Genomic DNA, 72,089 nt, shown 5'->3' on the forward strand with positions numbered 1-72,089 from the left:
CTGAACCCAACCGGGTTGGCCTGGGCTTCAGCCTCAACCACCTGGGGCCGGAGTTTGTGCAGCCCAACAACATTGCTGAGCCAGAAGTTCTGAGGCCCCAGCCCTTTAGCCTAAACATGATGGGGCCTGCCCGACCGAGCCTACCCAGCAAGAGTGGAGAGGCGCTACCCAGCGCCACTGAGACGGTGTACGGGGAGGCCCTGGCGGCCGTTGAACGAGAGAGGCAGGAGGCGCTAGCCAGCGCATCAGAGTCGATGTATGGGGCGCCACCACCTGCGATGACTGGGGGGTGCTATCCAGCGCCTCCCACCTGGTGCCTGGGGCGACAACCGTCGCCGCCACCGAGATACCTGGATCCTGGAACAAGCCAGCAGTCCCAGAGGAAGGGGTGACACCCGCCACCCCCAGCCAGCCAGCGCCACCAGCCTGTAGGGAGAGCCCAGCCATACACCATCCAGCGCCCCCTGCCAGCTGAGGGAACCCAGATGCCCAGCACCTCCAGTCGAGCCAGGATAAGTTAAATTTAACAAATGTATTGTATCCAAGTTATTGTAAAATCCCAACCTTGCTTGTGCCTCATGCACCAGAGGCTGGAAAGATTGAAATTTGGGGATATAAGGACTTGCCTGTGCCACATGCACCTGAGTTCCTAGGGCAGGGGAGGGACGTGAGACAGGGCGAGCCTGTGCCACCCGCACTTCAGCCCCATGCCACTGGGCATGCCATGGACAGGGGAAGGGACCCCTTGGGGCTAGGGGAGCCGACACCCAGGCAGGCGCCAGTCGCCTGTCAGTCTGTCATTGGGGAGGGTATCGGGGTGCCCCGGACACACAAAGATAACGCTCAATGGAAATCTGTATCTAGCCAGGAGCAGCCCAGCCATGTCCAGCCCCAAGAAGCAGCCGTGACCCGAGCCGAAGATCCCCAGCCGCGTGCGAGAGGTAGATGGCTGTCTGGTAGTTTTTCACACTGGTGGATGGTTCTGTGGGGACTACTGCTGGCAGCCGTGTGGCCTACAACTAGCTACGTCCTGGTAGGGTGGGACTGCGCCAACCCCACCCACGTCACAGCCTACAATAAGGAAAAGATGTGTAGCACGGAACTGCTACACCAGGAGGTGCCCCTGGGCCATGAAGTACATGTCCTGCAGCAAGTCAAGATTAGAGAAACAACAGGATACAGTTGCCAGCTCACCGTGTCCCAGTGGACATTCAGGTGTGGGGTATGGGGTCACCTCAAGGTGACCTCGGTCCCCACCCTCATGAGGCCAACCAAGATTGATCCAGAAACGTGCCGAGACCTGGCCAGGAACCGAGTCTACACGCTGCCAGGCAAAACCCAGCCACTGACGTTCCAGCTGAACCACCCCCTGTTCTTCACCCTCGACATGGTGGGCGCCTTGGTCAACAGCCCAGAGGGGGTGGGTTGTGAAGGGGAGGACGTCCACTTCGAGGGCCAGCTGTACCGCAATGAATTAGTGCTCCAGGAACGACGGCTGCTGGTCAAGGAAGAGACCTACGTAGTAGAGGATGGACGGGTGGAGTCCCAATCTGACCACCTGACCCTAGAATGTCCCCATTCTGAGCTGTCTTGCATCACTGGGGAAGCAACCTACGTGTGGGACCACCTGGGGAGAGATTGCCCCTTGAGGCTGATCCGCAGCCTCCAGCCTAGCCTAGTGATGGATGCGTTCCTGGTTGACCATCAAGCTCAGTTCTTCATCAACATGACCACCCCCACCTCAATAGTGAACTGCGACTTTGAGGCCCATGCCACCAACCACCCAGCATTGTTCGTGGCAGCTGACCCGGCCGCGGCAGCGCTGCCCAGAGTATCGGCCAGGGATGTTGATGTCCCCCTGCAGGCCCAGATACATGCAGGCTACATTGGATTTACCCTGGAGACACGCATGAAAAGCACAGCGGCAGAAGAAGTAGCGGCCAATTGCTGGAAGCTCCAGCAACTAGACCCGGCCCACCCGGTGCGTGTCCAGGGGAGCACGTTCTCGGTGCTGAGGGGAGATGTCCTGCTCCAGCTCACCTGCCAACGCAACAAATACGTTGTCCGTGTAAGCAAGGAATGTTGGGACAAAGTACCAGTGGAACCCACAGGATTTGTAGACGCCGTGACACGGGTGTATAGCGGCCACGCCACCAAGATTCCCTGCTCCTCCACCTACCCCCTGACTGTGCACGCGGAGGAAGGCTGGATAGAGCTAACCCCCGCACCTAAGAAGAGGCCACCCCCGCTGGATACGCCCAAGCAGCTGCTGACAGAACCCTTGGATGACTTTAGTTCGGGAGGTTTGTATTCGCAGGCTGAGTTGAACGACTGGCAGCAACTGCTAGCGTTCCCAGCGTATAAAAGCGCCATGCTGACCGGCCTGTCCTATGGCTCATGCGTTCAGCAAGGTAGCTGTTCGGCCACAGGAGACCATGGGATCGTGTCCTACAATATCGACCGACTGGCGGAGGAAGGAGAGGCCGCCCTGGATGTCTGGGCTGGGTTCAGACAAGCTATCCACGAGTGGGGAGATGGCGCAGCCATACTGTGTTTGCTGTTGTTGATCCTCAAACTGCTGGGGGATCTGACCATCATTTCCCTGGCAGCCGCACAAGGAGGTGTACGGGCCGCCATGAATGCGATGTCACAAGTGTTCCTGTACCATCCAACCTTGTACAGGAAGGCCTTGGCCAGAGCCCGGCTCACCCATGCCAAGTCCCGGGACTTTTCAGTAGACTGGGATGCCATTCCCATCGGCCGGGAAGCCGCCGAGGAAATGGTGTCCATGCAATCAGCCGATAGCAGGCATGACCGCCCAGGTAGGCCTGGACCGCCCTCTGGAAGACCCCGCGGCCCCTCGGGAGGCCAGGCTGCCGCTCAGACGGTCAACTTGGCAGCCAGTGCCCCAGCCGCTGCCAACAACAACCAGAATGCCCCGCTGCTGACCGGCCCCGCAGCAGCTGTGCCCCACGCCAACCTGACACCTGCCGGCGCCGAGCTACGTGTCCAACCAAAACCAGCCTCTACTTTCTACCCCACGTTGGGAGCCCATCAGCCCTGAAAATCACCACTAGGATTCCATTGAATCATTATCATTTGTATATATCTTAGCCCTAAGGAGCGGGCCGAAGGCCTCAACCACTGTCGGAAGTCTGGCAGGGAGGCTCCCTCCCAGCCTTCCGAGGGGAGAGTTGTGGTATTCGGCAACCGTGAGCCATGCGTATGGCACCCCTGACCGGGGTTCGGGGAAGGGCCAACGGCCCTCCCCCGAGTCCTGGGGAAGGGGTCTGCCGACCCCCTTCTTATGCCTAAAATTAATGATTGAATCTGACAGCCTTATTATGGTTAAGCTGCATTGTTAATTACCCCCACCCTTCCCAGGGATGGGGGATCATTATTGCCCAAACTAACTATTGTATATGTATTATATTGCTTTTATTTATGATTATTTATTCCTATCTGTGTAGTTATTGTTTGTTGTATATAGCTTTAGTAACCCTTAGACCTTCAATAAAGGAACAACTGAATAGATGCTGTTTGTTATTTAGTGATTGTTAGAGAAGCGTAGCTTCTCTATAGTAAGGTGTCCACGTCTGTTCACACTGCCGTAGTCATTTTGAACTCTGGTGTCTGCCATTTATCCTAGGCGGATACCACAATAACATTGGTTTCGCCCTTATAGCAATGATAATTTTTCATAGAATAGCCTAAAACATGTCCTAAAGCAGTAATATATTACTTACCTGAAAAGTGTAAAATGTTTGACATTGGATAGACATTGCTTTTTAGTAAAGGATAAAAAGGCTATTTCAAATAAGGTCCTAACATTTAAAAACAATTAGTAGAATGGTTTTGAGACTTGGAACAAGGACGATTGCATCCAAATGTAGTAAAACTCATAATCATATTTCTATATTAATGAACAAGACAAGAAACAAATTATCATTCTCTCTCTCATAGCTTCTGAGAAAAAAAAAATTGCCCCAGCTAATTAGTACAGACAGAAAAAGTGAGGTATTAAGTACCTTTAAAAACATTAATTTCTAATCTGTCTGAACTTGTTGATGAAATAGCATAATTATTTCAAGCCACATATTAATGAAAGCGTGCAAAATATGTAAAAACAAGGATGATGAAATTTGAAAGTAGCGAAGGAGAACAAATCATGGAATAGACAAACGGGAAAATTAATTGCTATAAAAAAGAAATAGGGATATTATGCGAAAAACTTACTAAGAAAATCTTGAAAACTTAAAAAATACGTCTTTTGGAGCATGACAGACAGACAGACGGACAAAACAATGTATACACTAGATGCGCAGGGTAGCTTCTCATAAGTCCCGGAAAGGTTTATAACTATTTTGGGGGAGGGTACCACCACCCTCCCAAGAGAAATGACAAAAAAATCGAAATTTTTTTAGGCGAGACTTCAACGTCAAATAAGGTGGTATCGTACATAAAAAATTAACTTTAACAAACAAAAACATTTAAAGTGCCACTAGAGGCCTCTAGGGGCGTAGCCGCTAGTTTCATAGAAATCTCCAAAGAAAGTTTCAGATGTATATCTTTAATAGCAGCTGATAAAATCTTATTCTCAAAAGGCTTCCCGGACTAATCTGCAACAAAGATTTTGCCATGATTTTTACAATTGTGAAATTCTGCCTTTCGTAATATATTTTTTTTCAGAAGGTTTTATCTTGTTTTTAAAGTTTATTAAGTTAATACATTATAAACGCGCAAATAGTATTCTATAGATCGAAGTTTGTCTTTATGCAACCCTAATAATATGGTATTAGAAAATTTACCTTATTTGATGTTTCAATTTTGTTTGCAATTTCTTTTTTACTAAAAAATTTGTCATATGTGGGGAGGGGAAGGTCGCTCCAATCTACCCAGTAGTCAAGAACCTTCCTTTGACCATTACTTAATTTAAGAAACCCTGAAAATTGTTAACAATCTGTCTGACCGTTTACAAGATCTTTTAGGAAATAAACACTATATAACAACAACTACTTCTTTATAGAGTAGGATGTATCTTAATTCTTATACCTCTTTACGTGCTATGAACGTATATGTCCTTGTTAGTTTTGACCATCACTCATTTGTGGTTATTTCATTATACACACAAAAAAAAGTACAATTACAACATTTTAAATATCCTACTTAAAGCATTTTAGCACCCGTCGGAATATTGCATGCGCCATGAAAATATTTCCCAGTTTGGCTTCAAAACTGATTCATATCCGCCGGATTACTAAAAAACCATGTATAGCGTCGTATTACAGACAATTTTCTACGAATATCAAAGATTACCATTCGTTGAAAGCTGTATATAATACGATGCGACAAATAACGAATTTTCGCCGAAAAGTACAGCTATTTGAATGCATTACCTAATAATACCTAGTATACAATTCACTTTGTCCGTCTGTCTATCCATTACATCGTTGTGAAAAATTGAGAAAATAGAGGGCACTAGAAACGGCTGGTCCCTCTGCGGCGGGAGTACAAGAGTTGGCGACCGCAGCGGTGAATAAACAAGCAGCGTAATTGATAGGACAGATGTTATCTTTGCAGCATACTATACACGTATACATACGTGGTGGGTCGCTCACTACTACAAATTCAATGAAGATAATGTAATTTTCTTAGTCGCTATTTAAGTTAGATGTCAAATTATCTAATAAGTAATACCCCATCCTTGCAATTAAGCACTAATTTACTTGTGTGTTTTATCCTTATTTTTAGTATAAGGGGGTCCATTTTAAGTAAATTGGAAATTTTGGTCAACATTTCACTGAACTATAAAGCAAATAATTTTCAATTTTTTAATTTAAGCGAGGCTTTTATATACTTTTTTAAGGCATGTGCGTTTGTCATTTTTGCTGGTTTTTAATATATATGGAAGTGTAACATTCTTCAACAAAAAACATACTAAGATCAGTTGTAAATCTTAAAAGCAGTTCGGCTATCGATATTTCATACTTAATTATGCTCCATAGTGATTTAAATGTTGATCAAACGTTTCAGCCGCCTATCTTTTTTAGGAGCCGAGAAAACAATTGCAAAACGCTGCTTAAAAGCACTCGGCCAATAATTAAGATAGACAGCAAAATTTAATTCTGACTTTTTACTATTTTAAGATTACTTTCGAAGGTTTTTCTTTGATATTGTTCTATGCTATGATACTTATGGATATTGTGATCCTTGTGTTTTTCCATGCTAGATGTTATTTACTAAGTTTACTCATTATAATTATAATTTCATTACACTATTAGCAATGTAGTTATATAGGAAATATAAGGATAGGAAAATTAATAATTTTTTTTGTTTATTGACAGAAGGCGTTATCCTCTTAGAAATTTTTTTTTCAATTTTGAAAATTTGAAAACCCACCCGACAACGACGAACAAATATTTTAGGTTAGGTTAGGTTTTAGGCTAGGGAGCCGAGCGCTGCGGCTAGGCAGGCAAGGGGGCCGAAGGCTGCGGCTAGGCAGGCTAGGAATCCGAGCGCTGCGGCCAGATATCTTAGTTCGCTGTCGGGGGGGGGGGGGGGGGGGGGGGAGGGTTACGCAAATTTTCAAAATTGAAAAAAAAATTTCTAAGAGGATAATACCTGACAGAATTTAAAAAAACAATCTTTATATAAAAGTAACTAGATGTCTATCTGTCTGACAATTCATATGTCAGGAAGGGACAATGTGTCCCAAAAATCAGCCATGTGACGTCATAAAAATGATTGAGATGAGAGGAGAAGTGGGAAAGAAAACCCTTAAAAAAAGATGGATAATCCCTCATTCTTAAGACGTCACATGGCTGATTTTTGAGACACTTTGTCCCCTTCCATTTGTCAAATAGCCGGTGTTCTTTTGTAAAATTGTATAAGAAGTATTTTTAAAAATAGCATGTCAGCCGTGATCACTTTTATCTAATGCTCTATAGTCGACAAAAATAATTAAAATTACTTGTCACCTGAATATAATAAGTTTTACCAGGATATCTATTCGACTATTTACTTATACACTTGCGCCACTTTAAAAAAAGCGTATTACACAATACTTTTTCGCTCTTTAACTTTCGCTTTTTAAAAAGTTCTCATCAAATTTTTCCTTAATTGATGGTGGCAAATGTAATCATTTAGAACCACCAAAGATAACATTTTAAATTGATATGAAATAAAAATTATAAAACAATGCATTGCAATTTTTAATAGCGCAGCTATTCTACATCTAAGAGTGGTCCGTCCGTCCATGCAACTCAAAAATAATTTTTTATTTTTGCTTTTTTAAAGCAAAACTTTTCTATAAAAAGGGTAGGTTCGTCCGTTCGTAAATGAAAGCTCTTATCGTTAATTTAGACATGTTAGATTTGCCCTATCGATTTCAAACTTGGCATGGTGATTGTATAGTGTAGCAATTCTATAATCCTTTTCATTTCTTTGACAACAATTGTTAGTGTCAAGCGATATGATTTTCATATTCATCTGATTTTTGGAATACTGATTCCTTGGACAACAAAGTTCAATGTGATAAGCATCTCTACAATCAAGTTCTAAAAATACAAGTATGCCTTTAAACAGTATCCTGTATTAAGCATTTTTACTTGCAATTTTGTTTCAACTTATTCTGCGTAGGTATTCATTTCCGACACTCGAGTGTTAATGGTTCGTTTGTCGAACCATTTCAGAGCTATGGTTTTATGGATGTTGTCATCCTTGTTTGTTTAGAAGCATGGATTGGAGACAAATGTTCATATTGCTCCTGGCATTTGGAGTGAAGCTACTAGATAGTAGACCTAACTTAGAAGGTTAGTTTATAAAGACAATGGATATATTATTACCTGGATTTTAAATCAGATTTTCATGTTCTCTAATAAAATGAAACTCGCAGCGGGCTACCCCCCATTCACCCCTTTTACGCAATACCCCTCCTCTCCTACTGGATAAACGAACTGACAAATAAATGAGTTCAATGTCAGCAACCTAAATTGAACAAATTTTTCTCCTCTCATAATATCCACGTATATTCTATATCCATTAAAAAGCTGTGGTTTAATTTACATATTTTCAGATTTTTGTATCAAAAAGTATAAAAAAAATTATTTATGTAATAATTTTATTACATGTATTTTTGTAAAAAAAATGAAATAATTTTAAGAAGAGAAACAGTTTTGCTTTCAACTTTTCAGTGAGTGAAATAATTTTTTTATTTTTTTATTTTAGATAGTTTAGAGGAGATAGAGACAGAGCTATATAATTATGGTATTAATACCAAAGATCTCAGTTTGAGGTACTAATTAATAGCGTAGCTTCTATGTAATAAATTGGCTATAGAAGCGTTATTATAGCTTGTTACTGCTTATAGATAAAAAAAAAAGTATTCAACATATTAAGAATTAGCTATCACTATATAAAAGTAACAGAATGTCTTTGTGAATCTTTATTAAGCTTCTTATTGGTTCGGGAAAGTTTTATATCTATTTTGGAGAAGGGTAATTCTATCAAATGGTTTAAATGAGCCTACGGATTTCTTTGCAATGATCGTATTAGAGTTGGTAATGATAGAATTCAAAATGGTCCTCAGTTTTGTGCAGAAATCGCCTGGGAATCTTTGAAATTGATAAATTGATTCTAATAAACAAAAATACTTACATTCTATTAATATAGAAAATCTTTAAAAAGGTATCTAAATATTTTTCTATAATTAGGCAAGCAAGAGGCCTTATTAGTTCATACAGTTCGTCAAGAAATTTTAATACAAGTAAGTTTTTTCATACACTAAAATTATATTAGACGTACTTCGTTGGAGGTAGATTAGCTTCTGATATTTTTTATAAGAGTATCGTTATCTTATCCTTGGAGAAACATTTTATCGGCTTTTATATTTCAACATTTAATTTTGATTTACAGATGGGGTAATTATGTTTATTGTCATTGTGGATGTTTCATAAATAATTGTCCATTGTCTTATCCCTGTCTTTGCCATTCATGATTGCAGTAATTTTCATTTTTGGAAGCGAATCTATTTTAATAAATGTCCGTCTGTCTTAAACATTTTTAAGGATATTTTATGTTCTTGGGTCCTATTCGAGATAGATATTTGTGTGGAAAATAAGGCAGTGCACGAAAGCTTTGTTATTTGGAAAGATAAGTCTACTAAAAAAAGATTTTCTATACTCATGAGCATGAGCAAATGTTTTTTTATGACAAATACACTTTTATGACAAAAGTATGTATAAGATGTACTTTTATGACATGTGATATTATAAGAAAATTATTGAGCTATCATTTTGTCCGTTCGCTTATCCATGATTTTGTTAGACTTCTAGATAATGTCATCCTTGCTTTCATTTAGGTGATTATAGTGAATCTGTAGTTGTACAAAATAATACACATTTTCCAGGAGTACATGTTTCTTTTACAGGTAAAAATAATAACATCCTATCTAATACAGAATACCAACCAATTGAATATTTTTAAATAATAATAAGTTTAATCTGTCTATTTATATATTTGTTTAATATTTGAGTATCTTTTAGTAACCTAATAAATTACATTGTGTTAAATGTATTTGTTTGGATCGCCATTTATAATGGAACTGCAATTAAACCTTATCATATCTATATTATAGTTTCTCAGTCTCAAAAGCAAGAACAGAATAACAAGAGTAAAGCAATAGTCAGGTAAAGTTGGACTGGATTAATCCTCCCAAGTTCTCAACAAATAAAACTGAGGGACACCGATATTTAATAAGACTTTTCAAAATAGCAGCCAAGTAAAAAACTTGTTTTTGCTAATAATATTGATAAATATTAAAAAAAAACTTTCCGGCCCTTTCCCTTAATATGTACTTAGCCTAACATAGAACCCTTAATTTAACATGAATCTAAAATATGATTTTATTGGTTAGGAATAGGCATAGGAAAAAAATATATGTCAATTTATGTAAAAAATAATTGTTGAATTGGTTTTCTTTCCTCGTTAGGGACTTTGAGGGAAAGCAACCACATGTCCCCCATAAAGTTAGAGAGGAGCTAAAATAGATACCTTTATTAAAATTCTGTCTAGTATTTGTTTTTATTACTAATTTTAATTTAGATATTTATTGAAACTATGGATAAAGAAACGATTAGAAAGTATGAGAGAAGAAGAATCAACTACTACTACAACAACTACAACTACAACAACTTCACCCACTACAACAACTTCTATATCAACTGCAACAACTTCTACTACAACTACCAGGAAAATTCATTTTTAGATACCAAAATTTATGATAATAACTTTCAAATTTCTCTCCTGGAGACCCTAAATAGATTCAATTTTTTTTCCTGGAGACCCTAAATTGATTGAACTCCTCTCTTCGAGATTGTAAATGTATTCAATTCCTTTCCCTGGAGCCCTCGATAAATTACATTCCTCTCCTGTAGACATTAACTAAATACAATACATAAAAACAAGTCTTTTTAGAATGACTGACCAATTAAAATGTTAACTAAATGCTTATGAAAATTTTCAGCTGTCTATCTTAAAAAGCAGCTGAGAAATATCCAGTATGGGTTTAATGAATTACTTTTGTTAGTGCCTCAACAACGACGACAATTTCAACCACCACAACTTTGAGTAATTCTTGTCCTCCTCAATTTTTAGGTAGGAAATGGAAAATTGGAAAAAAGCTCAATAGATTTTTTTAAAAATAATAGAAGGTTTGTCTTGTGTGTTACGAAGGTTCTCGCAAACCAACGGTTTGCAACTATTGTGGAGGACAGTCCTAAAGCTTAGAAAATGTTTATTTTTTACTTCTGAAAACTAAAATTTTAAGTCCCCTTCCAAAAGTGCCCCTGGAGACCTGGATATATCATAATGTGTAACTCAAATAGTCAAAATAACTCATATCAATTTAAAATGCTGAATAAAAATACGTTTATAATTGTTAAATAATTAATCTGGGACACCTTCCTTTTATTAACAAAAATAAAATGGGAAATTAATCACCCCCCCCCCCCCCGCCCCCTCTCCCTTCACTCAAGTATTCTTATGGGCCATTAGGGACATTAGTAAATGATAAACCGATAACCGAATGTTTAGGTGACCCAGAAGAGTATTTATTATGTCATCTCTGGAGTGAGCTGGATAATTTGAAACAGCTACTTGGTCCTTCACAGGTACCAGTTTTTTTTCAGTGCAGTTTCCCAAGTATCTAGTAGAGCACAGAAAATCCCTTCTCTCTTATTGAAATGAATTGAAAGTATCGGAGGAGAGGGGGTGTACTTTTTTTTGTGGTTATGCTAGGTTACATGGTTCTTTTCCCCGAGGTGACTATTATGCAATGAAACTTAACACCTTTTTTTTCAACTTAATGTTAAAGAATAGGTAAGAGGAGGTATATTTTTATCTTAGGTAAGGTTAAGTTTGGTTATATTGGGTACAGGGTAACTCATCAGGGTTACTGCAAAGCAGGTTTAGGCCTCTCAGAACCAAAGTTTGGTACCAAGGAAGGGTAGGCATACAGAAAAAAAACATCATATTAATTTTAATTTATATCAATTCAAAGTAAGTAGGTTCCAAAATTTTAGAATTTCTTATAAGTTATCTTGCCCAAAATAAACGTTGTTTTTCTAAATTGCATTATACTCCAAACTTTTTTCCTTTTTTAGAATATTGACGTGACTGGATTTTCAAGTATAGTATGTATCCATAAAAGAAACCCTACCAGCTCCTACCAGCTGTGTAACCTGTGGTGTGAGATTCAACTTTATGCAGGTATGCTTTGAAACCCAACCAGCTCGTACCAGCTGTGTAACCTCTGGTGTGAGATTCAACTTTATGCAGGTATGCTTTGAAACCCAGCCATCTCGTACCAGCTGTGTAACCTCTGGTGTGAGATTCAACTCTATGCAGGTATGCTTTGAAACCTAACCAGCTCGTACCAGCTGTGTAACCTCTGGTGTGAGATTCAACTTTATGCAGGTATGCTTTGAAACCTGACCATCTCGTACCAGCTGTGTAACCTCTGGTGTGAGATTCAACTTTATGCAGGTATGCTTTGAAACCCTACCAGCTGTGTAACCTCTGGTGTGAGATTCAACTTTATGCAGGTATGCTTTGAAACCCTACCAGCTCGTACCAGCTGTGTAACCTGTGGTATGAGATTACACTTTATGCAGGTATGCTTTGAAACCCTGCCAGCTCGTACCAGCCGTGTAACCTGTGGTGTGAGATTCAACTCTATACAGGTATGCTTTGAAACCCAACCAGCTCGTACCAGCTGTGTATCCTGTGGTGTGAGATTCAACTTTATGCAGGTATGATTAAAAAAACGTAGTGGTAGTTAAGTTTTCCTGAAAACGCTTAGCCGAGCAAAAAAGCAGCATTGCAGATATATGCCCAAAGTTTTTAAGCTAATCAACAACAGAATGCACTTTCAAGCATAAAAGTTTAAGTGTAATTTAAAGTCCAATGTCATCTCCCTCCAGTATTTACAATATTTTTGAAAGCATTAAACATTTCATTAAACATTACATCTACGAGTATTTTGATGTGTTCTTTGTTAGATTATTTTAGACATAAGTAAAGTGTTTAATAAAAAAATATCTTTTTTTATTAATTGTTTTTAGGGAGTAAATGTGAAGAGTATTGTCCAAATGAATATCTGAACTTAACACACGAGGCTACCTTGTGTAATCTTCATAATCAATTAGGTAAACTAAAAGTCCGTTGTCCATATATCTACTTAAATAAATATTAGAAGTGTTTTATTACTATTAATTGAACTTAACCAATTGGGCTACATTGCATAATCTCTTGTAAATTGATTATAGAGTGGGGGTGGGCTACAGGATAAAAGTTCTTCTGTACTTATTAAAAGAAAATTTAAATCTACAGATAGATTTTGTTTATCATAATTGGAGCATCTATGTAGAAACTCTTGAAGTGGAACAGGCTGGATCAACGAATACTGTGGGGCACCTGCTACCTATAGGTTGCCAGTATGAGTTCATGAAGGATGAACAGGAGTTCTATCTATCTATCTATCTATCTATAAAACTACCATCTATCTATCTAGAAACTCTTGAAGTGGAACAGGCTGGATCAACGAATACTGTGGGGCACCTGCTACCAATAGGTTGCCAGTATGAGGGCATGGAGGATGAACAGGAGCTCTGTGACCTCTGGTGCCAAATACAGGTTGTGGTTTTGTGTTCATGTCAGAGATACCACTACCATTTTTATGCCCTTTTGAGTACCTAAATACATTTCATTTTTATCCTTTGAACCAATTCATAAAAAATTGTAATGTTTTCTCGTCATTTGTAGGTTTACCCTTTGGGACCTCCAAAACAATAATCTCAAAAAATTGTCATACTCCTCTAAGTGACCTTTTAATTGTTAAGCTCTTTTGCTATTTCTCAACCAATTAATGTGTAATTTGTGGATTGTATTTTTTAAAAAACAAGCTAAAGGCACAAGATAATAGTTTTTAGCTAATCTCTGAACAGTAATTTGATGTCTACTTGTAGGATGTTTTTGTCTGTCTATTCGATATTTTGCGTATCTTAGTCATTTTTTACCAGATTTACATTATTTGCAGAAAGTATCAGTCTAGACGTTTGTCTATATACGAAAGCAAAAGTTTGCTTGGAAGCTAATCCTTCTTGTATTTTATTTAGATATTTAATGGAAAATCCTGTGTGAAGGCTACAACAATGAGACCTTGCCCTGAGGAGTATGTAGATGCTGTACACTCAGATATACTCTGTCAATTATGGAGGACACTACAGGTATAGTTGTATAGAGGAGTATGTAGATGCTGTACACTCAGACCTACTCTGTCAATTATGGAGGACACTACAGGTATAGTTGTATAGAGGAGTATGTAGATGCTGTACACTCAGACTACTCTGTCAATTATGGAGGACACTACAGGTATAGTTGTATAGAGGAGTATGTAGATGCTGTACACTTAGACCTACTCTGTCAATTATGGAGGACACTACAGGTATAGTTGTATAAAGGAGTATGTAGATGCTGTACATTCAGACATACTCTGTCAATTATGGAGGACACCACAGGTATAGTTGTATAGAGGAGTATATACATACTGTACATTCAGACATACTCTGCCAATTATAGAGGACACTACAGGTATAGTTGTATAGAGAAGTATGTAGATACTATACATTCAGACATACTCTGTCAATTATGGAGGACACTACAGGTATAGTTGTATAGAGAAGTATGTAGATACTATACATTCAGACATACTCTGTCAATTATGGAGGACACTACAGGTGTAGTTAGTAAGATAATTCATAATTTTTGTTCAGACCTTAGAATAATATTTTTTATGAACCCTATTGGTACTCAATGATTGATAATGTTCCTATTCTGACTGTAGGATCTGTTAAGTTTCATTTTATGGATGTTTTCTCTAGGATCTGTTAGAAGATGGTGCTTTAAAACCCCCAGAGGAAAATCTTGAATCAACAAATTGTTTGTATGCAGACTATTCAGACGACAGGAATGATGATTCATAAAAGTGTATTTAGGCGTTGTAAATACTAAATAACGTAACAAAGATGTTTGTTAATTGGTCTTTCCCTAAGGTACCTATAAGGCACTGTAAATCCCCGTTTCTAAAAAAATCAAAGAATTATCATAAAAACAGAGAAAGATTATGTGATCTTTGGTGTGAAATACAAGAATATCAAGGCTTCAATTGTACAAATTGCCCACAACAATATTTAGGTAAATTATTTCGTTTTCAGTCAGTCTGAAATTATCTCGGTCATTCCATTTGCCTGACAATAACAGCCCCCCCCCCCCCCTCCCTATATTATAATTTTGTATTCCCCCCTCTCTAGTCAGTGTAATATGAAGCTAATCTGTAATTTAATTTGGCTGTTCGTCTTTCAGTGCATGATGCATCCATATTGCTTTGGGTAAGTTTCATTTTTTAAGCTGCTCTTATCCTTATTCGTTGGTTAAAACTTGGAGTGTCAAAAGTTTTTAATCAATGATTTGTATCTGCAGAAGTAGTAATTTTGTATAGTATCATTGGGTATGTACAACAATTTATTTTTTATTGTCTCATCCCTAAGATCCCTGCAATTATCTTTGTTACAGGCCTAGAAAAGGAGGAGTTGGTATGCTCCCTGTGGGAGGAGCTAAACACCCTGGAAAACACCTCAACTCCCCCCATTGTTGACCCTTCTGGTTCAGGAACGTTGAAGATTTTTTTCTCAGCAACGAAGATCTTAATTCGAAATGTCCATCCATCGGTCTGTCTGTTAAATATGATAAAGGAAGAAACTTTTATTTATTGGCTGCTATTTAAGATGGACGTATTATTGTTTTGTAAAAATTCCTTGTACCAAAGGGCATTCCGTCATGAGACAAAAACATATATATTTATACATGTAAATACATATATAAAAGTTTCCTGATTTTCTATTGTCTATAAGTCCCTTTTCGAAAATAGATCTAAAAATCACGTAAAAGCTATTTTAGGATTGCTTCAATCACTCATAGCATAATACTTTAGATAACCAAAAGTTTTTACATAAGAAAAAATATTACACTGTACAAGTTTACTGTTCATCTAAATTGTAAATTTATTATTGCTTGCTATTTAAAGACATAGCGGCTTCGCCCCTAGCCCAAGAGGTGATAAAAAAAATAATATTTATTGTTTTTAGTGAGAGAATGTTGCTATTCTTTCATTCAAAATAAACGCTGGAATAAAAAATGAAAATAAAAAGGGCAGCCTGCAGCAGCCTGTATCAGAGCAAAATAAAAAATAAGGGGGGGATTTTTTTGTTTTTGGGGGGGTTAGGGGTGTCCCACCCCCCAAGAAAATAGCTTAAAACCACCACAGGACCAATAGGTATATACCCTCAAGAGTAGAATCCGATCGGTTCAGTGGTTACCGAGATCTTAAGCTTCAGACGGACGGACGGACAGACAAACAGACAGACAGACAGACAGACAGACAGACAGACAGACAGACAGACAGACAGACAGACAGACATCGTACTACTTTGTATTATTGATAATTGTCCATGATTATATAAAGAAAACTTGAATGAACTGCTAACAGAATTAACACCAGTTTTGTGTCCGTATGCAAATGATACAAACTCTGAACAACTCTGCCATATTTATTGCAGGTTAGAAACAAATTTTCTTTTTATACAATAGTAACAGGATGTCTGTCTGTGTGTGCGTTTGTGTCTGTCTGTAATTAAGGATTTCGCTAATCGCTAAACTTATTTATTATTATTAAATTATGATTGGTTTGTTCCAAACTAATATTGTCCAAACTTTTCAACAAATAATTTGTATCCACAGAATGGTTGATTTTGTTTATCATCATTGGAATGTATTTAAATTATACTAATTTATACTGGAAATGTTTAAATCTTTGGTAAGGAGGGACGGAACATTGGACTACAAATCATACTAGAACCCAAACACGCTCCTTCAATCCTGAATTTTATGTTTTAGGATACAAGAATATGAAATGAAGAAATGTGTTGATGACTTGTGCCCATATGTTGATGTTAAAGAGGAACCATTGCTGTGTCAACTCTGGCATGAAGCTAATAATCTGAAGAATACAACATCACCACCACCAACCATTGATCCAGGAATAAATGTGTTTTATAGAGCAGCTTTGCTTAAACACTGTTCTGCAATTTGATGTAAAGTGTACTCAAAGCTGGTTTAATTGGAAAAATCAATGAGGCATTATCAAATTGGTACCTTTTTAACTTTTTGGGTATTTTGGATATTTTGGAGCCCCTCAGAATGGGGTTAAATTTAATTTTTTTAGTTTGTTAGAATTGATGTTAGTGTAAAATACAATTTCACATACAGTGATAATTAAGTGAAGCTTAGTAATGTTCCTTTAGATGGTGTGTCCTCAATTTTGGCTCAAACTTTAACGAAAGAAACACTTTAAAAAACTCATTAATAAAACACTGATTTTAAAAAAAAAATAAGAAATACATAGTATAACCTCACTAAAGTATTTTAAATATTTCAGGTGCTTTGAACTTTTATGCTAGTTTGATTTTAACAAAGCATTTGATTTGATTTAATGTGTAATTAAAGGTTAAAGAAATTTTGTCAAGAAAAACGTTTTAATGTTAATTGAGAGTAATGTTATTTTAGGGGCGTAATAACACTCTCCGATGTAAATTATACCCCTTTGACAAGGATAACCAATTTCAAATGCAACCAATTATTTTTATAAAGAAATAATATAAACACATTTATCCTTTACTAGATCGATATCTTGTATTTTGTCCTTATGAGAAGAATTTATATGGGCAAACTCTGTGTCAACTTTGGTGTGAAATTGGCCAATTACAAGGTAATACATATTAAATATTTTTTTTTTCAAATTCAACAACAATTCCACTTTTTATCATTACGTCCAGCTTTTACAAAGTAATAAAATTGATATTTTTATGCCTTTTTGAAAAAAATATTTTGCTTTTACCTTCTCTTTAAATTAAAATATGAAAAAATGATTTTGTCACTTCCACTGCCCCAAAGACCGCTAGAACAATGATCTTCAAAAAATATTTACTATCCCGGAGACAACTAACTCTTTTTTTGCTGGACAAGTTATTCCTCTTATTTTTTCAATTATCCTCATGCACCTGACATAGAAGCTGAAATTTTTTCATTCTTTAGTTATCACGAAAATTCGAACAGAAAGATTTATTTCTTTATTTAGGAAAATACAGCTGTACCAAATGTCCCGCAGAATATGAAAGCAGTCCTGATAGAGATCTTCTCTGCAATCTTTGGATTGAATTGGAGAGAAGAAAAAAGGAAAATAGAGTATTTAAAGTATTTGTTTTTGGGATACAGGATGAGTCAAAGAAAGTTCATTAAGTTTTTTAGAACAAAAATGCCCCTTTCAGCTTCAATTTGGGAAAAAGGTTTAGAAAAATTTAGTTTAGGGGGTAATTAAAAAAATATTGTATTTTAAAACAATTAAAATACTCTAAAAAATTAAAACAGGATGAGAACCAACCAATTGATGGAGTACAAATACAAAAGGTTGATTGTCCTTACCATGATAAGGATGCCAGGGCTTGTCAGCTTTGGTGTGATATTCAGGTAAAGATATTTATTTTAATCTCAATTTAAAAGTAGAATAAAAGTAAAGTGATTTAGAATAATTATCCTTGTGTGAGAGGGGTTAACTTGTTATCTCACCTAATAGCCTGAAACCTGCCTTGGACCAGTACGGCCCGGCTGTTAAGGAGTTCTTAATGGATATATAACTAGATAGATACAAGCAGAAAGTACGGACAAAACCTTTGCTACAGAATAAGAAATTTAATACATTTTTCCAAACACTATTAGTTTTGTTATAATTATATAAAATTCTTTTTTTAAGGTATTTGAATCTAAAGAATGCATAGTATGCCCTGCAGAATATAAAGACCTGGTTGAAACAGATATACTGTGCCAACTCCACACACAACTAGAACTGCTAAACAGCCAACAGAGAGGTCCTGAGTTACCATCAAATTACACCAAAATTCCATGCATTTACACCAATTACACAAATGATTCTGATTTACTATGTTCATTATGGTGTTCTATTCAAGAGTTTGATGACAAAGAATGTATAAATTGTCCTGAGGAATATTTAGCTTCTGAAAATAAGGAATCCTTATGTAATCTTCATGAAGAATTAGTTCTGTTACAGCAAGAGAATGGAGAACCAAATAACAGCACTGATAAAACTCTAGTTGCATGTCAATTAGAAGAATCTTTGTGTGAACTTTGGTGTGAAATACAGCTTTATGACTCAAAACAATGTATAGTATGCCCTGAAGAATATAAATTACATGTTGAAAATGAAACTCTATGTGATTTACATTCTCAATTACAGTTATTGCAACAAGATTTTGGAGTTGGTAATATTGATACTACTGACAACACTTTAGTTCCATGTCAATATGAGGAAAGTGAGAGTAAAAATATACTTTGTGAACTTTGGTGTGCTGTTCAAGCGTATGATGATAAATCATGCATAACATGTCCAAATGAATATGCTGCTCTTGTCAACAATCAAACTATTTGTGATCTTCACCAAGAATTAGTATTACTTCAGCAAAACCAGACTAATCCAATTAATACATCTAATGCTAATCTTGTTGACTGTGAATATAAAAATGAACAAAATGAAGATATTCTGTGTAACTTATGGTGTGGAATTCAATTATTTAACAACTCCAAATGTATAGAGTGTCCCCAGGATTATAAGAATCATGAAGAAAATGTAACTTTATGTGATTTGAACACAGAACTACAATTACTTCAACAAAGTTATGGTAGCAAACCTGAAGCGTCTTTAGATAAACAGCCAGTAATGTGTATCTATGAAAAGAACATTCACAAGGATATTCTGTGCAACCTTTGGTGTGATATTCAACTTTTTAGTGACCAGAGATGTATTGACTGTCCAGAAAGATATGTTAATGAACCTGAAAGTGAATTATTATGCATGCTGAATGAGCAGCTGGAGATTGCCAAATATCCAAATAATATCCAGTTGACAACAGCTCCCAGTGGGGGTCTTGAACCTGTAAGTTGTCCCTACAAAGATTATACGTCCAGCTCGGTGGAATTGTGTCAGGTCTGGTGCAAATTGCAAGAATTGTCAGGTAAAACATTATTAAATTTAATTAAAGTTGTTAATACTTATAATACGTTCTTTAAATAACAAATATGATTGTGAGCAGAAAAGATACATGAAAAATCTACTGTTTTTTTTTTAATCTGCTGTTAATTCTCTCATATTATATACCAAATAGACCTTTTCCCTTTCTTTACGCCATTTTCTTTATTTCTTATATCTTAAAGATAGGTTCCACATTGAACAAAATAAAATTTATAGTTTAGAAAAGCTTTCTATAATAAACTATTGAAATTGAAAAATTAAAACAACTAAAAAATTTAACATCGGTTCCACATTGACCATAGGAAAAATTATTGTTTAACAAAGATTTAAAATAAACAATTTCTTTAAAACTTTACTTTTTTAGGAAAAGAATGCATCCTATGTCCTGACGTTTATGCCACTGATGCTGAAAATAAAACTCTCTGTAACCTTTATGAAGAGCTTCAAACTTTAACCTATGCAAATTCTGGTACAACTCAAACAATGTTGGATTCTGAGTCTCTTCAAAATGTTAGTTGCTTATATACCGACAACCCTACAAGTGAGCAACCACTTTGTGACCTATGGTGTCAAATACAAGTCTTTAAAGATGCTCAGTGCATTCAATGTCCTCTGGAGTATTCAGGCAATCAGCAAGAAAATCTTTTATGTGACCTAAATGAAGAACTAGTACTATTGAAAGAAAATGGAACTGTACCAAATTATGTGGATTTTGCACCAGTCAAATGCCAATATGAAAATGACCCAACTAGCAGTTATGAATTATGCAGTCTATGGTGTGCTATTCAAGAATTTGATGGCAAACAATGCATTAAATGTCCAGAACAATATAAAAATGATCCTGAGAGTATACTCTTGTGTGACCTACATGATCAACTTGAAATAGCTGTACACAACAACAATGGAAATCCTATTGATGAAACTAATCTTTCTCCTGTAGTTTGTAAGTATCAAGATAATCCAACAAGCTCTGGTGCTTTGTGTGAGCTCTGGTGTTCTATACAAGAACTTGATGGATTTAAATGTATCCAATGTCCTGAAAAATATCTTGATGATCCAGAAAAAGAAACACTATGTGATCTAAATGAAGAGCTTGTTATCTTACAGCATAACAAATCACTGTCCAATGCAATGGCATTTGATCTGGAGCCTGTTGTTTGTGCCTACCAGGATAATCCAACTAGTGCAGTAGATTTGTGCGACCTTTGGTGTCAGATTCAGGTAATGTGTACAAAATCTTTGCTATTCATCCCTTAAATTGACAGTAGCTAGTCTTTTTTATATAAAATTCAATGTGTCATCCATTTTACAGAAATTTATCAATATTTTTCTAACTTATACTCTTGTCCTTTACTTGCGTTGTCTGTCTGTCCTTTGTTCTGAGAAAAGATTAAATTACTTTGCAGCTATGTGACAATAAGTAGGACCTAGAGACTTGCACTTATATTTACCCTGACAATAATCATTTGATAGATTATCAACATTGTCTTGGTTTCTTTTACTGTCTTTGAATTTAATTGGATTCCAAATAATATAAACTTTTACAATGTCAGATGAAAATACTAATAAGCATCTATCATATAAATATGTTTCTTTTGCCATGAAATAACTTACATTTATTATAGGTATATGACAACTATGAGTGTGTTGTTTGTCCTGATGACTTAAAAGCAGATCCTGAAAATGAAACACTTTGTGCTCTTCATGAAGAACTAGAACTTCTAGGATTACCCAACAATGTGGTTACAGATGACTTTACATCTGTATCATGCATCTACAAAGATAATCCCACTAGTGCTGATAAATTGTGTGATTATTGGTGCAAGATTCAACAACATGAAAACAAAAGTTGTATAGAATGTCCTGATGAATATCAAAACAAAGTTGAACATGTAGAAATATGTAATCTTCATGAAGAATTGGAGCTATTAAAAGATAATGATACTCTGACAAACATTATGGATAGTTACCAACCAGTTGTTTGCAAGTATGAAGAATATCAAAATGATTCTGATATTCTTTGTAATTTATGGTGTAGCATCCAGAAATTTAGTGGAAATGAATGCATTATTTGTCCTGAATCTTACATTAATGATCCAGAAAATGTAACTCTCTGTAAATTAAATCAAGCCAATGAAATTCTTAACTATACAATGAGTGGTAATGAACTGTCTGAAAATCCTTTACCTGTTGATTGCCCATTTCAAGATAATCCAACAAGTTCAATGAAACTTTGTGATCTTTGGTGTGAAGTTATACAGTATAATGATTCTAAATGTATTGAGTGTCCTAATGAATATGTTATTGATCCTGAATCTGGACTCTTATGTAATTTATATTCAGAAATTGAGAAAGCAATGCATCCTACTAATATTCAGCTTACTACAGCTTTCAGTGGTATATTTGAGCCAATCATTTGTGAATATAAAGATCATCCTACAAGTTCTGATCCATTGTGTAATTTATGGTGCCAATTAGAAAAGTTTGATGGTAAGGATTGTATAATTTGTCCAGAAGAATATAAAAATCTGGCACAAACTGACCTTATTTGTCAATTAAATGAAGAACTAAAAGAACTAGAATATACTACAAATAAATCTGAATCAACAACAACAGTAAATAGTTTGATACCTGTAGAATGTCAGTACAAACTTGATGAAAACAGCAAGCAATTATGTGAAGTTTGGTGTCAGATTCAAGAATTAAAAGGCTATGAGTGTATACAGTGTCCTGAGCAGTATCTTAATGATCCAGAGAGTCAGGAGCTGTGTGATATTCATGCTCAACTTATTCTATTGCAAGAATTTAATGAAACTAAACCATTTGAAACTTTGGATCCTATTCAGTGTAAATATGAAAATAATCCTACAAGTGCGGAGTTGCTATGCAATATTTGGTGTGACATACTTCCTTTTGGTGATTCCAGATGCATCAAATGTCCATCTGAATACATGAATGATCCTGAAAATGTTACACTTTGTGACCTATATGCTGATCTAGAAATGGCAAAGTATCCAAGTAATATTCAAATTACCACAGCTCAACCTGGAGATTATGTTCCAGTAAGCTGTCCATACAAGGATAACCCCACAAGCTCCTCAAGGATGTGCAATTTATGGTGTGAACTTCAACTTTACTCTGGTAAAAAATGTATTGAGTGCCCATATGAAAATGACCCAGAAAGTGAAAAACTATGTGAACTTCATGAGGAATTACAATTACTTGCCTATACACCTTTTGATCCAGCTACATCTGCTACTAGTGTACAAAAAGTGACATGTGCCTATGAAGATAACCCTACAAGTGCAGACTTGTTATGTAATCTTTGGTGTAAGATTCAGGCATATAGCAATAAAGAATGTATTCAATGCCCTGAACAGTACAAGAATGATCCTAAAGTTGATATTTTGTGTGATTTGCATGAAGAATATGTTCTATTAAACCAATCTAACAATGGCATAAGCCCAACTGAAAATCTCTCAAAAGTAATTTGCCAGTATGAGAATGATACAAATAGTGCTACAAGTCTTTGTGACCTTTGGTGTAAGATTCAACCATTCAATGGCAATGATTGTATTGTTTGCCCTGATGATTATAAAAATGATGCCAAAGCTGAAATTCTTTGTGATTTGCATGAGGAACTAACTCTTACTGCTCAAGATAATGATTTGCCAGTCTCAAATTCTACAACTAAAGTTGTTTGTGATTATGAAAATGATGAAACAAGTGCTGAGAAGCTGTGTAATATTTGGTGTGAGATTGAAAAGTATTCTGGTAATGAATGTATCATTTGTCCTGAAGATTATATTGGCGACCCAAAAGAAGAATTGCTATGTGATCTAAATGAAGAACTTGTTCTGAAACAAAATACAGCAACAACACCTGTGTCAACTGATGATGTAACTCCTGTTCCTTGTAAGTATGCTAATGATGATACTAGTTCTGATAAGCTCTGTAGTGTCTGGTGTGACATACAACTTCTTGATGGTAAAGAATGTATCAACTGTCCAGATCAATATTTACAAGATCCAGAGAAACAAGAATTGTGTAGCCTTCATGAAACACTTACTCTTCTTGCCCACAATAAATCATTAGATGATGTTATGCCGCTTGATTTAGATCCAGTTGTTTGTAAATACAAAGAAAATCCAACATCAGCTGATAGTCTCTGTAATCTTTGGTGTCAGATTCAACAGTATAATGGTCAAAGCTGCATATTATGTCCAAATGAATATAAAGAAGATCCTGAGAATGAAACCTTATGTAATCTATATGAAGACTTACAACTATTAGGTGAAGTTATTGCACCGCTTAACCCTTCAGATGCTAACCCTGTTGTTTGTGTCTATAACAATAACCCTACAAGCTCTGATAAGCTTTGTAATCTATGGTGTCAAATAGAAACCTACTCAAACAACTCTTGTATCATATGTCCTGCAGAATATGAGAGTGACCCAGCTGCTAATGAACTTTGTCAACTGCATGAATCATTAGAGCTGCTGAAAGGCAATAAAACATTAAGTAATGTAGTCACTAATCTTTCTGAACCAGTTGTTTGTGAGTATTCCAATCATACAACAAGCAAAGAACCTCTTTGTGACTTATGGTGTCAAATTGAAGAATTTAATGACAAAAGATGTATAATTTGTCCAGATGTCTATGAAGGTGATACTGAAAATACAACTCTGTGTGAACTTAATAAGGATAAGGAGTTTCTTGAATACCTGAATCAAAATGGAGCTGTTCTTGACAACCCTTACCCTGTAACATGCCCTTATTCTGATAATCCAACAAGTGCAAATATATTATGCGATATTTGGTGCAACAATGCCTTATATAATAACACACAATGTGTAGAATGTCCTGATATCTACAAAAATGATCCAAAATCTAGTCAGTTATGTGATCTTTATACAGAGCTGCAGATAGCAAAGCATCCCAATAATTTACAGTTGACCACAGTTAGCACCCCAACACCAGTCAGATGTTTATACCAGGAAATGTTTAATGTTTATTAATATGTTTAGAAATAAACTATATTAGGACTTTTTTAAAATAAAGCTGGGATCATGAAAAGTATCAAAGTAGCGGGTTTAGTCATATTTTCACAGTAGCATTTGATGGGTTATTTTAGGTCAGGTAAATGTTAATGACTGCTATGTAGGGTTAAGAAATAGGACCCCAGGGATAGAGCCCCCCGCAAGGGCTAGAAATAGTAGTATAGCTAATTTGAAAATGCGATGAAAACCGCTACTTCGTTTTCTTTCCATGATCCAACAGCTGTTATGGAAACTAGACTGAATACCATGAATATTTTTTAAAATGAAAATTATAGCTATAAAAATATCTTTTTAATTTAGAATAATTAGAAAGCAAAATATATTACCTCTGTTTTCTTTATTGATCACAATAAAAACATTCACTTTTTGATACAATACTAAATAGCGATAATTTTTTTCCTGTAAGGTTTAACCTTACTTTTGAGTAAAAAATAATTATTGAACTCTATACTTAATCAGGATGACCCTACCAGTGCAGATTCTCTGTGCAGCCTATGGTGTCAAATTAAAAGCTATGAAGGTCAAGAATGTATAGAATGTCCTGATGATTATCAAACAGATCCTGAAAAAGAATTGCTTTGTAATCTGAATGAACAGCTAGTTATAACAACTCATGAGAATCCTGCACCAACTACTGATGAAACATTACTGAAGCCTGTGGATTGTCCTTATGAACTGCACCTGACAAGCTCTGAGCCTCTGTGTAGCTTATGGTGTCAGCTTGAAGCCTATAACAATACTAGGAAGGGATTTTAAAAACTAAACTTTAAGAAAAACCAAATGTCAGTAAAAAAAAAATTTTGTGCAGTTTATATAGCTATTTATCACATTTTATTATAAACAGCTTTCCACGAGGTAACAAAACTGGTATAAATTTTATGATTTTTATTTTTGTGGAAAATTGTCTATCAAATGATGGAATACATCCTTTTTCAGTTTGAAACTGGTTCTAATCCAGCGGATATTAATCGGTTTCAAAGTTATTCTAAAAATTATAATATTTATTTTGTTAATTAAGATTAAAGTGGATATTTGGTATCATCCTGACAATTTTGACAAATTAAAGAGTTTTTCTGTTTGATTTACAAATCAAAATAATTCTATAGTACAAAATACTTATACAATAAAATACTAATACCTGACTTTAATCAATTAATCCTTGACTGGTGCAGGTGTATTGAATGTCCAGCAGACTACCTGGCATCACCAGAATCAAACATCCTATGCAACCTCCATAGTGAACTAGAGAAGCTAAAATATACCAGGAATCAAGGCGGATAAGATAATAATGTATAAGTATAGATGTATAACCCAGACGACTACCGAGATCCAGTGTTTGGCACCTAGCAAATTTCTTCTGCTCTTTTGCAGGGACTTGGCTGTATTAGTATTTTCGATGCTATTGGCTGATATTCCAAGACCCAATTGAAAGTCGGCACATGGTCTACATATTTCCTCTTAGCTCTTTAATATTTTACTTTTATGTTTAGATTAGTTTTAGTTAGACAGCTTAGAGCCAAAAGTTCTTTGTCTCATAGCAAAGGTTTGCATATCATTAGATTATGACCAAGTAAGCTTAGATATTTATGGAACAGCCTAGACAACATATCTGTTACCTTTGAAGCGCTGGAAAGTGTCTTGTGTGACGTCATAAAAATATCCGACTTGATCCTATAAACCAGTGTACCCGACGATGACCTGGCCTTTGTCACATGTCTTTATGATAATGATAATTTTATCAGTTCTGATCTACTATGTCAAGTTTGGTGCGAACTTCAAACCTATAAAGGCATATTCAACTTTAAATTAAAAATCTAATGTTTAGTTTCTTTTGACAAGCCGATACGGAATTCTTAACTATTACTTAAAAACGGACACATAAACAATCACATAGCTGTATGTTGAAAAATTCACATCCTGCTGCTATGTTAGAAACGTAAAAAATAACATAGAAAATGATAAATATGATACTGCTCTTTAGAAGGGAGAAAAAGAACTTCTAAACAAACCATGTGCAATCAAAGGGTAGATTGTGTTTGTACTTTAAATTAGATAAAAAAAAACAATATTTGACCATTAGAGTATACATTTTGTAATCTATAGTTTTATATGAATAAAGGATATGAATGTGGTGTAACTACTACAACTACAACTACAACCACAACCACAACAACTACTACAACCACCCCACCTTGCCCTGGACAGTATGGCACAGATCCTGAGGGAGAGACATTGTGTGTCTTGTGGACTAGTTTGTCCCAGCTAGAAACGGTCATTGGACCGGCCCCGCAGAATGGAGAAGGTAATTTTTTATTTAATACCTATATTTGAGACAACTTTTATTTAATGAAATCTTCCAATTTTTAACATGTACAAAAGGGCCTGCTTTATTGCATCAAGATCCATGACAGATCTATATAGGAAATAAACGTCTATAAATGAGCTCGAATCTTCCAAGAGTATAGTGTATAAAACTCATAGTGCTCCAATAATCCCTATTAAATTCTCATTGACCAGAACGTTAAGACCCATTATTCTACTATTAGCATCATAAATTCAGTTTTTTTAATTCATGTTGCTATTTAAATAACATTGAAGTATTTGATTTCTATTCATAAAACAGAAAACTTAAATTTATAATATAGTAAATCTAAGAAAACTTAGTTTTAAAATGAAATAATTCATGCGAAACTCCCGTAATGTGGTCAGATATGAAACTAAACATTTCAACCCTATAAGGACGATAAATTGAAATGAAGAATATTAGGATTTCAATCTTTAAAATATGATAAAAAATGGAGCAAAACGTTAAATCGTTTATTGTTACATTGCATTGGGTGTAAATATAAAACTAATAATTACTGATTAAATATATATTAAACAGATATTCTAACATAAAATGTTAAAGCCCAGGTGGTCCTTTGTATACGTGGATCCTTTTTTTAGTATACATTTTTGTTTACAATAGTATACATGGCCTTACTCTAAAATTGTATCAATTTTGTTATACTATAGTATAGAAAATTTGTGGGATCTACGATAGTATACCATCGTTATGCAAGAATTCTTACAAGGGTACGAGAAATTTTGTTAGTACGAGAGACATATATCATATACTAAAACCATTTTTCGGCCGTGATTCTGTAGGTTAGAAAATTAGTATGAGTCATTAAAAATTAATACAAATTAAAATTAGTACGAGAAGCAAAAAATGTATACTACAAATTTTTAAAAATTTCCCAGGTAATACATAGTAAAAGTAGAATTTTTTTTGTATTATGAAAATCATACAAAAGTACAAATGTGGTCCTTTAAAGGTTAGAAAACTTATATTTTCTCAAAAAAATATCATAGAGTTAAGGAAGATATTTCCATGATTTAAACTATTCATAATGATAAGAGTACATGAGATATTCTCATCTTTTACTTCTATAATGGAAGCTCAGTGAAGAGATTCTCATGTTTTAACTCTTATCATGGCTAGGCTATGATCCTTTCCATGCTATACTGAAGTTGATTAGGTTTGGTATACTGGTGTCTATAGTTTAGATTTTGTAATTATTTAAAATGAAATATTTTAAAATACTGAACAAAAAAAATGAAATGAGAAACCAATTTGAATACGATTTACTTATTTGATTTTTAAACAACCATATATATATTGGAAACCCCAAAAAAACAAAGTTTTTCTAACAAGGGAGAGACACCTAGCAGCAAAAATTTGAACTATATCAGGTAGAATTATTTTTGTATTATGAAAATTATACAAAAGTACTATTTTATTATTTTTTTGTAATTTTGTACAGTCCCTTATTTTTTTCTTGTACATGTTGTATCATTTTTGTCTACAATAGTACTTTTATGGTTTTTTCATTAATTAACATATTAAGTCCCAAAATTTTTACTTAAAAAAAAATTTTGTACTTATAAATAAAATCAAAATTGTAGAATTAGACAATTTTTTTGTCAAATTCTAAAATTTCTTTTTGATATTCAAGAAATGTTTTTCAAAATATTTTCTACGTCCTCAGTTTTAGAACTCATCTAAATTTATGTTATGGTATATTTTTTATTGTTCGATTGTATACATTCTTAAGATTTTGTTAGAGTCTACAAATTTGGAACTTTAAAAACATTTTTAAAATGAATATTATTATACAAAAAAATTATACAATAAACGCTATGTTCATTTTTAAGCAAAGTCCAAAAATTTGAAATGAATACTATCACACAAAAAAAGTGTACTATAAATACTATGTTCATTTTTAGGCAAAGTTCTAAAATTTGGACTTAACCAAATTTCCTAAACTTTGTACTATTGTATATAAAAAGAAATACAATAAGCATGAAACAAAAAAACTCTTTTAAATCCACAAATTATACTCTAATTATTTTTGTTACTTTAGAGACATATTGAAATATTCAGTAAAGTAAAAAATGTTTGGACTCTGCCAAATTTTTGAAATTAATACTATTGTACAAAATAATAATACAAGATATACAATCAGGAAAATGGTATTAGTACAAAAATTTAAAAAAAGTGTACAACATATACAAAAAAAAATATACTAATAAATAAAAAAAAACACAAAAGTACTATTGTATACAAAATTGATACAACATGTACGAGGAGACTTTGCCAAAAAAAATTTACTGTACAAAATTTTAAAAAAAATTATACAATAGTACTTTTGTATGTTTTGTATAATTTTTATAATACAAAAAAAAATTCTACCTATACTAGGAACAACCTGGGAGTCGAATCATTATGTGTAACATATATATGAAGAGAGAGAAAAAGAGAAGGAGCGAGAGAGATAGAAAGAGAAAGGGGGGAGACCGAGAGAGAACGGGGGAATGAGAGAGAGAGAGAGAGAGAGAGAGAGAGGTTGGGGGGAGGGAGTGAGAGAAAGAAAGAGAGAGAGATGGGGGGGAGGGGGTAGTACATAATGAATCATAGGCATTCTAATTTTATTACAAGCTGAATTTGAAGAGATGATAAAATGGACATTTAATTGAAGAATAAGAGAATAAAATTTGTAAGGCAAAGAGCGATAGTATTTAAAAAGAGTAATTATCTCTGATAATTAATAACATTAACAAGGATGACAAAATCCGTAAAAGAGAAACATTAATCAATTCTACTAAAGAACATTAAGAAATATAGAGTAACTGCACTTAGAAGAGAAAATATTTAGATTTCAGCAAAAATTTAAGTAAATATGTCATTTAATAGCTTAAATAAAAGTTATTTTATTTGGACATACTAACGTCATGGTGAAAGGGCTATCAGAACTATCTGTTAGGGACGTACGGATGGACAGATCAACCCCCACTGTAGAAAAGTTTAGCTTTTACAAGAAATAGATCATTAACATTATACAACCCTTTTACCCCATTTCTTTCCCTCTTACTGGATGAAATAACTAACCAATAGATAAGGTCCATACTGGCAAGCTATGTAGGGAATATTAACAAAATTTTCAGCCATTGAATAGCAAATGAGAAAATTACTTTTTCCTCTAATCCTAGCCAACAGACGAACGGACGGACATTTTGAATTATAAATAAGCAATTATAATAACAAATGTCTATTATAATCTTGATTAAAAATTTAAGCCATCTAATTTTTATAGCAGCTGAGAAAACCAATATTTTAGAGTGAATTATAGAGTAAGAAGGATAATTTCAATTCCAAAATTTCTTTTCCTCGGGGAAGGAGGTAACATATGACTGTAAATTACACTGTTATCAAAGTTTAGTAACCACTTTGACTAAAAAACTTAATCAGTGTTTAGTCAGTTCTAAACAAGAAGTGTTCAAACTTTTAAATCAACCGAAGGCTTACCCCTGTTTATCATCATGGGGGATGTAAAATAAATATAAAACATTATTTCTTAAGATCCCTGAGTTTAAAAATCATCAACAAGAATGATAATATCCATAAGTAGCAAAATCCTAATAGTAAAAGTAAAACTCAAAAGCAAAAAGAAGAAAACGCGGCATAACCAACAGACAGACGAACGATGATCAGTGCAGTGGTCATACAAATCTTCACACAAAATATTAGTAGTCTATAGACAGAATAACGGACTAAGTAAGGAATAAAACTTTTAAAGTTTAAATTAATTGACTTCGCTACTAACATTTAACAGGTAAATAAGGATGACAACATCCATAACTATAGAAGCTCTTGAATTTAAAAAAAGCAAAGAAAATAAAAGCAAAAAGGGTGTACAACAGACAGACATATAAAGTAATGATGCATAGTGAATCTTTATACAAAAAATATCTTCGATAAAAGCTGGGAAAATTATTTAAGAGCATTACCGATAGATCGACAGACAATATTATTCTTAGAGTAGAGGTGCATTGGTCAGCAAACATAAAATAAGTCTTCTGTCTTAACCCTGAAAGATCGGGTCCTCTACAAATTCTTAACTGATCGGATTTTATACCTTAATAATTGCATTAGCCTTCTACCTTTCCAGTACGGATATTTAATATTCTCAAGAGCATTATAGACCAGCGAACATCGTGAGCTGTAGGCTAGTTCAAAATAAGGGAGGATCTTTTACACCACTTTAACAACAATTAATTGTCTGAAACTATCCATAATAGATCTTCCATGTATTTATTTATTGAATTGTACTCTTTGAATGTATTGATTTATTTATCTTGTACTCTTTGGATGTACAGGGTCATTTAAGAAAAATTAAGAGAAAAACTTAATTATGCATAGAAAATAAAACAATTATGTAAAATGCTTTATATATTTGGAAAACCTGTTATGAGACATTTATTTTTTTAAATATTTAAAAATGATTATTTCAACAAATTATGCCCTTAAAACTGGTTTTTCCACAGGCCTATTTTTCAAAGATTTATGGATTTAAAGTTGAGCAAAACAGATGCACATTTCTAAAATTCAAATTGCGCGGCTTGTGTTAATAGTAGAAAAATGATACGCATACTGTTATAATCGTCATAAGCTCTTGTTTTTGACAATACAAGTACCGTTTGTGTGATATTTGTATTTAAGGAGCTACGTTGAAAAATGTGAGAAAAAGGTTGAAAAGTTTTAAGTAATTGTAAAATTTTACCATGTAGCTCCCTTACTATACGTTTGAATTTTTAAATCTTTACCATATCAATTTGCGGTTACCTTGTAGTTGTTACTGGCTCAAATGTAGACCTTTTAGTGAAAACTAGACCTCTCTACAATAAAAATTAATCTCGAAATCTTAAGCTTTTTATCAAAAACTTCATATTTTCATGATTTTAACAAGAAATAATTAAAGAACTGCCAACCTAAAATAATGTAACAAGAGTTCAAATATAAAGCAATTATAAAAAGTAGGCAGAACCGCCATTCCTGCCGAATAATTCCGAAAAAACGTCTAAAAACATTGTTTTATTTAAATTGATAATTTGTGTAAGAAATTGAACTAAAACAGAAGCTATTAGTCTTATAAGAAGAGAAATGATGAAAAACTCTAAAAAATATACATTTTAAAGACATAAAATAGGAAAAAGTGTTTTTAATAAATTTCATGGCTCAACAGACATTGTCGCCAATAAAGAGACAATTTACTAAAATAAAAAATTAAATGAAGGTAAAAAAATGTGCAATATACTTATTCTCATATTCAACTTTTAAAAAAAGCATACTAATAAAAAAATTAATATTGCAAAAAATAATTTGATTGTTTTTTTATTAAACCAGGAATAAAGAGTAAGGCTTATCTTTAATTATTTTTCTTCAATGATTTTGCAGTATGAATTAGCTTTCCCAAATTATTGTAATTGTACAAAAATAAATTTTTATACTTTCTTTCTTCATATGTTTATTCCTGGTGATTTTAATATTTTATTTCAATGTTTGTAAACAAACAGACAGAAAATTTGATGTTTTGCTTTATATCTGGTGTAAGGCATTCTTAATTTGGGGAAGTAAAGGTGAAAATAAATATGCATTGGACGAGATAGCGATAGATTTTTTCTTAAAATCAAATATAGGGCTAAAATCTACAAACAATACATAACCTATTTTTACATTCCGCACATTGAAAAGCGATTTAGACCTTCATTTGGGCCACACTACTATACGTAGCACAGGAATGTTTTTCATATATTAAAAAAACTAGAGCTTATGACGATTCTAATGATGTGCATAACATTTTTCTTCTATTAACACAAGCCATGCAATTTGAATTTTAAAAAGGTGCACATTTTTTAACAACCTTTAAATCAATAAATCTTCGAAAAAAAGCCTCTGGAATAACCAGTTTTTAGGGCCTAATATGTTGAAATAATCATTTTCAAATATTTGAAACGTAAATGTCTTATAATAGGTTTTCAAAATATATAAAGCATTTTACATAATTGTTTTCTTTTCTATGCATAATTAAGTTTTTAAAAAATCATTTCTCTTGAATGACCCTGTATTATTTATTTAAGTATAGTTTTTGTATGTAATAATTTATTTTACTTATACTCTTTGTATGTATAAATTCATTTTTCTCATACTCGTATGTATCAATTTGTTTAACTTGTACTCTTTTAATGTATTATTTTTTTAACTTGTACTCTTTGTATGTATTTATTTATTTAAATTGTGCTCTTTTTATGTATTAATTGATTTAAATTTTACTTTTTGTAAAATATCAATTATATTTAGGTTTGTTACCAATAGACTGCCCATATCTATCTAACCCTACTAGCTCAACAGAACTGTGTACCCTGTGGTGCTCCATACAGACCTATAATAATTATACCTGTAACCAGATAACTACAACTACAGAGGTAATTACAACTTGTTTTTCAAATAGCAAAGATGTTTTATAATAAAAATGTCATACCTTTCATTAGTTTGTATGTCTTAGTTCTAACATTTTTAATCTACATAGTAGCATATTTTTTTTTGGTAAGGGATAATTCTGGAGGACAAAGAGATGTCCAAGATAATTATATTTCTAGGTGGATTTTACATCACTTAAATATATGATATAAAATACAAATTTGTATATAATAATATTTTTAATATTTTTTTCCTAAATAGGAATAAGATTATTTATTAAAAAATCATTTTAACTTTTTTAGGCACCTACTACGACAACAGGTAAAATATTACATATTTTGCATAAAATAAACTTTTTAATTGGATCTTTTTTTGTTTACTCTTTTAAACTTTAGCATGAAGTACTTTTTTGCATGTTATTTTTAAAGCAGTAACAAATGTAATTTAATTTCTAAAGCATTTTTGATAAAAAAATTTAAAATGCATTTTAATAATGTTTATTTCTCAACTGAACTAATAATAAAAAAGCACTTTTTTCAAATTGCACTCAAAATAATTCTACATAAATATTTTTGTTTAAAAAGCTTTTGAAAGATTTGAAAGGAAATAAAAAATTGCATCCCCTATGATTGTAGAAGCAGGTCCTGATATAGAAGTTGTGTGTCCTCATTGTGAACCTGGAGGATTAGAATCCAGCAATACTACAATTTTCTACCCAAATAATCCAGGTATAATAGTTATTTCTCGCATCGTATCATAAACGGCTTTCCGCGGATATAGAATGTACAATTATGAGATTAAAACCAGTTTTTTAGCCTCAAGGTGCCGAAAGCACCTGTTAAAAAAAAAACTGGTTTTAATCTTATGATTGTATATTTTTATATTCGTGGAGAGCTGGATATAAAACGATGCTAGACATAGTTTTTTTTGTATGGATGAGAACCGGTTCCTATCCACCGGATTCGAATGAATATGAGAAAAAATCTTTCCTTTTCTTCATATTTCTTTTCTTGAAAGTCTAGCGTACATAGCGTGAGCGGCGGACACGACGGACGGATGGTCTAATGTCTAAGCTGTCGAAAAGCTTCGCTTCAATCCCCAATAACACAGAGTATCTAAATACAGTGCAAATTTTTTTCATAGACAAACTAAACAATTTTTATTTAAACAGGATAAAAGAGGAATCAACTTCTGTCCCTTATTATTAATTTTAGATAACAGTTTGATATCATTAACAACATCAGAGGAAGTAATCTTTATAACATCAACAACAGAAATGCCACCAACTACCATGTTAACTACTACCACAGGAAAAAATTAAAATATTAAGAATATTCAGTTTATTAATTAATAAAAAACATCCATTAAGAATATAATAATTGAGAAAAATCACTAAACCTTTCATATGTATTCTGTATGTCTGATTACTTAATTGTATTTTAAAAGCATAACTGACAGACCGTCAGACCAAGTAAATCATATAATAGTTGTTAATTGGTAAAGAGAATCTTCACGAAAAAATTTAATCCGTTTATCTTGTATAGCACTACGGACCAACGGAATTTTTCAGCCATGAATACAGATTTTTAATGAAATTTGATTTTACAAAGTGAAACCGACCGTGTCAACAACTTTAGCCGTCAGTACCATCGGATTTGATATCTTTGCCTCTTCAGGTTAATATCTATCTATCTATCTATCTATCTATCTATCTATCTATCTATCTATCTATCTATCTATCTATCTATCTATCTATCTATCTATCTATCTATCTATCTATCTATCTATCTATCTATCTATCTATCTATCTATCTATCTATCTATCTATCTATCTATCTATCTATCTATCTATCTAACTACTATCTATCTATCTATCTATCTATCTATCTATCTATCTATCTATCTATCTAGACTGGGTATCAACAGAAGCAAGTAAAACAGATGGAACTACATTTACTACGGAAGGCACTACAGCTAGGTACGAAATACAAATATCGTATTCAATAATTTATTAACATAACCTTTAATATCTAACATTTTAAATCCATAAAAAAAAATGAATATCAAATTATAGACTACCATAAATGACTAGGGACCAAATATATGTACTAAGACTTGTATATTGCTATACATCTATTTGAAGTCATAGAAATCCTGACTTGTAGGCTAGGTTAGGAAATCTTAATGTATTTGGCCTAATTGAATTTATTGAAATTAAATTTGCCTGCTATATTTATATTCATATTCTTTATCCTAAATATAAAGTAGTAAGGTTTTTTTGTCAGAAGCTTTCAATTACTAAACTGATTGGATTCTCCATTTTAGGTAAGCTCCACATAAGTCCCGTAATGGTTTTAGGCTTTTTCATTTCAGGCTTGGGATGGTTTTAAGCTGTTTTCTGCCCCTTTCAGTACAGAGCTCCTAGAAGCTAGGTGCGCAGTCACTAGTACATATATGAAATGCTTTTAAAAAACTTGTTGCTGCGCTACTTATTGTAATATTTTCTTTTAGGAATGTTCTGTTTACGACTGAAGAAGAAATGCCTGGTATCATATATTTGACAACAAAGGTAAAATATCCTGCATGGCAGCTGCCTAAGTTGGGGCAGCTTTTTTGCGACTGCGGATTGTTAAAATAAGATAAATTATTTTTACCTGTGATGCTCTTGATTTTCTATTATTTAGGCAGTTATGATTTTCTAAAATATACAACAGACCGGCAAACTCCTAAATGAGAAAATTTCTAGCTTTATACTCCCTTATATTATTCCTTTGAAATCTTATTGAATAAAATACTACTTTTTGTAGAATAAAAAAAAATATTCTATCGATCTACCTTATGGACAAAAAAAACTTTAATTTATTTTATAAAACTTCTCTGAAAATTTTAATATTAATTTGATTTTTTGGTTTCTCTTATAGAGCTATATTGAGTTCAGATCAGGTTAAGTTAGGTATAAGCCCTGTATGATTATGGCCCCCTGCAGGAGTTAGAAATATGAAAAAACTAACAACTCCCCCTTTGTTTTTAAGGAAAAAATAAGGAAGAAGGGGGAGGGGGGGTTCAGTGTTTGATGGGCGCTTTTAGGGAAAGCATTTATTTCTTTTAGGAGCCAGAAACAGATGATCCAGATGCGCCGACATTCATACCGTTCCAACCTTTTCAATCAGGGGCGAAAACCTTAGAGAAAGAGAATAAGTGAGAGAGAGAGAGATAGAGAGAGAGAGAGAGAGATAGAGAGAGAGAGAGAAAGAGAGAGAGAGAAAGAGAGAGAGAGAGAGAGATAGAGAGAGAGAGAGAAAGAGAGAGAGAGAGAGAGAGAGAGAGAAAGAGAGAGGGGGGTAGGTTAAGGTTGCAATATTGGACTAAAAATGAGAGGGAAGGAGAGAAAATGAAATAGAAAGAGAGAGAAATACAGGGCACAAAGTAGACTAAAAATGGATCATCACTCCAGGGTGGGAAGGGGGGGGGGAGGTAATTTTTTCTATAGGCGATTTTTCTTGGGAGGGTGGTGGTACCTTTCTAAAAAATAGTTAAGGACCTTCCCAGGACCTATAAGAAGCTCTCCTGTAAAGGGGTCAGCTAGATCCTTCTGTACAGACAGACAAGCATCATGTTACTTTATTATAAGGATTATGGTTTTTGCCTGTCCAGGACCTCCAGTAGAACTGTGGACACCTCCAGAAAGCGGCTCCAGCTCTACAGTGACGCCCAGTCCACCGCGACCAACATACATACCGTTTGCTCCGTTTCAGGCAGGATATAGGTGGATAAATAAGTAAATTTATATAATAGAGTAACAGGCTCTGTTTGTGTCTGTCTGTGCCGATGGAACTGCTGAAATGATATGGTTCTCCATTACATTGTAGCTTCTCATAGGTCCTGGGAAGGTTTATACTTATTTTGGGTTGTCGAATTCAACCGCCCTACCCTCTCAAGTGCCCCTAGATGCCTCTAGTGGCGTAGCCGCTAATAATAAATAGATATTTATAGCTTTTCTAAATTAAGGGCTCATCCGTCCGTACATCACTGTCAATTTTCAAATTGGCATGATGATTCCTGTTCCAGTCAATACTATTTCAACGTTTATGTACACAGACATAAAGTGTAAGTAAACCTAAACCATATATAAAACCATTTGCGGGTTTAAATATAGATATAGACTACTCAATACGTGGATTTATTTTGACAGGGTAAAATTTGTCTTCAATTTAAGTTTATAATATAGACCTCATTTATTGGTCAGGTCGTTCATCAAGTAGGAGGGAATTGGATGGGGGAAAAGGGTGTATGAGGGTATATATTTATTAGAGTACATGAATATCTGGTGCAACATCCAAGTAATAATATATCGATTGTTTAAAAATTATATAATGTTGTCTTTTTTTCGTCTGTAGCGAAGGATCTCTCTAACCTCTGAACCGACAACTTATAGGTCCAAGGAAGGTTTTTAAATATTTTGGAGAAGTGTATCTCACCCTTTAAATAAAAATCTTTTATACTTTTTCTTAAAAAACTCTAATTGAAAATTGAGGTGGGGGGGGGGGGAGAGTTCGACTTTCCCCCCTCCCACCTTAAGAGTCTCTAAGTCTAGAGGCTTGTAGGGGCGTAGCAGCTAGTACATATATAATTAATTTGCCTATCCCCTTACCCTGATTTTAGGGAGCCTGGCAAGGAAGAAATGAACGAATTAATAGTAAATTTATCAGAAGATATTAAAACAAGCAAGTATTTGAAATAGCAAAGCTACTCTATAATTCTCAGCAGTCGAAGTTATTTTAAAGATGTACAGTAAATGAAATATGAAATCATACATAATACTAAAATTTTATGCGGTTTTTGTCAAGGAATCATAAATTATGCTCCGATTAGCGAGGCAACACTATAATTCATCTTGTCTTTGTACGTCAGTCAGTCTGTAATGCTATCGTGGAAACATGATTTATCCTGCTGCCACCAAAGATAAACAGCTGATATTTCAATAAAATATTTCTATGACATATGTGTATCGATCCTATACTTTGTTTTGTCCGTCTGTCTTTCGGTCGTGTATCTTTGTATTTCGCTACAAATGGATGTTTTCATCCTTGTTAACAATAATTCTTATTTATTATTTGTTTCAGGTTCTACAATAATTTTTTCTAAATGTTTAAAATCTTATTTAATTACTAATTTGATGCATGAAGTTAATCTAAATGAGCTTTGAAAATGCATGATATGATCATAGTATAAGTATTGAATACAATTTGAAATAAAATGCAAGATGCATGATCTTGTCTCTTTTAGTATAAAATTATAAAATCTAAACTTCTAGTTTGAAATTAAGAAATGCATACTTTTTAAGAATAGTTCATTTTAATAATAAATCTTTTATATAACAATGTGGTAAGTTAAAAATAAGAAAGCATTTCTTATAAATAAAGGGTTTAGGACAGCCTCGATCATATGAAGGCAGTCTTCTCGGTTTTTGGATAGAATAAATGGAAGAATAATGAAAGTTTTAAAATATCAAAATATATTTTTTTCAAAGCGAAGCTTTTCTATAATTAGGGTCGGTCCGTCCGTCCGTACGTCTGAGATGGATAGCTTTTTTCATTAATTTAGGCATGTTAGAATTGTCCTATCGATTTCAAACTTTGCATGGTGATTCCTGTAGTAGTTAGGTACAATTTAGAAAGCGCAGCAACTCTATAATCATTACCAAAATGTCCGTACGTCTATTTTAAACTTGTTGATTTTTTAAATTTTTAACAACTAATTTTTATGTGATCTAATTATCCGATTGTTCTGATTTTTGTTTTACTGATTTCTAGGACAACAAAGTACAATATTATAAGCAAAGCAACTCTATAATCAATTCCTATTTAAATGTAAGTATGTCCATAAACACTGTCCTGTATCAAGAAGTTTTTCAACAAATTTACTCACAATTTTGCTTTGACTCTTATTCATTTATACTCTGATTTTTCAGTTTTGACATAATACAAGTGTCCGTTTGTCCTAACGTTTCAGAGCTTCGCTTTTATGGATATTGTCATCCTTGTTTGTAATATGACCGACGAACTAAGAGTGAGTTGTGTGTATACTGTAAACTGTATGCTCTATCGAGAGATACATCTTGACAAATAAAATCATAAGTCCACCTTAAATATCAGTCGGGAACATTACATTACCTCCATGACGTTGCGGACGGACTTGCAGATACAAAAATTCATAAGGTAGCTTACCACATAACATTTCTTTTGCTTAGTTACAACAACAACTACAACCACAACTTTAAAACCAACGACAACAACGACGACATCCAATTTTGTTTTCATTCCTTTTGTGCCTCACCAAGAAGGCTCAGGTAAGATTTGTAGTACTCTAAAATTGAGGCATATCAGGTTGCCTAATTTTCTAAATATATATAAAAATAATACACTTGAGATAACTAGTAAAGCAATATGAGAAACTATACTGTAAAAGAGAATCATATTGGATCAGCGGTTAACGATATCTCACTCTACAGACAGACACACAGACATGCACTTTTGTATATTTAGAACTATCTACATTTGAGGGAATAGGGAGAGTTGGTCCAACTACATCCTTTTTAAAAAAGGAATTATTATTTTTTTGAGGGAGAGGAGTTGTGGAGCTATCATCCCTCAAATTAGTTAATAACCTTTATTCAACCTATAAGAGGCTTCATTATAAAGGAGAACCATATCGGATCTGCACTACAAGCAGCCAGACATTATGTTATTTTTTTTTTAAAAGGTTAGGCTTTTTGATAGCTTACACAAATGGGTATCTAACAATCCCAAAATGTTAACTTTATCTAGGAATAGAAACCCCTGACATTCCCCCTAATCTTGACACAGATGCTAATCTAGGAATAGAAACCCCTGACATTCCCACTAATCTTGACACTGATGTTAATCTAGGAATAGAAACACCTGACATTCCCCCTAATCTTGACACAGATGTTAATCTTGATGCTGAAGTTGCTACTGAACTCCTTGCCACAGAAATTGATCTTCAAGGTAGTGATTTACCATGTGTGTGTGTGTGTGCGTAACAGTGTGTAATATTGATACCTCTGGAGATGGTTGATGAAAACGTAGAGCAAGATTGATTGCACGACCATAGTTTAAAAATTGTTAGACTAAGCAAGATAATATGAAATATGCAAAAATATGTTCATATACCCATCGAATCTGTACATGATGTTTCTATTGACCAAATTGTATAGGTATGCCTATTAAAACATAGGTTATTAAAACATCATGGATATAGGTATTCCTTATACTTGTAATTATTATTTCAATTTATTTAACAGAAAGTGAACTATACATAAACATAGTTTTGGTTTTCCTGCTTATTTTATGTAATTTAAGATACGGTATAGGAGTTCTCCTCAAGGTTTCAAAAAAGACGTTTTATTTTCGAAAATTGTAAATGAAATGGGTATCAGTGGTTTTTAAAAATTTGACCACTTCATTTTGATTTTTGTAGGTCTTGCAATGCCATTTGAAACAGAGGATCCGATAACTTTGACTGGAAATGTTGGAATTCCCACCATTCTAACGGAACAGGTAGTTACCATGTGCAGTATGGACCTCTACAACAGTTGTCTCAAAAAAGTTTGTCTTTCCAACTTAGTGTATCTATGCATTTTTCCCTCAGCTGTTTTATTTCTAAAAGTATTGTTACTTATCGCATCGTATTATAGACAGATTTCCGCGGATATTGAAATGAAAACTGGAATTATTTTCATTTTAATATACGTGAAAAATTGTCTTTAATACAATGCTATACATGATTTGTCAGTATGGCTGAGAACCAGTTCTAATCCAGCTGATATTAATAGGCTTCGAAGCCATACTGGAAAAAAATTTCCAGTCACAGCTCTTTAATTTGGTTTTTAACGTTTTAGAAGAAACATTTTTTATGTCAAAAGGAAATTGATTTATTCGAAAGTAATATAGCTTTTATTAATTTATTATTTGTGCTTATTATTATTGCTGTGCTACTCTTAGTTTTATTTGCTTTATAAAAATTTTATTGTATTCCAGTTGGAGGAAACGACAGTGGCAACTGCAAAAGCAACAGTTGGAACTATAGCATGGAGTTTTCTACCTACCATTGAGAGTGTAAGTAGATAGATAGATAGATAGATAGTTGGAACTATAGCATGGAGTTATCTACCTACCATTGAGAGTTTAAGTGGATAGATAGATAGATAGAATAAACAAGACACAAATTCTCAATTTTTGGTGGAAAGTTAGGACACTGCCATACTGCAGTAACCAATCCAGAGTTAATAAAAGTCCCCAGAATTTTTATGAAAGGTATTAATAAAACTTTGGGAACCCTTTTAGTTTACATTTCAATGGTCGTTTCTCCTTGATAATTGCATACAGAAGACAAACAGAAGGACAGATAGAAGACAGACAGAAGACAGACAAAATACAAACAGAAGACATACAAAATACAAACAGAAGACAGACAGAATACAAACAGAAGACAGAGAGAAGACAGACAGAATACAAACAGAAGACAGACAGAAAACAGACAGAAAACAGACAGAAAACAGACAGAAAACAGACAGAAGACAGACAGAAGACAAACAGAAGACAGACAGAAGACAGACAAAATACAAATAGAAGACAGACAAAATACAAACAGAAAACAGACAGAAGACGGACAGAAAATTGACAGAAGACAGACAGAAAACAGACAGATAAAAGACAGACAGAAGACAGACAGAAGACAGACAGAAGACAGACAAAAGACAGACAAAAGACAGACAGAGGACAGACAGAACCAAGAACAGACAGATGACAGACAGAAGACAGACAGAAGACAGACAGAAGACAGACAGAAGACAGACAGAAGACAGACAGAAGACAGACAGAAGACAGACAGAAAATTGACAGAAGACAGACAGAAAACAGACAGAAGACAGACAGAAGACAGACAGAAGACAGACAGAAGACAGACAGAAGACAGACAGAAGACAGACAGAAGACAGACAGACAGAAGACAGACAGAAGACAGACAGAAGACAGACAGAAGACAGACAGAAGACAGACAGAAGACAGACAGAAAATTGACAGAAGACAGACAGAAAACAGACAGAAGACAGACAGAAGACAGACAGAAGACAGACAGAAGACAGACAGAAGACGACAGAAGACAGACAGAAGACAGACAGAAGACAGACAGATAGAAGACAGACAGAAGACAGAAACAAAACAGAAAGACAGACACAAGGACAGACAGACATACTAATTTATTTTTCAATTTTTCAGACAACATCAATAATTGCAGAAGAACATCTATCCAACGTTGTTAACATACCAGTAGCACTCAAACCCCCCACTCAATTTACAAGGTAACTTTTGGTGCTAAGTAAATTACAAGGCTCTAACATCACAACTATTGCAGTTAAGTAACTCTATGTCTTATTCTACAGACACGGTTCCCCAAAACGATCCAAATAAAAAAAAACATAAAAAAAGTTATTAATTATGTGAGGAATTTATGAAAGTCAAAATGTCAGATAAAAAAGATATTATAATGTGGATATACTTATTTTGCTGAAATTAGATTTTTAAAAGTTAGTTTTCAAAATAACTTTTTATATGAAATAATATCTTTAGTACGATGCGAAAAAATATGATTTCGAATTGCTTTTCAATTATAAACCTTATATTTCATTTATTAATGTTAGTTTGTCCGACTGGCTCATTTGATGAGCTTTACCTTTATAGATGTTGTCATTCTTGTTTTTTAAGGACAAGTACTAGAGCAACTACGACACGAAGACCCTCAACAAGCACAACGACCAGAAGATGGGGAATTATTCCTATTGATGTAAGTAATCGCTAGACTTAGGCTTGTGCACAGATATTTGTTTGATACGGGTTTTGTTTATACATTAAGATTCATTGCGTTTACTCTAATCTTGCTCACTAAAATTATTATCTAGATCAAATCAATAAATTTATAGTATAGATATATATTCCACCAATATGCCTGGATCCCCCTGTTAAGAATCTTTTTCGTCTTCTAGCTAACTGCTTTCTGCTTATTTGTAGCGACATAGCTGTGTCAATATTTCCGACGTTGATTTCAAAATACCAAATTGAAAGTCGGCGTAGGGTCCTTGGATAGGGGATATACAGTTATTTAACCCATTTCCCCTCTAATGTGTTACTCAAATATGAAACTGAGTTTTTAATTAATCCAGGGATCATACTGGGATAAGACATTGGAGATAAATTCATGTCGCCCCAATGTATGATCAACAAAAGTATCCATTTTTAAGATATAAATTATTGGTGTAAAAGTTTGGACATTGTTACTTTGTAACATTAATATTGAGTTGTTAACCCCCTCCACATTCGAAAAAAGAAGTTTTAAGTTATTGTTTTTAAATTTTCATTTTTTAAGATTGATTTTGGCAAATCTAACGAGAACATAACTGTAGCTAATACTGAAGATAGAGATAATCTTATTCACTTACAAGCTCCTCAATTAGAACCCATTGTTTTTGAGGAAAATCTTCCAAATGATGAAAAATCCGCTAGTTTTGAGAATGGCGAAACATTAGAAGCCACTGAAATCACAACTGAATTAGATTTAGGTAACTTTTAAGATTTAAAAACAAATAAATGATAATAGTAAAACCCAAGTAAAACAATGAAATTAATTGATTTCATTTATGATTTAATAGCACAATACCTGCTAAAAATTTAAATTTTTTAAAACATCAAATATTTTATTTTTTCTCTAATGAAGTACTTTATTGATCTGTTTATAATTGGCTGTTATTGCTGCGCTACATTTTGCCAATTTAGAAATTAAAATAATGTATTATTTTTTTTAGAAGACTTGAAATTTACAACACGAGACTTTAAAATCACCACACCAGAATCTTTGATAGGAAAATCAGCTTTAACAGCCGAAAAATCTACAGAAAATTTACCCACAATTACTTCTACAAGTAAATCATTTATAGAGGGTGATATTGATGAAAATGCGTATAAAGAAGATAATATTGTTCTTTTAACAACTTTAGGATCAGTTAATGATGGTGATGAAAATACTGAAATAGACAAAGATAGAGATAATACTGAAAGCAATATTCTTTTAACAACCCCAAAATCAATTGATACCAACAAAAATACAATTTTAGACATTAGAAAAGAAACAACTACCCCCAACAGCCTTAAAAAATACACCCAATGGTTTAATAATGTTAATAAACTACTGTTTACATCGCCTAATGAGGATAAAAATGAAATTGCTGAAGGCAATACAGAAATTCAAATTACAACTGAACCCACTGTTGTTCAAATAACAACTGTAGTTAACTCAGTAAATGATGTTGTGTTTACAACAACAAGTACGACCACAACCACAACGCCAGAGCCTCCAACAACCCCACAAACAACAACAACAACTACAACTACAGAAAGACAAGGCAGTGGTTTGGGGGATATAGCTTATAATTTAGCCACGCAGGGCAATAATTTCTTTAATTCTATTTTTAAAACACTTTTTGGGATATAATACAATGGATATAGAAAATAAAACATTACTTAATTAATGAGTTAAAGTAGTGGTCAATACAACATTAAATGTTAAACCAAAGACTTAAAATAAAATGAAAGTGAATCTCATAAAAAATATATATACATAAGTCTTATTTTTTACAAAACTTTTATAACAGAATAAAGCTTTTAAAGGTAAATGATGAAATTTTTCTGAAAAAAATCTAACATTTTAAAGTCTATTTTAACATAAATGAGTGATTATGGTCTCTATGAATATAATATATTTTTTTTTAATACATACTAAAGAAGAAAATAAGTGATATAAAAAAGGACTCTATAAATTCTAAGTAGTTTTAATAATTACCTATATACATATATTTTAGATAATATTTTTAGAATTTTTGTATTTATATATTATATAATTTAATTTATATATTCTATTTCTTTATTTTTACAAAAATATACATTAATTTTTTTTTAAACTAGTATCTAAAACCTTAATTTATGAAATAGTTATTAAATTTGGCAAACAGTCTTAAAGACGGGAACATGTGATATGGCAACTTTTTTTAGCCAAGATTTTCACAAGTCAAACTTTTGAATAATTGCTTTTCTAGAATCTTAATGTAGAAAGTATTTTTTTACTATAAAAAAAATGAAATCTTGTGTTTATACATATTAGAATCTCCTTAATTTATCTAAAATCTCATAATAGAATCTCAGTATTATAGATATTTATTAAAGGTTGTTTGTATTGAATCTTTCAAAAAAAAAATATAAGTTTGATAGTGGCGTAACGGGTTAATGTGTACATGTAGGGATGTCCAAGCTTTTAATTTTGAGGGTGTAAAATAAGGGGTTTGAAAGGTTAGAGATGGGTAATCTAATGTAATTTTTAAAATTTTGAGGTGGGTAAAAAGAGGTTTTTGAAAGTTTGAGGGGGGGGGGGGAAACAACCCTTTAATACGACCCTTGGACGTCTATGAAACATGCAAGTTCTTAATTAAGGAGAAAGATTCGATTCCTGTAATAATTAGATCCAATAATGTATTATAATTCTAATAATTTTTTATTTGGTTTGTAAATAAATTTAGAATTGTTAATTTTTATGTTTTTCATTGTTATTACCAGCGTTGCGGCGCCGTTTGATATTGGTGCGGCTCCGGCTCCGACCTAAAATCAAGAAATACTCAACATATTTTTTTCCCACGTCTAATTTTGACTTTTGAAGGTTTTAAAAGTTATTTTTTTTTAAATGGACTTGAAAAACCTAAAAGGGGCATTTGCACATGACAAAACAGAGTTACCAAATTATAATTTATAAAAAATCTCTTTGTTTATCTAGTCCGGGGCCGTTTTTAAACAAAAAATTACGGCTCCAGCTCCGGCTCCAGTAAAATATGGCGACTCAACGGCACCCGGCTCAAGCTCCGGCTTCGCAACACTGGTTATTACTATATTCCCTTTGGAGTTAAAGTATCAAAAACTTTACAAGGATAAGGAAAAATAAGAAAATAAGTTTTTTAGACGAGATAAGCTTTTCTTTTATTTAGTTTTTCATTTGAGAATTGGAAAATCTGGTTTTTATCAAACATAATCCTCATTAAGAAAAATGTATTATTTTTTAAGAATCTTATTCAGTGGTATGGGATAGAGGGTTGCCCCCCCCCCCCCTTAGCAATTCGCTGTGTACGCCACTGAACTCTATAGAAAGCTATAACTGTGTAATAGATTAATTATTACTCTATCTTGTACTTTAATAAAGTAAAAGTTTAGCTGGCTAAAACACGACACCCTCTCCATCCATCCCTTTACCTTTTTGAAGAACCTGAAGAAGGAACTAACTGACCAATAAAATATGTCTATGTTAGCAACTTATATTGATTAAAAATTATTTTCCCCTGTCATTTTTCCATATCTCCATATTCTAACATCCAATAACTGTGTCAATGGTTAAATTATTACACAAACATTACAGGTGTCGCAAAGCTTAAAAATTAATTTTTCATTCAAAATATAAATTTGTGTAGACGGTAATCACGATAAATTATTATATCAACAAGGATGACAACATCCATAAAAGCGAAGCACTGAAACGGTAGTACAAACACTTGTATAGTGTCAGAACTAAATAATCAGAATATAAATGTATAAGAGTCGAAGCAAAATTGTGAGTAAATTTGTTGAAAAACTGTTTGATACAGAATGATGTTTATGGACATACTTACATTTTTAGGACTTGATTATAGTGTTGATTCGCTTATAATATTGTACTTTGTTGTCCCAGGAACCAGTATACTAAAAATCAGATCAATCGAATAATTAGATCACAAAAAAAATTTGTTGTTAAAAAAGTAAAAGAATCAACATGTTTAAAATGGACGTTCTGGTAAGGATTATAGAGTTGCTTTCTAAATAGTACCTAACTACTACAGGAATCACCATGCAAAGTTTGAAATCGATAGGACAATTCTAACACGCCTAAATTAACTAAAAAAGCTATCCGTTACAGACGGACGTACGGACGGACCGCTCCTAATATATTGAAAAGCTTCGCTATTAAAAAGTATAAATGATTTCTGGAGAAGATACGAGACCTCAGGCCATAAATAAAGGGAAAGAAAGTGAATTTCACTGAAAAATGTCTTTAAAAAGCTTTTGACTACACTTTTCTTTCATATGATTTTGCTTGGCCATTTTCTTCAGATAATTTCCAGAATGATATCGAAACTGATATATATCCGCTGGATTAGAACCGTTTCTAAGCAATATTGTTCTGAAGGCAAGAGCTACATTTTTTTTATATTTTATTATACGTGGAAAGGTGTTTACAATACGTTCAATGTTTGTATGTAAGTAGACGAAAGAACAGGGAACTTTTTAAACTTTGCAGAAAGCATAAGTTTTCATAAAACTTAGAAATTAAAAATGATTTTCCCTTTAACCAAATCAGTATCTCAATTAACCAAGAGACTGCATTTCTATCCAGGAATATAAAGGGATAAGACAATCGCCGATAAATTGGTATACACTCCAAAAAATGATACAATAAATTATCCCTTCTGTAGATCCTAATTAATAGTTAAATCGTTTAAACACTTAATTGAATGAACCAACAAATCAAAATGATACAAAATTCCCCAAAGTTGTTTAGCCAACGAATAAGAAAACTTTGTTAAAAAACTTTTGGGACTAGTGTAAAAAATAATCCAATGTCCCCTCCCTTCCTGGTAATAACTTTGTATTGGTTTAGTTTTTGTGTACTATCATAATAATAATCATAATTACTCAACCAAGCTTTGACCTTTCAAATAAATACTATTTATCCTTGTATAAAGTTTAAAATCAAGATCTCAGTAACCAATAAACCGATTAATTTATGTATTTCAGGTTGGAATTTGACTATTTATATTATTAATTCAAGTCTTATCTAATCTATGTTGTTTTATGCCATCTTGCTGTCTCCCCTCCCCAAATCTCCTAGAGTAAAAGGGAGCAAAATTTAGTCCTTTTGTAAACAAGGATGATCTTATCCATAAAATAAGAATCATCAACCTATTATCTCTTTTCGTATATTGACACAAATATTGTATATTGTGTTAGTCAAATGCTTTGCTAAAGTCAGACTGTCATTCAATATCTTACTTATACTAAAGAAACAGGATGTTTGTCTGTTTGTTTGTCTGTGTGTCTGTGTATCTGTGTGTCTCGAAGGATCTCGCTAACCGCTGAACCGATCAGGTTCTCCTTAACAGGGTAGCTTCTAATAAGTCCCGGGAAGGTTTATAACTATTTTCTTGTAAGGGTGGGACACCCCCAACCCCCCAAAAAATTTAAAATACCCCTTCACCCAAAATAAATAAAAAAATCCACTCCCCAAAATTTTTTTTTACTTTTTCTTTTAAAATCTAAATAAGAAATTGGGGTATCAAATTCGACTTCCCCCTCCTTAAGTGCCCCTAGAGGCCTCTAGGGGCGTAGCCGCTAGTAAATCATGTAAAAGTAAGGTTTTCTCTTGGAAGGATGGGGATATTGCAATGTAAATTATACTGGTTCTAAGGACATCCAAGTTTTTTTAATGGGGTAAAATAAGGGGTTATAAATGTTTGAGGGGGATAATCTAATGTATATTTTAAAATTTTTAGGAGGTAAAATGAAGAGTTTCAAAAGTTTGGACGTCTCTGACTGGTGACTTGATTGGTTGTTTCTTACTTAAAGTACTTAGACTTTTCATCAAAAATGTCAATCTACGAGAGTGAAATTCTGTTTTAATTTATTGGGAATGTTGGTATATTAATTAATTGTCCATTGTCTTATCCCTTAATATCATTATTTTTAAAAGCGAAGCTTTTCTATAATTAGGGTCGGTCCGTCCGTACGTCCGTCACAAACGGATAGCTTTTTTTGTTAATTTAGACATGTTAAAATTGTCCTATCGATTTCAAACTTTGCATGGTGATTCCTTTAGTAGTTAGGTAAGATTTAGAAAGCGTAGCAACTCTATAATCATTACAAGAATGTCCGTATGTCCATTTTAAACATGTTGATTTTTTACTTGTTTAACAACAAATTTTTATGTGATCTAATCATCCGATTGATCTGATTTTTGGTATACTGATTCCTGGGACAACAAAGTATAGTATTATAAGCGAAGCAACTCTATAATCAAGTCCTAAAAATGTAAATATGTCTTTACACATTACCCTGTATCAGGCAGTTTTTTTAACAAATTTACTTACAATTTTCCTTCGACTTTTATACATATATATTCTAATTATTCAGTTCTGACACTTAATGTCCGTTTGTCCTACCGTTTCAGTGCTTCGCTTTTATGGATGTTGTCATCCTTGTTTTGTCTGAATAAACTATCACTAAAATTTGTACAGACTGATTATGTTGAGTATACGTATTAATTAGGTGTGTTACTGCATCAATTAGAGGCTAGAGGCGAAGCTTAACCAGAATATAATTGCATAACTGAAATAAAGTCAACAATACACCGCGTATTTTCTTGTAAGACGACCCACCGTCTAAAAGAGTGTTCACATATTTTAGCTAAAATTTATAATTAACAAATGACCAGTGTAAACAAAAGATTAACAATATCACGTACAAATTTAATGAAATTTTTTTGCTTTGAATATATAAATGTCATAAAGCTTTGGCATTATAAATATAAAATTTATATTATTGCAAATTTGTAAGATCTAGCTAACAATTAAACCGATTTCGTTATTCATTGTAGGGAGCCCTAATTTGGTCCTTTTATTTTTTAAGGCTATTTTAAAATAAAGTCATGTGATGGTTTTTGACTATTTTTTTGTGATCGTCCTCCCCGTCAGAACCCCTGGAAAGTAGGGGCACATCTCTAGTGATAACATTTATTAATGGTTCAAAGTTCTCTTGTAGAATGAAAATTAAATTTTTGGATAATATTAATGTATTCTGTTTAGCTATCTGTAATATTTTTCAATTAGCTTTATTGCTATCATTTTATTTGGCTGTTATTGCAAAACGCCTGTCTCTGTTACTTTGGCTTTCAGCCAGAAAATAATTAGTTGTCAGTTTGTTTATGCAAGATACTCTAGTAATAGTTATAGTTATGCTTCTCATTAAAGTGTTTAACTTTTTATTCTGGTAATAGCAAAGCTTCTCTATAGCTAACTTTGTAAGTAATAAAGTATGTTCTCTAGAAGACATTGATTTAATTCGACAACGGCATATTTCATGATCTATTCTATCAGTCTATAACATTATCACATAAAGTAGTAAAGTTTGTTGTCTGAAGCTTACGATTCCAATATTTGCAGAACTGATTGATTTCTTTTTGTTAGGGAAGCAATCCCGGATGTTTTTAGGTTTTTTCAACCATCTTTAATGATAGAGTCCCTAGATGCTAGGGGCGAAGCCGCTTGTCTATTATATAAAGATTTAAGCTATTGTCCTAACCTCCCACAACCCTTTTTGGAGGCTAATGGTGAAATAACTAGTAAATAATGTATGAATAATATTTTTCCTTTTGTTTTTCTAAACTTTAACTCTTTAAAGTTTTTAAAACTATATTCTATGAATTAAGTCTAAATTTGATTTTAAAATGCTTAGAAAGTAAAAAAGGTGGATAAAGTAAAATAAGAAAATAAAATAGTTGCGCAGATGCTTTATATTTATATTCTTAATGATTTTAAAGCATTTATTTATAAGTTGTATCTTTTAGATAAAATTTTCAATGATTTACTGTTTAACAGTATACTGTTTCAACAAATATCAATAATTAGTCGAATTTTAAGATATGCAAATATACAAAATTGTCCTTGTTTTTAATAAATTACATAATTTAAAATGAATATTATTATAATTATAGGAAATATAATTTTGATAAGCAAATTTGATAACTTATGAATTTAGTAACAACGTTGTTAGAGCTGTTTAATGTGAACAAATTAAGTGAAAACAAGAACAACAACATCCATAAACGTAAAGTTTAAAAATCTGACAGTTTGACAAACGAACATTTACAAATATAAAGTCACAGTGCTTGTAACATAAAATAATTTTTTAAAGCTGAAATAACTTCAAAATATCGTATAGAAATTCTGATAATTCTTCTGTGTCTGTCTGTATGTATCAAAGGACCTCGCTAACCGCAAAATCTTCTTTACAGTGTAACTTATCACATAGGTCCTGGGAAACTTTTTTTGGGCACAAATAAATTCCCAAGAGATATCGTTCCTAAAAAAGAATTACTCCCCAAAAAGTATTTTTAAAAAAATTTTTAGACTAAAATTCGAAGTTGGAGGATCGATACCCTCAACTTCAAGCGCCCCTAGAGACTGGTAATTATAAAAGTTGCTACATTTCCAATTGTAGGTTTAACCTTTAATGTAGTCTAATGTAATATTAGGTAGACGTAGTGTTAACCTAGAAGTAAGATACACCCATTTTTAATGTTTACTTTCTGTAAAAAAGAAAGAAATCAAAGTAAAACAATAGAGGGGGCATTTAAACACAGCCGCGTCCTTATGCTAGCAGACGAAAAGGGTCTCCACTCCACCACTTGGATCAGGTAAGTGTCTAAATTATACATCTTTTCATATAAAATTTTTTTAAAAAGACTAAATGTTTCAGATATGAAATTATAAAAATGGCCACATCAGTAAGACATGTTTCTTTCTCTGAAGAAAATAACAGAGAATTTGCCACCTACACACCAGAGGTGGGAACCCAGGGAGGGAGGGGGTATTAGGAAGGTTTATTACGCTGGTCCCCAATGTTTTAACATTAGGTTTTCTTATTTTTTAGTCTAGCAACTTTGGTGACTTTATTCAATTTTGATTGGTTGGTTCATTAAGTTGAGTATCTAAATGTTTCAACCACTTATTGTAATCTACAATTGTGGCAATTTTGTGTATTAACATGGGGATACTATTAATAATATTAGAATTGAGATATCTCATAATGGGTATGACAGCGAGATCCAGCTTTTTCTCTACCATAAAAAATTTAGCTAAAACAAAATAAATGATATGATTTTAGGAATATGAACGGGGATTTTCAGAGAGTGAGTTGGAAGGAAATATTGGACTTTTAGGTAACATAGGTAACCCTTTCAACCCCTTTTAAAACCAGGGCTGGGTACTGGTAGCTGCTAAAAAGCCGTCAATGAGCATACCATTTTCAGTATGGCTTCGATTAATATTAACTGGATTAGAACTTGTTCTTAGCCATACTGAAAATCATGTATAGCATCGTGGTACAGACAATTTTCCATAAATATAAAAATGAAAATCATAAAATTAAAACCAGTTTTGTTAGTCCGGGCCTTTGGCCCTTTGAAACTAACCAAACTGGTTTTAATTTTAATTTTTTTAAATTTAATATCTGTAGAGTTGATGACTTTAGGCAGCTATCGAGCTATCGAGCTAACAAACTAACAAAACTAACATTCCATATGTGTGTACTAATAAAAACAAAGTTAGATATAACTTTATGCAATAACAGAAAATCAAGGTAGTGCAATCAAAGAGATGATGTGTGATTTTTACCATTAAAATTTTAAAAAATCTTTCAACAAATTTCTTTTCAACTTCTTGGTAGCTTGTATGTTGATTTAGTGGGTGTAGAATAATCCAAATGCCCTATTTAAATTTTAAATTGTAAAGCACTATTAAAAAACTATTTTGCATCCAGTCTAACATTTGTAAAATTCAAACTTCAAAGTATTAAAATACCTTCTTGGTATTTTTTTGTATGCGTAACAATTTCAAAAAGTAAATATTACATCTGTTGAAAAGGCTAATTGTGAATTTTTATTGTTTTGTGTTTTTTTTCTTCGTTTTTTTAATTTTTACTATTTTTTCAGAAGAGGAGCTGAAGAACCGAATAATTGTTACAGTCACTCTTTCTGAGTAAGTTAATATTTTTTTCTTCTAAAAATAAAGTATGTACGGTAAAACGTCTGTACGTACATCATGCATAAAATATTTAAATGCTAGTAATTGTCAGTATAGAAAAAGAGGGGACATTGGACTGTATAAATTATACTGGTAACAAAAGCATTGTAAACCCTTTCTCTGATTTGTTGGCTGAAAAACATTGGATAAAAAATAAGCCTTTCTAATCCAATTTAACCTAACCTAAGCTAAATTATGGTGGTTGTTAGAGGGGTATATGTATATGTTTTCTCGTATTCATTCAAATCCGGTGGATAGGAACCGGTTCTCATCCATACGAAAAAACTATGTCTAGCACCGAATTATATCCAGCTTTCTACGAATATAAAAATGTACAATCATAAGATTAAAACCAGTTATATTTACTTATAATTGTAATTCTATATCCGCGGAAAGCCGTTTATAATACGATGCGAGAAATAACTATAGTTTTTTAGTTTTGGATAGGTTGCGTGAATCTATTTTTAAAATTAAATAGATTAAAAGCTTGAAGATTGAAAAATCACATTTTCATGATTCAAAATTATTTCCCATCAACTCTTTTAATCTGATTTATTCCTCCGAATACAAACCAGTTCTGAATCTAAATTAGAACACACAGAACTGAATATGTATGTATACTAATTCAAACAGAATAATAAAATTAAATAATTTAGGAACGAACTGGAAAAAATGAAATTTTGTGATTTTTATGAACTGGAGGTAAATTCTTTTATCTAAACTTTCAATGACAACTTTAGAAATTCAGAGAGGAAGGGCACATTAAGCTGTTTATTACACTTGTCTCCAAAGTTATTTTAATGATGCTTTCTTGTTCGTTGATTTTATACCGAATTTTGATTGGTTGGTTCATTAAAAAGCGTCCAAACGCTTCAACCACTAATTGTAGTCTACAGCAGGAGTAATTTTGTGCATCATCATTGTAAATATACATCAATTTGACGGCCATTGTCTTATCCCTTTAGAACCCTGATAGAAATTACCATTCTTATTTCTTTTGTAGGCAGACGATGTACCAGAGTTTGGAGTTTGTATTACGTAAGTATTAATTAAACCCACTACTGTAATAGTAAAACGAGCTATATCAAAGCAGACGGTTTTCCTCCATCTTTATTTCTGTGGAATCTTGACTACATCAATTTAAAGAACATATCTACTTGAAGAATAACATAAATGTATTTAACTACAAATCTATTATCTCATTGATAATCATAATTATTATCTCTATTATATATGTCCACCCATGCAAAGTAACACGGGGACATTATTATTTGTTTTGGTATATGTTTACCATTAACATTATTTTCCAGTATTTAATGAAGAAATACTGATGAATGCTATATGTATGTGCACACTATAGCCCACTGTGAGTTTGCCTAGCTCATTCATGACCCCAGCCCCCCCCCCCCGGGTCCTATGTCGATGTGACAATTTACTAATTATTAACAAATGTTTAACATTAATGCGTAGTTCAGTACTGGCGTAGTTAGTTTAATGTTTTTATTATTCTTTAAAATATTCATGTTTTTTTTATTTAAATGTATGATTTATTCCTTTAAAAAAAAACTAAAGATATTAAAATTTGTACTTTCTTCAGCTATTTTATAAGTCTAAAAAAAAGTAAAAAAGGAAATTTTCCACGAATACTAAAATAAAATTTATACAAGTTTTGTTATCCCGGGCCTTTGACCCCTTGATTCTAACAAAACTGATTTTACTCTTAGAATTTTGAATTTTAATATCTACGGAAAGCTGCCTGTAAAACGATGCGATAGTTAACTATTACAATTATTACAGGGAAAAGAGTGCTAAACTGGATGTTTGTGATATACTGATATACCTGGAGGGGGAAGACTGCTTGGAATTAAATGCCTTAGGCATTAAAAGAAAGTAAACAATTATATTTTTTAGAAGCAATACTACTCTATAATTCCAATTGTCTGTCTGTCCGTCCATCAGTCATTTCAAAACACAATAAAAAAATGTCAAAAAATACATACCGTATATTTGAAAGGTTTTGTGATTTTTATAGAAATATGTACTTGAATTAAGACTTTCGTAAATCTGCTCTCTAAATTATTTTCTATGCTCTGCTACTTATGCATTTTGTCATCCTTGATTAAACAGAAAGGATACTAAAAATACACTATCAAAAACAAAATATCTGGTATTGAATTATTTGAAAGAATTATCATTAAATTTTCTACAAATGTTAATTTGATTAAATATACTACTTGAAAATGTAGAAAATTCAAATTAATTTTGACAGCCATAAATTGAATAGAAAACAACCAACCCGATTAATTTTTTAGGGTAGAAGATTTGAAAAAGCGAAGCAAAAGTATTGAAGTAGTAGTTGGACGAAAGAAATAGTGGCATTTCTTAAAAGATTAACTGTTGTCATTAATTTTAAGTAGCAAAGCAACTCTATCAATTATTTATATTTGTTAGCTTTTTTGAGTTAGTTAATAGAATTCGGGGAGGTTATACCCTCCTTAAAATTTTTAAGAGTAAAATTTATATTTGGGGGGGGGGGTTATATCTAATATATAAAAAAATTGCCTATATTAAGGGGATGGAAGGGGTGGGGGGGATATCACTTCTTAATCCCTCCCCCTCCTCCACCAACTACTTGTTAGATTTGTTTGAACTTTTATTTTATCATTAAAGCTTTATATATGTCAGCACGGACAATTATGTCTTTAAACTGTTTTTAACCTATTTTTAAAACGTATATAAAAAATATACTATGACACCAGTAAAATCAGACTGCAGAGCCTAAATTTGAATTAAGTCCCTAATAAACTTTTTTGGGGGGATTTAAATATTAATTTTTACTATTGCCGTAGTCATTTTGATCAAAGCAAAAGGTCTTTTTTTTATTTGGGTAAAATTCGTAGCTTTTAGAGTGTTTTGCTTCATAAATATTGTATTCTGGTATAGAGTAAAATTAGGCCTTATGATTTTACTCTAAAAATTCACTAAAAAGTTAAATCTTTACAATATACCAATGAATTAACATTAACATGTTTGTGTTCGTTCACCTATTTTAAACACATAAAAATTGGCTGTAAAGGGTTAAATTTGATGTCAACATGACAAGATGTCAACAAATGTTTATGCAATACAACAAAATTATTTTTGACACATATACAAATATGATATAAAATAAGATTATTCAAACTTATTTTTTTTAAATATTTTTAAAAATTATGTATCTTTTACGTGTATAGTTTTCATTCTTTTCATTTTAATTAAATAAAAATTATTTAACTACATTGTAAATAAGTCACTTTGTGAAAACACTCTTTCGGAAATCATAAAAAATTGAAATGAAACAAGAAATCTTATTGGTTTAACTTTAGCAAATGTGTTTTATTGTATTATGTTAAATTTTTTACTGAAATTGATTGTTTAGAAAAAAAATTATTTCCATCAAACAGAGTAGAGTTTTTTTTATTATTGTATTGATATAAACTGAATCATATAAAATTGTTCTGTAAGAAACAATTTAACCCTAAACTAAAAGTTGCTTTTGCTTCCGTCAAAATGATCACAGCAACATATAAAATTAATTTTTAAATCCCCCCAAAAAAGTTTATTGGGGACTTAATTCAAATTTGGGCTCTGCAGTCTGTTTCTACTGGTGTCATAGTATATTTTTGATATATGATTAAAAAATAGGTTAAAAACAGTTTAAGTAGCGGAGCAATAGCTACATGAAATAAAGAATGGCAGAAAAATCTGTTTATCCAATGTTATGTTGTGGTAAGTTGAAGCGTTTCAGCTTACCGTCGCAAGTTCGAATCCAACGAGCCCCTAGCCTTAAAGAATTCTACCAATAAAGAACTAGCAGTATTTACTACTACAAAGATATATTTAAAACTGAATACATTTACAATAGGGTTATTACTATATATACAAAAATAGATGATAACAATAGGTTAGGTTGAAGGGGGTGTGGGGAGACAAGGGCGGAGCCCTGCGGCGGTAGGCATCTGTGGGGTAAGCTGCAGTAAAGGGGAAGGTAACCACCTCCCGGTAGGATAGTTGCCTGGGGCGCGGGGTTGTAAGGTGGCCGCGTCCCTCCCCCTATTAGCCAGTCCAATCTGACCGCTGCCTGTGGGGTCTCAGCGGGCAGGGGTGAATGGTGATAATAGGATTAGCGCAGAAGGCTTGATTTGATAAGCCACTGCGTAGCAACTCTGTGTAATGCCCGTCCGTATTCTGCCGTCTTACCACAATGTAACAAAATAACACAATTCCGTGTAATTTGCTTAGAATGGGTGTGTTTATCAAAGGAGGTAGGAGGAAGGGGACATTAGGCTATAAATTACTCTGGTACCTTTAGTTTTATTAACCATGTTATCTTATTCATTGCCTTTAAAACCTGTGGGCTATTTTATTGCATTTTAATTGGTTGGTTGGTAGCGTCTTAATTTTTAAACAAAAATTGTATTATCAAAGGAAAGTAAATAAATTTATAGACTATTGCAATTACCTTACACCTAGAACCTTGTTTTTTTGCATTTACAGAGTAGCTGCGATACTAAATGTAGATATTCTAGCTTATAAACAAAGCATAATACCAAAAATTAACAAATGTTCTATTATTCAAATGCATGTATTTAATATCAGGGCTCGGCATCCGCGTGTAAGCCAGATGTAAGCTTAAGTGAAATCGTTTTTTTATAACTTAAATATTCAGCTAGATGTCTAAACCTGTTTCTAAACTGCAAATTCGTCCTTTGGGAATTTCTTTCTTTTCACACGAGCGAGTTTAAATTTGAGGCGAATAAGCGTTTGGCGAGCCCTGTTTGATATGTTATAAATATTTCTGTGTATTAATTATAATGTGATAAAAACTGTACAAATTCTTTGATTTGATTACAAATAAACGTTAAATGTAGATAAGCGTTGCTTAAAAAATAAAGAATGAATTGAAAAATATTTAACAAAAATCAAAAAGAGATGGTTAATAAATAACAAACAAATAGTTATGAAAAACTAGACTAAGTTTGTGGCAAGGTTTCATAAAAAGTTGTTTTTCATTTTTGTGAGACATTCAGAACAAATATGCAAAACAATATGCGTCCATATTCTCTTTAAAAAAGTACATCAAATTTATTTCATGTGATTTTGGCTTTTAAAATGTAGCAGCATTACAGATGTATAGTTGGAAAAAGACCTTGTGTAAAATCCCCTTTAGCAAATAATTAATTTGATAACAAAATGCTTTGAACTTGGAACTACATTAATTAAAAGGTAATTGATTAAATGATAGTGCCTATTTAATTTTTTGACATTATATTTGTGTTTTTCCTTTTCTTATAGAACTTATGTGGTAAGCCAAAGCGTTTCAGCTCACCGGTTGCGAGTTCGAATCCAACGAGCCCTAGCCTTGAAGTATTCTACCAAAACAAACTAGCAGGATTTACTCATACAGAAATTATATATTTAACTGAATACATTTACAATGGGTGGTTACTATATATATACAAATAGATTATAACAATAGGTTAGGTTTGAAGGGGGTGTGGGAGACAAGGGCGTAGCCCGCGGCGGTAGACATTCTGTGGGGGTAGCTGTGGTAAAAGGGGAGGCACCATCTCCCGGTTGTATAGTTGCCTGAGGGGCGCGTGATTGCTGCGTGTCCGCGCCCCTCCCCTATTTAGTCAGTCCAGTTTGACCGCTGCGCAACGGGGTCATCTGCGGTCATGAGGTGAATGGTGATATAATAGGATTAGTGCAGAAGGCTTGACATGATAAGCCACTGCGTAGCAACTCTGTAAACTACCCGTCCGTCTGTTGCCGTATTACCACACTTAGACTATCGCCACTTTCAATAGGAATTTTTTTTCTTTATAATAACGAAATCAAAAACAGACATACAAACATCCAACTGCTTTATGGTTCAGAATAGTATTTCGCACTAAGCCTAGCAAAAAATAATGATCTATAAAAACTAATTTAGATACAAGATACACATTAACCAGGGTTTATGGATAAGAATACAGAAAATAATCACAGAAACAGATTTAATTACCTTTTTAATTTTTTTAGCAAAATTAATTTTTTTACATGTCATTTTTGAATGTTATCAGCTGTAACCATACCTGAATCAATTTTTAAAATATTTGTTAATTTCAGCTTATTTTTGTGTTTTTTTTTTTGGGGGGGGGAACTTTTTTTAAAGACAACCTTTTTATTCGCCACCCAAATATTATCTTACTTACATTTATTTCGCTTGTTGATTAAACGTACATTCCTGGAATGTTAGGCCACTATTGTTATTAAAATAAAGAATGATATTATAAACTTAAAGAATATTTATTCAGATATTAAAATAAAAGTTATAAGATTGGTTTATATTTTAAAATCCGCCAAGAAAAAAATTAAGAATAATTGTTTTGAGTATTTACTCTGGTATAATTACAAACGTACGGACTTATCTATTTATAGAGTAGCTGCTCTACTAAAATGTCTAAAAATATGTACAATAATGAAAACTATAAGTCTAAAAATAATCAACTGTTAAGATTCAAAGACACAATGTTGTTTTTTGAATATTAATTATTATTCAGATTTCTTAGGTCATTAAGAGCGACTCTGTTTTATAGAGCTCAGCTTTTCGTAAACTAATTTTAACATCACAGGGCTATTTAGGATATAATATGTAACCAATACCGTTCAAAATGTGTAAGCGAGGTAAGGGTTGGTTGAAAAACTTCACACTTTATGGAGGTGAATTTTTAAAATATGGGTCTTAACTTCGCCATGCTAAAGATGTTAAATATAATACCTACAGTTAGGTCTTACAAAAAAAGTTCTTGAATTTATAGGATTCTCTAAGCTATGCAGACTTTGGACATAAGTGTGTTGTCATAATGGCATTAGAATATCATCATTTAAATAACATGTCAGCCTTAACCACTTTCAATTAAATACCATTTAGTTTACAAAAAAAACTTAAAATTGTATTGTATATTGTTTTACATAATGCTTAAAATACAAATAGTGCTTAAACCCAGGAATAAGGTATAACCAGTAAACAAAATAAATCTAAAATAATATTTTGGGGGCAAATGGAGAGGTCGTCAATTTTACGATGTGTTGCCCCCCGACGACAGCTAAAAAACACGTATAGGTTTTGTGATTTTTTCCGAATTAATTTCATTATTGGTATAAGCTAGTTTAAACCAATGAATGGTCAATTAAAAATTAGGCATAAAACCTATACAGATATTTCTTTGTTTGACGGACTGACAAACCCTAGCAATAGATTTGCTTGCTGCGCTAAAGTATTTGTTAGGACTAAGCCATTCTTGTTTTGTTTGTTGTATTCAAATGACGAGGGTCATTAATGACCAGGGAACGAGACAATTTTTCTAAAAATAACTAAATAACTAAAATTACTAAAAATAATTTGTGCCATTAATATATCAATAAAAGACTCTGTACTGAAAACTCTAATTGTATTAACACATTGTTTTGTTAGGGGAAAGTAAAACTGAAAGGTTGAATTCTTCTCAAATTCAGTTTAAGGGTGGGGGGGGGGGGGGACGTTTACATTAAAATTATAAGATTCTAAAAGTATTGCTTAATTTTTGTTAATAATGCACCTGTAAATATCAGGCCAATAAGATCTATCAGCATTATACTGCTTGAAACCCAAATCTGCTACACTGTTCTCATAATAGGCCAAATCTAGAAATAAATCATATGCTAGCCTAATATAAGAGGTTTACTTATGATTCTTTCAGTTTTTCACCTAAAGAAAAATTGACTCTTTGTTGTTATAAAATCAGCAATTTTTAAACATATTTTGTGTTACATGGTCCCAGAATAGACAGTTCTCTAAAAAGATTTCCTTTGATTTTATTTCAAAAAATATGTCCTTGTCCCTTTATTAATGAACAGCTTTTTATGGTTGTTTATTTTGGTTTGATTCTGATCCTAAAAATGGATGAAATATTTTTGGATTTTTATCTTGACGTAAAGACAAAACTATGGTGTTAATATTCAGGGGTTAAGAGAATAAATAGTTATTTTCAAATTTTAACTGTTGTAGAACGTCTGTCTGTCTTTAGTTTAAGATCTCGCGAACCGCTGAACCGCTATGGTTCTCCTTTACAGTGAAGCTTCTCATAGGTATAAGAAAGCTTTTATAAATATTTTTTGGGAGAGGTTACTTTCATTAAAATGGAAGGTGGAGGGTCGACTTACCCCCCTTTATTCACTTGACAGTTAAACATAATTATCTTTTCATCTTTTGATTATGATATTGCAACGTGAGTTTCTCAGTTGATATTGAAATAAGTGTCTAGAATACTTAAGAAGATTCCTATGACAATGAGATATACAAATTAAAATTGATGCCAACAGAATGCTAAAATTAGTTGGAAATAAAAATAATTTTGTTTTTAAGAAAAGCAGAAATACAAAACTAAAAAAAATTGTATCAACTCATTTACTTCATTGTTCAGCCCTGTAATATATAACGGAATATGTTGTCCACCAGAACGATACAAATCAGATAAAAATCCATTAGTAGCGCAGCAATACAAATCTAACAACAAATAACATTTATTATCCCTAATAATTAACGGAAAACGTTGTTCTTCGAACGATACAAAACAAAGATAAAATCAGCAAGAAAAAAGGACAAATAAATTCAAAAGTAGCAAAGCAACAGTAAGCTAACAACTTGTTTTAAAGTACAGAAAATTATTCTCAGAACTGGTTCTAATCCAGCGGTAATTAATCGGACTCCAGGCCATTCTGGAAGATAGATTACTAATTTTATTTTTAAGCTTATTGTTGCTGCGCTTTTTATGGAAAACCTTTTACCACCTAAAATTTGTCTGTGTTTAAAAGTCAAAAAATTATATATATATCTAACATCATTATAATTTAGAGATAAATACAATTAGACCAAAATAAGAAAAGGACTAGTTTTATACCTCTTATTGCAAAGTGTACCAAAAATAACCCCGAATATAAACATTATATGAAAATTTTTTTATAACCTTAGTAAGGATTCTACAAATTAAAAGCCCTACTGGGCTTTGCTAACCCGTAATTAACCTAACCTAAAATTAACACATCAAGTGTATTTTTTTCTCAAAAAATTTTAAAATTAGGGGAGGGGAGAGGGGGGGAGGTTCCTCAATAGACAATGAATCTGTCTTTTTCTTAGTTTTTTTCCGTCTTATTTACTAATTTAGCTAATTTTAAAAAGATTTAGAAATGCCCAAAGATTAATATTTTACAGTAAATCATTTTAAATGTATGATTTTTAAAGAAAGTTGCCACTGAAAGGTTTTCAAATTGGGCCAAAAATTTTGTTAACAAAGAATCATCCATCATAAGAATTTGTCATTTAAATGGCCAGACTAAAAAAATTTGGGGTAAAGGAACACACAAGTAAGGTTTTGCGTATTATATTTATATAAAGTAATGAGGCCTTTGTTTGTTTGTTCTTTAAGATCTCGCTAATCTCAGAACTCGATAGATTCTCCATTTTAGGAAAGTTTGAATTTGGGCTGTTATATTTTCAAGTTGAGATGGTTTTAGGCTATTGACCTCTATCTACATGCCATCGACGCATCTGCTGGTACTTAAAAAATACTTTTACTGGGTTATTTTCGTTGATAGTTTTTAATACACAAATTCAAAGCATATTTCCGAATATTGTCAGAAAGTTAGTTTATATTGAGATTTAAATTTTTACAGACAAATTTTAAGTCAGATAGAATAATGAAAAAATACCTACCTAAGCATAATTACTAGTTATGAAAAGGTACCCCACCAGAAATAATTATATACATTTTATCATTTATGTAAGTTGTATTTTATTTTTGACAAAATCTATTTTTGACTCGTGGAAAAGTAAGAGGCAAAATGCTATTTTATTTAAGAAATTTTCATCCTGTCACTGATTGATATATTTATCATATTTTGTGAAGCTAAAACTATTTAAAATTTTAAAGGCAATTTCTTCCTAATTTTTTACACTAAAGTTTAAAGGAATTTCTCAGGGCTCGGCAGCCAACCATTTAACCATTCAAAGTTCAAATTAATTTTTTAAAGACAGCTGTGCATTGTGTGCAACTAGCTGAATATTTTTTACTATAGTTTTGCATCTATTAGCATTAGAGTGTGGTTAGCTATTTTAGGCATAGCAGAGTGACCAGCCGCAGATTTAGTTGGTAATTCGGCTGCCGAGCCTCAAAAATTTCTTGACAAATATTTTCAATCAATAAACTATATTTTGTGACCACAGAAGTAAGAATTTAGAAAATGTTCACCGAATTACAACTTTCAAAGGATTCAGGGTAAAGCACTTTCTAAAAAATTGTGATTTTAGTTCCAAAGAAGATGGTGGTGATTTTCCTCAAAGTGTATAGCAAGAACTGACCCCCTCCCTTCGTAATCTGTAAATGTTTTTTTTGTATCTACGTGTGTTACTCGGGACAAGGACATCTAAGCCTTTTTGTGGTTGGTAAAAAGAGGATTTAAAGATTAAAATGTGGTTGTTCTAATGCATTTTTTAAAACTTTTAAAGGAGTTAATTGAGTGGTTTAAAAGTTAAAGGGGGTTAAACAAAACATCCTCTGGACATCTATGACTTGAGTCTATTCTATGAAAATCCTGGTACATGATTCTTGTGTAGTAGAAAAAATACCTACCCCTAAGAAATGTACCGCCAAAAAGGAGCCGAAAAACCATTAAATCCATTGGCGAAATGACAAAAATTTAATTTTAAAGTTAAATATGATCTTTTAATTGAATAGATGCTTTTTTTAGTGATGGTTTGAAATTTCGGATTAAAAAATAGGATAGAATATAGGATGTTGTATATGTATGACTAAAATTTTAAGACTTGATTATAGAGAAGCATCGCGTTGGAATCATCATTTATGATATATAAAATAAAATTTCCATTTGTACAATTGAAAATATTTACAAAAAAGGTCAGAAATAGACATTATTAGGTTATTTTGAGTGTAGAAGGTGTGAAGTATCCCATTAAAACAGCCTAAAACCTGCCACGGCCTCATGTTACTTTAATATATAGGTTTAAAATGACTCTGGGACGGATTTTAAATACTTTCAACGCGTCCTTTCTTTTCTTATTTCTTGGGATATTTGTGGAATGTGACAGATTAATCAGTCACAGTTAAATTCAAGGATACGGGTATAGGTAAATGGACACTATAGAAGTTGTTTAGTCCCTTATTCTTTGCTAGTGTTTACGCCTCTAGATTCCTCAAGGGGTGGGAGAAGTCGACCCATCAATTTAAAGTTGTTTTAAACTGTTTTTAACCTATTTTTGAATGGGGGGGTCAAAAATATACTAGGACACCTATAGAATCAGACTGCAGAGCCCAAATTTGAATTAAGTCCCCAATAAACTTTTTTTGGGGGATTTAAAAATTAATTTTTAGTATTGCTGTAATCATATTGACCGGAGCAAAAGCTCTTTTTTTACTTCGGGTAATATTGTGGCTTACAGAACATTTTTATATAATTCACTTTATATTGGTACAATAAAAAAAACATTACTCTGTTCATTGGAAATAATTTTTTTTTCCAAAACAATTAATTTCATTGAAAAATCTAACATTTACAATAAAACAAATAATTCTGAAATCTAACCAATAAGAAGTTTTGTTTTATTTCAATTCCTAACAATTCAAAAAAAGAGTGTTTTCACAAAGTGACTTATTTCCAATGTAGTTAAATAATTTTTATTTAATTAAAATGAAAAGAATGAAAACCATACACATAAAAGATACATTCTTTTTAAAATTATTTTAAAAAATAAGTTTGAACAATCTTATTTTATAACGCATTTGTATATGTGACAAAAATAAATTTGTTGTATTGCATAAACATTTGTTGTCATTTAACCCTTTACAGCCATTTTTTATGTTTTTAAAATAAGTGAGAGAACACAAACATGTTAATGTTAATTCGTTGATATATTATAAAGAATTAACTTTTTAGTGAATTTTTATAGTAAAATCATAAGGCCTAATTTTACTCTATACCAGAATACAATATTTATGAAGCAAAACACTCTAAAAGCTACGAATTTTACCCAAATAAAAAAAAACCTTTTGCTTCGGTCAAAATGATCACAGCAACAGTAAAAATTATTATTTAAATCCCCCCAAAAAAGTTTATTGGGGATTTTATTCAAATTTAGGCTCTGCAGTCTTATTCTACTGGTGTCATAGTATATTTTTTATATACGTTTTAAAAATAGGTTAAAAACAGTTTAAAGTGCAAAAGTAAAATAAAAATAAGATGAGATTTTCCTGACCTGGACCTATAAGAAGCTTCACTGTAAAGGAGAACTATATCTGTTTCGCGGCTAGTGAGATCCTAAGCTACAGACAGACATGCACATAGACTTCCTGTTACTTTATTTTTATAATTATCTCAAAATTATCAATAAATTATCCCTTGTTTATTATTAGTTTTGTTATTAAAAACTTTTTTATCCATCCTTTGATCCATGACAACTTTAATCAAGTACATTTTTGGCCGACTCAATCAATGCAATGCAATGGTAGAAAAAAATATGTTTAAAATACCAGAAGTTTCATTTTGCGCCATTTTACACAATGGATTTTAAAAAGAAATGTATGTTATGTCTGTCTGTCAGTATATTATTTTTCTTTTTCTCAATATGTTTTCAAAAGCTCAATATACTTTTGGATTGTTTAAAAAAATATAGCAAATTTATTGCATATACAATTTTAATATGGTAAGGTCTTGTCTTATTTTAAAAACGAAGCTTTCTATAATTAGGAACGGTCCTTCCGTCCGCATATCCGTGATGATTAGCTATTTTCGTTTGCATGATTATTCATATGACAGTTGGGTACGACTTAGAAATCGTAGCAACTCTATAATCCTATGAAAATAGGGAGTGGGATCATTTACAAGATTGAAATAATTTTTTCAAAAAATTTTCCTTTCCCAAATTTAAAAAATAAATGTGATCTCCTAAAGGCTAGAGGCGAAGCTAAAAGTAATTTTAAAAGACCTTGAAAATGCTTAATCCAAGTTAAACTCCCAAAAAGAAAAAATCCAAATTTTACATCTTTACATTTTTTAACAAAAGAAGATTCTAAAAATTTTCACTGAATAAAGTGCTTTTTTATTCACCGACTTGTAGTTGTAAGTAAAAGTACACTCTGTGACAAAAGATTTTTGGGTTATTTCCTTAAAACAAACAGAAAATACCATCCCCATTATCTTTAATTTTATTTCAATATAAGAGGAGGGGCTTACTAGGCTCTACTAAGCACTCTAAGTTCCTTTTAGAACTAAAAATTGAGTATTTTCAAATACAAAAAAAATCCGTAAACATTAATGTAAAAATTTGAATATAAACCTTCTATTGTATGTATAAAACTAAAATTAAATAAAATTTTTGACAACTTGATACGTTAAGCCTCTGAAGAAATCTGCTTTTAAGGTTTTTTTCAGAACCTTGTAGAACTCAGAGTTTTTAAATTTAGCTCCTCCTTGGGTAGTTGTTCCGCAGGGGTATATTGTAAATTTTCTAAAGTACATAGTGTTACATTCTTTTGAAAGAGGGTAAAAAAACTCTAATAAATACCAAAAAAAATATAAAAGAGCACGTAGTATAAATCAAACACAGAAGACCCATGATTGTCCTTTTTAGTTGTATACAAAAAAAAATTTTGTGTTCTCTATTTTTCGCCTGGGAAATATAATTTTAGTTTTGACATGGCGATTTTTTTTATATCATTTTAAATACTTTTTTTATTTTCTGGAAAAGCTATTCTATAATTGGGTATTAAGCATATTAAGGAACCTAAAGTCTAAACAAAATACGGGCTATTATCCCATTTTATCTATAATACAAAGTAGAATGATGTCTATCCGTCTGTCCGTCTTTTTCTTTTTTTTTCTTTTTATTTTTTCTTTTTTTGCAGGAGATTTCCTAGGTCCTTTTTTTTCTTTTTTTTTGCAGGAGATTTCCTTGGTCCTTTTTGTTTTTTTTGATGAAGATTTCCTTGGTCCTTTTACGAATTTCGTCAAAAAAAATTTTTTATCACCCCTTGGGGCAAAGCCCCTAGAGGCTAGGGGCGAAGCCGCTAGTATATGTATGTTATGTTAATCTTTAAATAATTTAATAGTGATATAGCTCCGTACATGCATAACAATCAAAATAAGAGGGGACATTGGGCTGTTTATATCACTAGTCCCCAAAACTTTGTACTAACGTTTTCTTATTCGTTGCTTCAACAACTTTGGAGACTTTTATTGAATTTTGATTGGTTGATTTATCAAGTTGAGTGTACAAACGTTTCAATCACTGTAGTAATCTACGGAAGGGGTAATTTTGTGCATCATAATTTGGGAAATATATTAATTTATCGGCTATTGTCTTTTTCCTTTAGATCCCTGCATAACAATTCAATTTTGTGGGCTTAGTATGGTACCCCCCCAAAAAAAATTATACTTTTATTGATCATTTACGTTCTTTTTTGTTAACAATCAAAATTGTTAAAATATATATTTTATAAGCTTACATACAATACTGTAATTCTCACATCAAGTACGTTTCATGATATTGAAAATAAAGAAAGTTTTTCTTTACTGCTATTGAAGATTTTAGTAAAGATTCCTATCCTTATGCTAAAGTAATAGGATGTCATGTCTGTATGTTTGTGTGTTTGTACCGAAGGATCTCGCTAACCGCTGAACTGATCTGGCTCTGCTTAAGAGGGTAGCTTCTCATAGGTCCCGGGAAGGTTTATAACTATTTTGGGGGAGGATACCACCACCCTCCCAAGAGAAATCGCCCCTAGAAATTACCCCCCCCCAAAAAAAAAAAAAAATTTTGTTTACTTTTTCTTTTAAAATCTAAAATAATTAATTGGGTTATCATATTCGACTCTCCCCTATTCGTTGCCGCTAGTTACATATACACATCTAGTCAGTCATGATTCAAATAACATAAACCTTATTTTTTAAAGGTTTCGTAATTTTCTTTTAGTTTAAATATATACTCTCTAACATGCTCTGTAATTTTATAACTTTGACAGTTTGTTTGTCAATTCTTTGATATTTTTTGTGCTTCGCTACCAACGAATTTTGAAAAAATAAAAATAAATAAAAAAATTAATATTTAAAAAATTACTGTAAACTATAATAACGAAAGCTAAATTTAAACAAATTATTAAAGTAGTTGTATGTATGTATATATGTTTGTTTCAGCTACAAGTCTCGGTTAGGAGTTTTGACTGATAGACGAACGTTCGCATAGATATTGCGGCAAAATAGTTTTTTTTATTAGATGCCACTACTTTGTCCCTCACACACACAAAAATACACAGACGCACACAAACACCACACATATACGCTGCCACACACAAACACACACACACACACACACACACATATGGTCATACTATCCTGTGTTGAATTCCAAAACTAATGGGTCACAATAAGATCAGAAATACCATTCCAAAACAAGGATGACAACATCCATACTAATGGGCTACAATAAGATCAGAGAGTATTGAAATACCATTCCAAAACAAGGATGACAACATCCATACTAATGGGCTACAATAAGATCAGAGAGTATTGAAATACCATTCCAAAACAAGGATGACAACATCCATACTAATGGGCTACAATAAGATCAGAGAGTATTGAAATACCATTCCAAATCAAGGATGACAACATCCATACTAATGGGCTACAATAAGATCAGAGAGTATTGAAATACCATTCCAAATCAAGGATGACAACATCCATACTAATGGGCTACAATAAGATCAGAGAGTATTGAAATACCATTCCAAAACAAGTATGACAACATCCATACTAATGGGCTACAATAAGATCAGAGAGTATTGAAATACCATTCCAAAACAAGGATGACAACATCCATACTAATGGGCTACAATAAGATCAGAGAGTATTGAAATACCATTCCAAAACAAGGATGACAACATCCATACTAATGGGCTACAATAAGATCAGAGAGTATTGAAATACCATTCCAAAACATGGATGACAACATCCATACTAATGGGCTACAATAAGATCAGAGAGTATTGAAATACCATTCCAAAACAAGGATGACAACATCCATACTAATGGGCTACAATAAGATCAGAGAGTATTGAAATAACATTCCAAAACAAGTATGACAACATCCATATTAATGGGCTACAATAAGATCAGAGAGTATTGAAATAACATTCCAAAACAAGTATGACAACATCCATATTAATGGGCTACAATAAGATCAGAGAGTATTGAAATACCATTCCAAAACATTCATACGTTGCCTTGTGTTTGTTTGTGTTTAACTGCATGTTTTGTTATGTTAAGTTATATTGGATACAAGGTAGACCCGAAGGATTATGGCATCGCATGTATATAGGCCCCGCAGGGTAAGATTCCTTCGCAGGGGTGAGGCAAGAAAAAAACTAACACACCTTATTTCAATTTATTTATACAATAAGGGGTTTTATGCTCGCTAGGTGCTTTGAGGGACCGCACTCAAAATGGATATAAATAGAGATACAAAGTGATTGATATAAGGAAGAAGAATCTTTAGAAAAAGTTTCAGAATCCTATCTTCTAGAGAAGTTAATAAATTTTATTTTACTCACAAAAATCAATTTTCTTCGCAATTTTTCACGAACAGCCGGACGGACAAATTTATTTACAGATTAGTTGTTCAGTGCAAGAAAATCTTCCATAGATATTTCAGAAAAAAATCATTCTTTAAAAAATATTCTCAAAGACATAATCGACGGACTAACTATTGTATAGAATAATCGAGTAGCTTCGCTCCTGAAATAAAATAAAAATGAACTCTAAGTCCTTTTTTGCAACTAATGAAGCGTGCACAGGTATTTCAACCCTTTCAATATTTAGTTTTTCATGTTTTCATTTGGAATTACACCAATCCGAATTCCAGATACTTAGTTTTTTTGGTTCAGGAATAAAAAGACAAGTAAATAGTTTCTAAATTACAAAGTAATGTGATACGGAGAGAGAGGGGACAATAGGCTGTTTATTACACTAGTCCCCAAAGTTTTATAAAAAAAAACATTGGCTTATTTGTTGCCTTAAAACTTTGGTTCATTTGAATGAGTGTCTATACGTTTCAACCACTAATTGTAATCTACAGAAGGAATGGTTTTGTATATCATCATTGGGGATGTACATAAATTTAGCCCCTTACCCCTCAAAAATGCACAAAACGAATACTTTAAACAATTTTTGGGGTATTCTATCTTATTCCTAATCCATGATTCTCTTTCTCTCTCTCTCTCTCTCTCTCTCTCTCTCTCTCTCTCTCTCTCTCTCTCTCTCTCTCTCTCTCTCTCTCTCTCTCTCTCTCTCTCTCTCTCTCTCTCTCTCTCTCCCTCTCTTTATCATTGTAAATGTGTATGTGCCGCTCTGTGTGATATCAATTGAAAAAAATCCTCAAAATTGAAAATAGGACCCATAGACTATTTATATTTGTTTATCGGATATTAAAACTTAGTATCTATACACAGTGCGTATGAAGGTGCTTTGACTTTTGTGTTAGAACCTAAATTGGGACATAGTGCATTTCATTACCCTAGGTTAGGTAACCTCATTTCACTTTTCAACAAAATCTAAAATGCAGCCGTTTTTGAGAAAATTAGATTTGAAAATTTGAAGTTAAATTTTTATCCAATAGGAGTTACTGCATAATCATGACAAGAAAAGCAAATATTATTTATTTAAAATTTTAAACAACTTTGCTTTTATAAAGTCTGTCATAAAACCTCTCTATATATGATTTATTTAAGGCTGAATTTCCGTGACCTTAGCAAAGCAACTGATAAAAATGGCCATTAATCAACTTACCTAAGTAGTGGTTTTATAAAGAACTTTATAAAAGCAAACTTGTTTAAAATTTTAAATAAATAAGCTTTGCTTTTCTTGTCATGATTATGCGGTAACTCCTAGTGGATGAAAATTGAATTTGAAATTTTCAAATCTAATTTTCTCAAAAACGTCTGCATTTTAGATTTTGTTGAAAAGTGAAATGAAGTTACCTAACCTAGGGTAATGAAATGCACTATATCCCAATTTAGGTTCTAACACAAAAGTCAAAGCACCTTCAAACGCACTGTGTATAGACTTCCTTATTTCATGAAAAAAACATACACGTAATATCTCCTTATGATTTGAATACTCCTCCTAGAGGCCTTTAGGGGCACTTCAGGAGTTGAATTGAAATTTTCAAATCTAATTTTCTCAAAAACGTCTCCATTTTAGATTTTGTTGAAAAGTGAAATGAAGTTACCTAACCTAGGGTAATGAAATGCACTATATCCCAATTTAGGTTCTAACACAAAAGTCAAAGCACCTTCAAACGCACTGTGTATAGACTTCCTTATTTCATGAAAAAAACATACACGTAATATCTCCTTATGATTTGAATACTCCTCCTAGAGGCCTTTAGGG

The 72,089-nt window shown here is 32.7% G+C and overlaps 4 protein-coding genes and 1 long non-coding RNA gene across 6 annotated transcripts; all 5 read left to right on the forward strand.

Annotated features, from left to right (window-relative positions):
- Positions 1–8,427: 8,427 nt before the first annotated feature.
- Positions 8,428–10,264, forward strand: LOC145333316 (uncharacterized). Its single transcript, XM_080178439.1, has 5 exons — positions 8,428–8,435; positions 8,712–8,764; positions 9,359–9,427; positions 9,635–9,686; positions 10,102–10,264. Exons 1-5 carry the CDS (start codon positions 8,428–8,430, stop codon positions 10,262–10,264), a joined length of 345 nt encoding a protein of 114 aa, XP_080034565.1.
- Positions 10,265–18,038: 7,774 nt separating this feature from the next.
- On the forward strand, positions 18,039–25,530 carry LOC145333317 (uncharacterized). The gene is made up of 5 exons (XM_080178440.1): positions 18,039–18,138; positions 18,422–19,697; positions 20,079–20,935; positions 21,340–24,723; positions 25,234–25,530. Exons 2-5 carry the CDS (start codon positions 19,403–19,405, stop codon positions 25,528–25,530), a joined length of 4,833 nt encoding a protein of 1,610 aa, XP_080034566.1. The 5' UTR covers positions 18,039–18,138; positions 18,422–19,402.
- A 1,353-nt stretch (positions 25,531–26,883) lies between these two features.
- On the forward strand, positions 26,884–45,816 carry LOC145333318 (uncharacterized). Its single transcript, XM_080178441.1, has 12 exons — positions 26,884–27,076; positions 33,455–33,579; positions 33,877–33,895; positions 39,825–39,923; positions 40,504–40,602; positions 41,075–41,154; positions 41,635–41,712; positions 42,874–42,956; positions 43,360–43,438; positions 44,018–44,210; positions 44,454–45,056; positions 45,806–45,816. Exons 1-12 carry the CDS (start codon positions 26,884–26,886, stop codon positions 45,814–45,816), a joined length of 1,662 nt encoding a protein of 553 aa, XP_080034567.1.
- LOC145334081 (uncharacterized) lies at positions 35,154–36,745 on the forward strand. Its single transcript, XR_013884707.1, has 4 exons — positions 35,154–35,250; positions 35,486–35,552; positions 36,086–36,143; positions 36,684–36,745. It is a non-coding gene; the product is annotated as an uncharacterized LOC145334081 (long non-coding RNA).
- Positions 45,817–52,235: 6,419 nt separating the features above from the next.
- Positions 52,236–56,012, forward strand: LOC145333922 (uncharacterized). Of its 2 annotated transcripts, none has more exons than XM_080179181.1 (7): positions 52,236–52,336; positions 52,657–52,720; positions 53,483–53,528; positions 54,230–54,275; positions 54,577–54,611; positions 55,371–55,463; positions 55,886–56,012. In XM_080179181.1, the coding sequence occupies exons 1-7, from the start codon at positions 52,265–52,267 to the stop codon at positions 55,944–55,946; spliced, it is 417 nt and encodes a 138-aa protein (XP_080035307.1). In that variant the 5' UTR covers positions 52,236–52,264; the 3' UTR covers positions 55,947–56,012. The 2 variants fall into 2 exon arrangements, with proteins under 2 accessions (XP_080035307.1, XP_080035308.1); XM_080179182.1 differs by having other exon boundaries at positions 52,657–52,711.
- The last annotated feature ends 16,077 nt before the right edge of the window (positions 56,013–72,089 follow it).

Source organism: Acartia tonsa, chromosome 12, assembly GCF_053477335.1.
Source record: "Acartia tonsa isolate MP-2025a chromosome 12, ASM5347733v1, whole genome shotgun sequence".
Classification (NCBI taxonomy): Eukaryota; Metazoa; Arthropoda; class Copepoda; order Calanoida; family Acartiidae; genus Acartia; species Acartia tonsa.

Bases quoted from the DNA above. Each gene is read 5' to 3' on its own strand.
- LOC145333316 (XM_080178439.1), top strand. The intron at 9,428-9,634 runs GTAAAAATAATA...TCTATATTATAG, and splicing joins AGTACATGTTTCTTTTACAG to TTTCTCAGTCTCAAAAGCAA. The intron at 9,687-10,101 runs GTAAAGTTGGAC...ATTTTAATTTAG, and splicing joins AAGAGTAAAGCAATAGTCAG to ATATTTATTGAAACTATGGA.
- LOC145333317 (XM_080178440.1), top strand. From the start codon at position 19,403: ATGTGTATCTATGAAAAGAACATTCACAAGGATATTCTGTGCAACCTT. The intron at 19,698-20,078 runs GTAAAACATTAT...TTACTTTTTTAG, and splicing joins CAAATTGCAAGAATTGTCAG to GAAAAGAATGCATCCTATGT. The intron at 20,936-21,339 runs GTAATGTGTACA...CATTTATTATAG, and splicing joins ACCTTTGGTGTCAGATTCAG to GTATATGACAACTATGAGTG.
- LOC145333318 (XM_080178441.1), top strand. From the start codon at position 26,884: ATGAATAAAGGATATGAATGTGGTGTAACTACTACAACTACAACTACA. The intron at 42,957-43,359 runs GTAACTTTTGGT...TTGTTTTTTAAG, and splicing joins CCCCCCACTCAATTTACAAG to GACAAGTACTAGAGCAACTA. The intron at 44,211-44,453 runs GTAACTTTTAAG...TATTTTTTTTAG, and splicing joins CACAACTGAATTAGATTTAG to AAGACTTGAAATTTACAACA.
- LOC145333922 (XM_080179181.1), top strand. From the start codon at position 52,265: ATGGCCACATCAGTAAGACATGTTTCTTTCTCTGAAGAAAATAACAGA. The intron at 52,721-53,482 runs GTAACCCTTTCA...CTATTTTTTCAG, and splicing joins TGGACTTTTAGGTAACATAG to AAGAGGAGCTGAAGAACCGA. The intron at 55,464-55,885 runs GTAAACAATTAT...TTAATTTTTTAG, and splicing joins GCCTTAGGCATTAAAAGAAA to GGTAGAAGATTTGAAAAAGC.